The sequence below is a fragment of the Amborella trichopoda genome, chromosome 2, assembly GCF_054954075.1.
Source record: "Amborella trichopoda isolate Santa Cruz 75 chromosome 2, AtrichopodaSantaCruz75HAP2 v2.0, whole genome shotgun sequence".
NCBI lineage: Eukaryota > Viridiplantae > Streptophyta > Magnoliopsida > Amborellales > Amborellaceae > Amborella > Amborella trichopoda.
The window spans coordinates 52484280-52556368 of NC_142337.1; the positions used below are offsets into that span (position 1 = coordinate 52484280).

General features: G+C 32.8%; 1 protein-coding gene and 1 pseudogene across 2 annotated transcripts; one reads left to right on the forward strand and one right to left on the reverse strand.

Annotated features, from left to right (window-relative positions):
- The first annotated feature begins 17864 nt into the window (after positions 1-17864).
- Positions 17865-32762, forward strand: LOC110006985 (insulin-degrading enzyme-like 1, peroxisomal). The gene is made up of 13 exons (XM_088859862.1): positions 17865-17940; positions 19229-19296; positions 21969-22060; positions 22189-22277; positions 22323-22341; positions 25537-25687; positions 27118-27319; positions 27410-27618; positions 28244-28368; positions 28448-28499; positions 28582-28668; positions 30567-30689; positions 32411-32762. The coding sequence occupies exons 1-13, from the start codon at positions 17877-17879 to the stop codon at positions 32711-32713; spliced, it is 1584 nt and encodes a 527-aa protein (XP_088715988.1). The 5' UTR covers positions 17865-17876; the 3' UTR covers positions 32714-32762.
- A 5975-nt stretch (positions 32763-38737) lies between these two features.
- On the reverse strand, positions 38738-52023 carry LOC105420448 (cycloartenol-C-24-methyltransferase-like; annotated as a pseudogene). Its single transcript, XR_016050422.1, has 6 exons — positions 51983-52023; positions 51624-51765; positions 50193-50247; positions 39181-39228; positions 39004-39087; positions 38738-38893 (listed from the first exon to the last, which is right to left on the reverse strand). The product of XR_016050422.1 is annotated as a cycloartenol-C-24-methyltransferase-like (transcript).
- Positions 52024-72089: the final 20066 nt, after the last annotated feature.

The window sequence follows — 72089 nt, forward strand, 5'->3', positions numbered from 1 at the left end:
CTGATAGTAAGCAAGTATATACATAAACACATAAACATATCAGTATATACATATCATTTATATACACAAATCAATCCATAATAAATATGCACATATGCGTAGTATATATATATATATATATGTGTGTGTGTGTAATATATAAATCAGGGTACATATACGTTAATAACTGTATAAACTGATAATAAGTAAATACGCGGTCATATACGTCAATGTATATAGAAATGTATATATTTAGTGCACTGTACATATGCAATTATACACTTTACACATACACACATATCAGTATATACACATCATATATATACAGACATTACATACACACACACATCAATTTATTTTTTACACACTAATAACTGTATTTACAGCTGGTAACTAATGTATTGTATGGTTATATATATATATATATATACACTAAAAACAATGGTTATATATTGTTATATATCAATATGTACACAAATCATGCTTATAACTATATATATCACTGATAATAGGTATATACATGGTCTTATAAATTAGTGTATCTATAAACATTTTATATATATGCATATGAGTGTGCGTATATACATATCAGTGTACATATTCGCTAATAACTATATAAATTGCTAATAAGTCTCGATATGGTCTTATATATCAGCTTATAAGAAATGTATGTATGCACTTATCAATGGGTAAAGGTGCATATGCATGTGCAGTGTATATATCATTGATAGCAAATGCATACATACACGCATAAACATATCAGTACATATATATCGTATATATACACACTATATATATATATATATATATATATATATATATATATATATATATATATATATATATATATATATATATATATATATATATATATATATATATATATATATCTATATATATATATACTACTACTACTATTACTAATAAGTCTTTTTTCCACATATGTCAGACACTCGATTCCATTTCTCAAGAGCTAAATGGAAGAAGAAACACACTTTTCTTCTTTCAATAAAAGCTCTTCTCAAAGAAAAAACCAAGTCCAAGTCTATAGGGTCGTCCCCCTCCACATAAATCTCTCTTTATATCCCACTATCCCATATTATTCTCTCTCTCTAACTTCCCCCTTCCTATTTGCATGAATCGCTTACATTTAGGAAACCCCTGTCTATTCACACTCAAACCATATCTTCTTCCCTTCATATAGTATATATCCTAACTAATCAAGCAAACAATCACCTCAATCCTACACATACGAAACTCCCTATCCTATACAACACAATTAATCAGATCCCCCTCTAGTGCCCCCATGACAATATCTAAAGCCCAACCAAATAAACAATTCCATCCAAGTCCCAAAGTTCAAAAAAATGATAAAAATATAAAATCCAATTAAGTCATCTCTCTAGCTTAATTTGCATCACAGCCAGGTGTTTTTAAATGTGTGCCTCTTTTCTCTCTTCTTATTTATGTTTTCATGGTATCAAAGCTAGGTTTGGATATACCCTCAGCATGATCAACTCTAATCAAGGTTACCCATATTTCCTTCTTCTTGAAGATTCATTATCTCGTTCCCTTCTAAACTTTCTTCTTGAGGATTCATTATCTCTTTCCCTTCTAACCCTAATCTTCCTTTCTTCATCTTTACCCTCTTTCATCATTCTCATCCTTCTTTCATAAACCCTAATGTTTCTCTCTTATATTTCTTCCATATTAATTAGGGGCACCTATTGTCCATGCTATTGTCTACATTACTGTTTGTGCTACTGTTCACATTATTGTTTATACTAATGTTCATATTATTGGTCATGCTACTATTCTTTCTTCAAAGCCTCATATTCAAGCCACAAACCTCTTGATTCTCTCTTCATTCAATGTAAAACTATTTATCTTGTTTGAAAGCTTCATAACCTATTTCTTTCTCTTGAAACAAAAAAAAATCTTAGTTGTTGTTTTCCTTGTCTCTCTCTTGCACATCAAAACTTAATTGTTGGTTTGTTGCCCTTCTCTCTTTTGCTCTTTCTTATTCTATTAACAATGACCTTGTCATCTTCTTCTACTTCTATTGGACTTCCTAATCCTCACTGCATAATTGTTAAATGTGTTTTGGATAGTTGGAAATAATGAAAAAGATATGAGGACTTATGGTCTCATTGAGGGTATGTCCCTTAATAGAGCAGAATAGCAGACTATGATTCATGTAACCAACCCCAATTAGTTGAAAAAAAGCTTTGATGATGATGATGATGATGATGGATATCAGTTGGATAAATATGTGAAATTTCTCTTTTTGATTCATAATAAAAGAGCTTTTGTTCCCTTTCAATTAGTTCATTATGATGTTTGGGATCCTGCTTCACAATCTTGTTTATCTGGTTCTTTGTATTATGTTACATTTGTGGATGATTTCTCTCCTTTTACCTGGACATTTTTCTTAAAAAGAAACCCTATGTGTTCCACATTATTATGAAATTCTAAATCTTTGTTGGAAAACACTTCCAAAAACCAATACTTTACTTCCATAGTGATGGAGCATGCAATTACCTAATAGGAGAATAATAGGGCGAAACAACAAATATCATGTGCGTGAAACAACAAATATCATGTGCGTGAAACAACAAATATCATTTGCACACACACTTGAGTAAAATGGATTAGCAGATAGAAAACATAGGCGTATCAATTGAAATTGTATTTTCCATGATGTTTATGAATGGAGTTCTTAAATTTTTATGAGCATAAGCATTTCATACCACAGTTTATCTCATTAATAGATTGTCTACATATGTTCTACATGGAAAATCACCTTTCTATGTTCCGATTATTCCAAATTATACTCGTATGGATGTTATGCGATGTTCATATTGACAAGAGCCAGAGAAATAAGTTATCCTCAAAGGCAGACATTTGTCTTTATGCAGGGTATGTTGATGAATACATTGGATACATGTGTTACATTCCTAGATTAAAAAGAGTTCTTATCTCTACACATAAACTTTGATGGAAGGGGGATGTATATGCCTCCTTGTTTAATGGATGCAAGTGATTCAGGTAAATGGGAAGTGTTATTGCATCATGGAATTCAGAGTTGAACCATGAATCAAGCGGTAGGTGAGACACAATATTTTGTTGTAAAGATGTAAATAGAAGTTGTGAACTGCATAGTCTTGAGGGGGAAATAATTGATGAAACTCCTCCAAGACCTGGGGAAGAGTTTGAGGAATATATGGACCAGAGAGATACAAATGGTTAGTAGGGGCATTGTTAATCAAGTGTGTCACTTTTTGTTTGCTCCTATTGACGCTCACATGGAAGAGCCCATAAATGGAATCATGAATCAAGGGCTGCTCTATGAAAGAAACAACATGAACAAATTGACTATTGTTTATATAATTGGATACACTGATGCAAACTGGGCCGGAGATCAAGATTCTAGAAGATTAGTTTTAGGTTATTGTATGCTGCTTGTTCAAAATCTAATTTCATGGAGTAAGAAACATAAAATTATTGCGAGGTCTAAGCATTGATGCTGAGATCAAGCTCCTACAGGTAGTTTCTGGGATTTCATAGATACAAAGTATTATTTCTTTTCTTGGAACAACAATATGCAAGTCAACAGTTTACTGTGACAAGAAGAGTACTCTGCCAATTTCAACATATACAGTATTTCATGGTCGCACTAAACACAATCAGATAGATCACCATTTTGTCTGTGAGAAAAGTGCAGCTGAGGATGCTCGCGTGATTGGGACCAAAAATCGAAGAGTTGCTATCTTCACAAAAAGGCTTGCAAAAGATAAACATGAGTTCTTAAAGAACAAGTTGTATATGTTCAAACATGAAGTACAACTTTGGGGGGAATGTAAGAATACAATGAAGGGAAGTTTTGTAATTTGTGCATTATTAATAGTTTATATTGTAAAGCATTTACTGTAGTGTGTATTGGCATATTATAATACAAGAATTAGGGTTGTGCCTTGGTGTGTGTTTTCAAGTGTATGACTCTTTTCTCTCTTCTTCTCTATGTTTTTCACTTTCCAATATAAAACCGAATGAACCTATCAATGACCACTATATGTTACAAGGAATTTCCTATTTTTGTGAATGGAAAGAGAAGAGAATGCATTGAGTGCCAAGAAAATCTCCTATATGTAGAGTTGTGGCACCAAGAAAAAATTTATGGTATCGTTTTGCTTGATTGTGTTTGGATCTAGTTTAGTGCTTCTATCACTTTTTGTGACTGTGATCATCATCATCGTCAGAGCATTTTCCCAACTAATTAGGGCTGGCTCCACAAATCCCCGTTCACCATTCTGCTCTATTAAAAACCATACCCTCTGTGAGGCCATAGATCCCTAAATTTTTCTCACTACTTCTAACCATGTCCTTTTGGGCCTACCCCTTGCCCTTTTTGAGCCTTCCACTTGAACTAACTTGTGTGATATCTTCCTCAATCTCTCTATTTTTTTAGATTATCGACCTAAGATATCCAAGGTCCACTCTTTTTGGTATTTCTTAAGCATTAGTCTTAACTACTTCTTTGTTTCTACCCCTATTATTAATAAACTTGCATTTCATATACTTTGTCTTATTATGGCTAATTTTAAAATATTTAAATCCTAGAGCATCCCTCCAAAGTTGTAACTTTGTGTAGATGCCATTTCGGGTCTCATCGATCAAAACTATGCCGTCCGCGAACAACATGAACCACTCGTCTCTCCAGTAATTGTTTGTACAGTAGTTAGTGCTCCCTTGTACACATTTCTCACCAAGTCAATGTAGTTTCTAGAGACTCTTTTTTTTGTGACTGTGATATTATGTTATTAATCTCTCATCAAAAGTGCTTATTTGTTAAAATTATGTACCCCAAATATATGAATTTTCATCATTCAAGAGCTAACAGCTGCTTGTTTTTGAAATCTTTAAGGTTGGTCAAGATGATTTTAAGTTGAATGTGAAACTCCAGCTTTTTGTCCTCATCGCAAAGCAGCCAGCTTTTCATCAGCTTCGATCTGTCGAGCAGCTTGGATACATTACACTCCTTATGAAAAGGTTTGAGAGAATACCATTTCACGAATTCCATTGTAGGTTTTCATGAATTCAGTTTCAGCTCAACAGTGACATAAAATGCAGGAATGATTCAGGAATCCAAGGATTGCAGATTATTATTCAATCCACAGTAAAGGTGGTTGAGCATTACTTGCTTCTTTCAAAACTTGTGGCTTAGTTGTCCCCTTGTAAAATCGAAATTTGATAATTGCAAGACCCAGAAAAACTTGATGAGAGAGTTGAGGCATTTCTCAAAATGTTTGAAACTCAGCTATAGACAATGTCAAATGATGACTTTATTGTAAGTTTATTTCAGTATTGCTCCCTTTTGCAGTGATTAATTATTTCTGGGGCATGCATCATACGGTCTCCAATTAAGGCCTATTTTTACAACATGATTCGAATATTCTAAATCATTACACATGACATTATTCATGCATTCGTTGCTTGCTTTGGACCTCAATACCAATGATTCACTTTTTTAATGTTATTCATTTTCCAGATTCCTTAAATATCTAATGGAATAACAAATATGTATTTCTGTCTATCTAACTGAAATTCTGTCATACTGAAAGAGCGATAACATGCCTTTGACTAAGTTGTTGTTCTCTATGTTCTCATAGTTACATGTCAATCTGTTTCTCTTAAGTGTAGCGAAGTTAGTACTTACATGTATGAATTTCCAAATTAGTGAATTGATATATGCATCATCTGAATAGAGTAATGTTGAGCTTATAGATGCTCATGATCACATGTTGTCTATAATGGGCAACAGACTGTGATATGTGTTCGTGTGTGTCTAGATCCTTTCTTATCAGTTGTGGTACATGGGCATGCGATAGTTGTGGTACATGGGCATCCTTTCTTATCAGTTGTACCGCTCAAGGAGTAAAATAATGTGTCTATCAAAAAGCAATATTGTTTCACTTTGCTTGATTGTTCTAGTTGTACGTTTTTAAGGCACTTCAATAGGGAAGAGGTTGACTTTCTAATTGCACTAAATTCTGCATGGAATATTACGGATTTGATATCCACTCTTCAAATACAGCAAAAATAAAAGTATTCCGCAGAATTCCTCTCTATAAACGTGTAGATATAGGCCTTAGCTTGCACTCCACCGGTTGAAAGCATAGAAAGCAGAAGTTTGGCTTGCTCCTGCTAACCTGGAGCCTGTCCTTTTCTCTGCCCCATTTGCTTGAGCTCGGTTATCTAACGTGAGCTTCAAAAAACAAAAAGTACGCCTCTTTTTTTATTGTTAAGGAAAATGAGGCATCTTGATAGATAAGTAATTGCTCTGTCTGGACTGGCTCATAGGTTATTGAATTGATTATTGGAATATTCATGGAAATGACAATCTAAATGTAATGAGAAGAAGCAATTTTGAATCCTAAAACCTTTTGCTAATTCATATAGTACCAGGGTCTCACATTATTTTTCATGAAACACTGTCTACAAACCTATCTCTACTAGTATTAAGAGTAAAAGAACCAATGATTTCACTCATGATTATGGCACAACAGGGCTCTAAATAAGGATTTGTACAAATTTGTTTTACCTTTTCAATTGGCAACATCCATATGGTGTGTGAATTGCATGAACATAAAACCCTGTCCATTGGTGCAATTTTGGAGAGACTCATGGATTGAGTTCTTTTGTTTCTTTTTCTGAGCATGTGCCAATTATGCATTTTGGAACCTTAAACTTCAGTATTCTTGCCGAGGTTCTTATGCAATTTTTAATTCCCAGAGAGACAAAAACTCATTGATTGACATGAAGCTTGAGAAACACAAGAACTTGTCAGAGGAATCAAAATTTTTCTGGATAGAGATTGAGAGGGGAACACTCAAGTTTGACCAGGTGGAACACGAGGTATACTTCTGATAAAAACCAATATGGTGCATTCCAAATGTCTTTCAGCTATAAATTCTTTATGATGGATAAATTCCATTACATCAGTGTTCTGATCAATTTTCTTACTGAGCTATTTTTAAACAGGTTGGTGCAATTAGAGAATTGACACAGGAAGATATGATTGATTTCTTCAACAAATATATCAAAGTTGGGGCCCCTCGGAGGAAGAAGCTGAGTATACAAGTGTATGGAAAATTACATTCTTCAGAATATGAAGCAGCAAAACAGAAAGAGAATAGTTGTGGGTCGAAATGTATTGATGATGTTTTCTCGTTCAGAAGATCCCAACCTCTATATGGTTCTCTGAAGGGAGCTCTTGGTGTGTGAAATTGTGCTTTGCTCGTACTTTCAGCCAATAAAACAGACATGTTTTTATTTATGATGTAAAATAAACTACTTGGGGCTGATAAAAGATGAAAAAAATAAAGAAAATGGAGGATTCTGCCATGCCATGCATGAATACAAGGTGGCGATTACTATGACACCTTTTTTTTTTGTCCAGACAGAGGGAAAGATAGCACCCATACTAACCGATCATGATAACAATATAGCCATAGGGATTATCACAATCAAGCCAATGGCTTTGATGGTGATGGCGTAATGGTGCATACAATTGATTTAATGAATAATTAAGTAGGAAATAGGAATTGAGCTTGGGCTTAGTGATTTAAAAATTGGACGAATACATTATGGGCTATTCTTGAGTCAGATAGTCCTACACAGTGATCGCAAAATCGAACTGGAATGGTTAACTGGATATGGGGCTAGAAGCGGTTTTAACCAGCCTAACTGGTAAACCGGCAGATTCAACTACTCTAACCGGGCGAGTCCCGGATGGTCAAAAAAGTGTTAAAAAAATAAGAAAATTACAAAAAAAAATCTACTAAAATATGAAAAGCATATAAAGAATGATTAAAACAAAACACACTCAAATGAGTTGAAAATTAATGAAAAAAATGGATTTTAATGAATCGATTTGTGTCTAAGGATATTTTTAACATTTTATGAAAAAGATGGGAAAATATTAAACTGAGTATTAATGACCAAAATAATTTTTAATCTTTACCATAATGTAAAGAATATTAAAACAATGTTGAAAAAATCGATTTGACCAATTCTTATTTTTTTAAAAGAAAATGAAGAAAAAATTAGGTTATATATACGGTATAGGCCCTTCTTTTTGCCTACCAAGTAGTAAATGGTGTATTGGTTGGTGCGTCTAACATTAAAAGACCTCTTTATAAGAGGTTTCTAGTTCGAGGTAATTTTTTTTTTAACTCTTTTGAAGTCCAAAAAAATGAAGTCTTAAAAAAAAAAGTTGTTGGCGGTGGGATTCGAAACTCGTTTGGAATCCAAAAAAATGAAGTCTTAAAAAAAAAAAAAACAAAAAATCTTTTTTGAAGCCCAAAAAAATGAAGTCTTAAAAAAAACAGCTGCGGGCAACGAGATTTGAAGCGTAATTGAAATAAAACTTAATCGTCAGAGTCAACCAATAAACTATTTTAATATATCTTATGTGAATTTGATTTAGTATTCTATTTAAAGTTTAAAATACCACTTAATCACCAAAACTGGAAACGGGCACTAGTTAGTTTCGATCTAATCGGGCGGTTAGTGGTTAAATCAGCCGGTTTTGCAAACACTGGTCGTACATATACAATACAAAGAAAAAAAAGAATAAAAAACTAGGAGAATTGGGTGATTTTGGAGTTCCTCAAACTGGAATTGCCTACCTCCTGATCTGACTCAAAGAATTGGGTCACATCGGCGATTTTTAACCCATTGAATTTATGTTTGGGTGTGCTTTCTATAAGGTTGCAACCTTAAACAATCCAATTAAGGCGCTCCTCCAAATTTTATCTTTGGTGTAAAAAATTATTAGGATTATCTAAAAATCTATTTTCATATCTAATTATAAAATTTTAAACTCAAAAAATAGTTAAAATCAAGTAGATCTATGACATCTTGAAAATGGCCGATCTCGATAATGTGTTACAAGATGCACTATTTTTTAGACTCAATCTTCTTTTTGGGTCATATCCCTACATCTCGATATCAAGATGATCAATTAGAGGGTTTTTAACATTCAAACAACTCTTTTTAATGGATTTTTGTGGCACATCTTTAATTCTACATTTTAAATATGCAACCATAAGGTATTGATGATTTTAATACTAAAGCTCAATTTATTAACCCTAAATTTACTCAGCTCGATTCTTACTCTTGAATTATCAAAAGAGGGACATATTAAGAGGGACCCACTCATCCAATCGTAGATCTAATGATTGGATGATGGTGACCCTATGATTTATTTATTTTTAGTATTAACTCGTGACTCTTTTAATCATATTATTTGTTTTGTAATACAATATATTTTTTAGTGAGGGTATTTTTTTCATTAAGAGAGGTGTGACATCACCACATGAAGTATTAAATGTCACTAGTATGCTCTATATGGGTGATGTCACACCTATGTGAATGGTGTCACACCCCTCTTAATAACAAAAATATCATTACTAAAAAATAATTCATATACAAAATAAAAAAATATATATATAAGTATCTAAAATTAATTGAGTACATTTATACAATGCTCTATAACATAACCCTTAGGGTATTAGAAGATTGTGAACTTGCAATAGAAGCCTGTGACCAACGAACATGTAAACTACAAATGAATATGGTACTTTCCAAAAAATTTCACTAAGTATAGCAGTTTCTAAAGCAATTAAGACAACATTGCACAATAAAACCAGGGAAAGCATATTGGAAAAAGCCAAACAATATTATGCTCCGGCCAGTGTATACCTTTTAGTTACTCCCTTGGGTCAAAACCTCATCTATTATTAATTTTAGTACCTCATAATTTTGGGATGTAGCCTTCAGCCCATACCTAACCTCAATAATAAATAAAATAAGATAATATTTCCTAATTGCAACCTCTATGCATTTGTAATGAATAGAGACCACCCAATTTTTAGAGTATGAGAGGTAAGTGCTAAAAAAAACTCAAAATTCAAGTGTTTTTTTTTTTGAAAATAATCATGTAATGATTTTTTTAATCATGTAATGATTTTTTAAACGGTTCCCAAAATTTCAAATAGAAAAAATCCTCCCAAGTACGTCGTCTAACCTAAAGAGTAAATACACACTATACTCCGGCCCTTTCGCCCTTGGAGAAAAAGGTTCAATCTTCCACCCATTTTCTTCATATTTAAGAAGGGGGACAGCGTATCTACCCATTTCCTTCAAAAATGGGAACAAGAGGAGGGTCAAAATAAGGTCCCGACAATGTGCATACATTTTGATACCTTGCTCGGCCTTTTGGCTAATGGTTTATTACACATCAAGTTACAAATAAATTTTAAGAGATCAATGAAATTCATGCCACCATTGTCGAAAGAAATTGTTTTTCCACTGCCAAAATATCAACTATGGAAATCTCGGCTCCCTCCCTTTTTGTTCGAGGGTTGCAATCAAAATTGAATTGTATCCTCCTCCTTCAGCTCCACATTTGTTTCTCTCTATATCTATTGATTATTATCTATTTATTGTTATATATAGAGCGAGAGGAGGACCGCTCTTCTTCTCGCACCAAGTGTCTTTTTCGCTTCCTAATTTATCCTTCTTATTTTCTGATAATACCTATTTTGTAATTATCTTGTGTTAATTGAGGTTATTACTATTAAAATAAAGTGTGGTTTACTATTCGATAAAAAAATTTGTGGAGGTGCATTAATCTTGAGGTGCACTAATGAGGAGTGTTAAAGTAGTTACCATAACACAAATATTTATATTATAGACCTCCAATACCAATGTATAAGAAGAAATGTTTGCATGGAGAATTTTTTTATAAATATTTATAACCATTTATACTAACTTTAAAGTGTATACTAAACATAGAAGTTCTATCCTTTTATCAAGAGAGTCACTCACCGTTTGATCTTAGATCTGATGTCTCAAAGTATTTTATTTTTAGTTTTTTTTAATACAATTTTTCTGAATATGAAATTTGATACGTGCCATCTTCTCATTGGGGTGCACTTATAAAAAATATTAACAATAATTTTTTGATAAAAAATTGATGATCAAAATACACCTTGAAACTTTTAAGGGTATTTTAATCATTTTATTTTATTGAAAATATTTTTTTTATATTTTTCGTTAGTGCGAGCTTAATAGAGGAATGGACATCCAAAATTTGGTGTCAAAGTAGTTTATAGAAAACAAAAAAAAAAAAAAACAGTGTAGAGATGTGACATTGTGATTGGAGCAATCTTAGCCTTCCATTAAAAAATAGACGGTTGGATAAGGAGGAGGATAGAACTTCTATATTGTAGGGGGAATATAGAAAGCTTTCCCCAATACCAATGCATATGAAGAAATGTTTCCATGGAGAAATTTTTTATAAATATTAATAACTATTTATACTAACTTTAAAGTGTATGCTAAACATAGAAGTTCCTATCATCCAACCATCCATTTTTTATCAAGAGAGCCACTCACTGTTTGATCTTAGATCCGACGTCTCAAAGTATTTTATTTTTAGTTTTTGAATATGAAATTTGGCACGTGTCATCTTCTCATTGGGGCGCACTTATAGGAAAATATTAACAATAATTTTTTGACAAAAAATTAATGACCAAAATACCCCTTGAAACTTTTAGGGGTATTTTGGTCATTTTATTTTATTGAAAATATTTTTTTTATATTTTTCGTTAGTGCGAGTTTAATAGAGGAATGTAGTGCGAGTTTAATAGAGGAATGGACGTCCAAAATTTGGTGTCAAAATAGTTTATAGAAAAAATTTAAAAATAAAACAGTGTACATACATGACATTGTGGTTGGGGCAATCTTAGCCCTCCATTAAAAAATGGACGATTGGATAAAGGAGAGGATAGAACTTCTATGTTGTAGGGAGAATATAGAAAGGTTTCTCTTTATATTATAGACCTCCAATACCAATGTAGATGAAGAAATGTTTGCATAGAAAAAATTTTTATAAATATTTATAACCATTTATACCAACTTTAAAGTGTATGCCAAACATTCGCATGTTAAGCATTGCAACCGTATAAATGGAAGCATACCCATTTGTATGTTAATCATTTATTACAAAGTTAATCATTTATCAAAATGAGTATTAACAATATTGTTAATATTGATATTATTATGATTACTACTATTACTACTACTACCGCTCCTACTGATTTGTAGATGTTCTTATTTTTGGAGCTATTTTTGGTTGATATCATAACTTTTAGATAATTATAAAAACAAATGGTGAAACATTTTTATTAGAGGTTTATCAAAATAAAATTAATATAATTCTCCATTTATTATAATGACATTACCTATAGTTTCATTAGTAGTAAATAATATTATTGTGTAGTACTCTTAAAATTTTAACTAATTATTATTAATCTATTCCAATGTTATAATGACAATTCTATAAAGAAAAAAGTTTATATAAGGATGCTACCTTATAATGTAGAACTACGGATGCCTCCTAAAAAGTCATCAAAAAAGGTAGTTTTAATGTTGAAAACCCTTTGATTGATCATCTCGACATCAGGATGTATGACGATGAAAAATAAAAAGATTTTAAGTATCAGAAATAGTGTATTTTACAACATATTATCTACACTGTCCATTTTCAAGATTTTCATATGTTTATTGATCTACTTGATTTTAACCATTTTTGAAATTTAAAATTTTATAATAAGGTATAAAAATAGATTTTGAGATAATCCTAAGAACATTTTACATTAAAGTTATATACCATGATAAAATTTGAAGGTGCACCTAACACTTCCTATAAATAAATCCTCTTTTTCGCTCGCGGGAACAAGCATGTACTTTGCTCCATCGGTGCGTTAAAAAAGGGAAAGAAGAATAAGATTATATGCTCATGGGAGCTCTAGAGTTGCTTCCATAGGAAAAACACCATATTCATGAGGATTTGTGAACAATAAGATTATATACTCATGGGAGCAAATTGTAGAGTTGCTTCCCCAGAAAAAACACATATTCATGAGGATTTGCTAGATCTAGAATTTTGAAATCACTTTAAATTCACCAAGATGAGCATTTTCATATGAAAGAACAACAAAGAACCTCAACTTCCTAAACGCGTAGATCGAATCATCCAAAAATTAAATGGCTTATGTTCAATTATTAGGTATGAACCTCTCTAGGCAGATTTATAGTGTGAACTCTTTTTTTTAGGTTAGATGTGAACTAGTTTTTTAAGTCAGTATTGAAATTTCGACACCAAAATTATATTTTTCGATGAGCTTTTGGTGGTGTGTCTTAATTAGATTGTTTAAGGTTGAGATCTTATACAAACCACAACCTTTTTAAAAAATATGGCAATATCATATAAACTTTTTGTATATGATTAGATGTTTACTGCAAAGATTGGTGAGTTTTTTTTTTGCCATAATCCCTTCTTTTATATGTTCCTTTTTGTTCGGATTTTTTATTTTTATGTACTTTAATAAGCTTATTTAAAATTTTATGGTTTTTTTGTTTTATTTTACTTTTTAAATCTTTATTTTATTTTTCAAATTTTTATTTTTAAATTTTACTTGAGCCTTTTTGGCATAGGTGCAGTTGGCAGATGCATCTGTAGCTGTAGAGGTAAGGTGCACCTTCAAATTTTATCATGGTATAGAATTTTGATGTAAAATTTTCTTAGGATTATCTCAAAATCTATTTTATAACTAATTATAAAATTTTAAATTTAAAAATGGTTAAAATCAAGTAGAGCTATAAATATATGAAAATCTTGAAAATGGACAGTATAGATAAAGTGTTGTAAAATGCACTATTTATGAGACTAAAATCTTTTTATTTTTCATGGTTATACATCTCGATGTCGAGAAGATCCATCAAAGGGTTTTTCAACATTAAAACTACTTTTTCTGATGAATTTTTGAGGTGCATCCGTAGTTCTAAATTATAAGATTGTATCCTTATATAAACTTTTTCCTTTTGGCATTGTGTAGGACTGGGAAGAGTAACTCACATGGGCCTCGCCGGGCAAGCTCCTACACTTGTCTTGCCCGAGGGATCAAGTGAACAGTTTGCTCTGGGGGAGAAGCCTATGCCTCCCGTGGACACTTCTCTTTCCTCTAGTACAATGGCAGAGGAAGGTCACCATCTCAAGTGAAGTCTCCTTAAAGGTGCGAATCATCCGTTTTTCTTCCTGTGGGGTACCTCCTTTTCTGGTATGTGAGAAACATATTACAATTTTTTTTTTTGGAGCAAAGAGAAACACATTACAAATTGGTAAATAACAGATATATTATAATTTGGTCAATCATGCATGAATTTTAAAATAAGGTCCTAAGTTGAGAGATTTATAGAAAAATATTATTTTATTACTAGAATTAAAATAAAAATATGCCTTAGTATTTATGTTGGAGTCTCACTTTTTAAATCACATATTTATTTTATTTTTATTTTTTAGGATTGTTTACAATGAGACCATTTATTTTTGTTACAAAGAGGTCACAATTACTCCTAGCCATTAGATGTCAAATTGGATGGCTTGGTATGCATCACGATGTTTGAGAACTTTTTTTTGAACTTTGAGCCTAATCAAATTGACGGGTAGAAGTGATTGTAACATCCTTGTATCAAACATAAATAGTCTCTTTGTATGCTTTTCCTTATTTTTTTTATGCATGGGAGTAAGTTCAAAATGAGGGTGTCCATAATTTCACTAGAATGCATTTGTATAACATATAAATAATAATATTTAAAATAAAATGTGACCAAAATATCTCTAGTATAGATGTTTTTGTTATTTTATTTTCTCAAATATTTTATATTTTTCACAAGTGTGTGATGTAAATGTGTGGAGAATAAATATTAAAATATAATGCATGCTCACTTGAACATGAATATAAAATATAAGTTGTTATTTTTGAAGGGTGTGGTTTGTATAAGACTGAGGCCCTAAAACAAGGTGCACCTTTTTAAAAGTATTGTTTAAGTATCAGAACTCTTTGTGATGCCTCGAAAATTTGTTTTTATCTCTAACGGTAAAATTTAAAACTTAAAAAATGGTAAAAATCAAGCATATCTATGAACACTTGAAAATCTTGAAAATAGACGGTCCAAAAAATACATTACAAGATGCACTATTTCGAACACTTAAAATCTATTTTTTTTCATGTCCATATATCTTAAAGTCGAGATGATTGATTTGAGGATTTTTGGACATCGACACAACCTCTTCTAATAAAATTTTGAGGTGCACCTTAATTTAATTGTTTAGAGCCTCATGCTTATATAAACTTCTTTCTATTTTTAAATTCCAATAGTTAAATATTTTTTTTGAAAATTTTTTCCAATTAAATTGTTAAAAAGAGGATGAATATTCCATAGCTTTACATGGAATCACATTGTGTGCCATGGGCAGAGTTTTAATGAAATCTTTAGAAAGATGGAGACATTTGTCCTCCCTTCCCTATGGAGAGAGAGAGAGTATTCTCCTCTCTATTTCTAAATGGGTTAGGTCAATGACTAAACAAACTATTTTTTTTATTTAAAGGAGGAAAATATTTAAATAGAGTTGCAGGCCTATCAAAATAAGTAAAGTCTCAAATAAAAAATTATTGGATTTCAGCTCTAGGATTGAAAACCTTAAAATCGATAATCTCGACCATTATAGTTATAAAAAGGAAAAAAAAGATTTAAGGCCCTAAAAACACTCTATATTATTATATAGACCTTACATTTCACTCTAAAAAAAGAGTGTTCACATATCAAGATTTATATATTTTGTAAGCTTCAAATGAAAATTGTTTCAAAGCCACCATGGAATTTTTCGATGCCCAAAATGCTTTTTTGTACGAGGATTCGTGGTGAGGCTTTCATTTGCTTTCATAAAGTCTCTGCCTTTACTTACCGTAAAAAAAAAAAAAAAGAAGTCTCTGCCTTTACTGAAACTATATCCGTGTCGGATGGTATATACTGTAATTCCCCAGTGGACCAACAAGTAATGAGCGCATATACCATGCCATGCCGTGCTCCTGTAGGAGTATACTGTGAGATTAGTCCCTTAGGAAGAAGACTAACTTGGAAAGATCCTTATACTCCAAAATTTCGAGAATTACTTAAAGGGAAAAGTTTATTTAGAGCCGAGGCTCTAAAGAATAAAATTGGAGCCTACCACATAAATTTCATTGGAAAAGGTTGTTTTGATACTCAAATATCTTCAAATTGATCATCTCGACATCAAGATGTATGGACATGAAAAAAAATATATTTCAAGTTTTGGAAATAGTATATTTTGTAACGCATTTTTGGACCATCAATTTTTAAGATTTTCAAGTTTTCATAGATCTGTCGATCTACATTATTTTTCAAATTTTAAACTGTATAAATAAAGATGAAAATATGTTTTAAGGTTATCAGAAAGATTTTCAGCACTGAAACCACATTTCTCGATATTATTTGAAGGTAGGCTTTAATTTGATTGTTTAGAGCCCAGGTCCTATACAAATCACAACCTTACTAAAAAAATCACTAGATAATTACATTAAAATAAAATTTTAAAATTTGATTTTTTAAATAGTTAAATCTCGTCCTTCTAAAATTTGATGGTTTTATTCAATCTTGAGGCACTATTCAAGCCATAAAGAATACAAATTAATTTTTTATTGAGTATATAATATCGGTGTTGAAGATATTATATCCCAAAATTTAAAGTTCTAAACATACTTCTAAATTAGATTTTCCCTGAAGGGATCAATGGACAGCATACTCCCTCGGGAGGATGGAATATTTTGGCATAAAGAATTGCCTAGTCGATGCGGTGAAGACGAATTCAAACTTCCCTGTGTGTTTGTGAGGGCATATATGAGGACGCATAGGAGCCTGGTTTCTCTCTCTAAAGTCTTAACAAGCTTTTCTCTCTGCATTCTGCAACCAAATTTGAGAAAAATAATGGAGCACTCAATTAATGGAGGAGATTTGAGAGGAAATGAAAGAATAGAGATTTTGAAGCCTCGCATTGATAAGAGAGAATATAGGAGGATTGTTCTCTCCAACTGTTTAGAATGCTCCTTACCAGTGATCCAGACACTGACAAGGTCAATTTCCCACCATTAAATCCAATTTTATGAATTTTGTGTAATCTCTTCCCTATATCCATTTCCGCTCTGTATCTGTCTTTTTTTTCATCTTGAATTGTTTGATAAGTGCTCTGTCTTCCATTTTCCTCAGTTGTGCTGAAGTGTAGAAGTTCTTGTACAACTGTTTGAGATCTATTATGATGCCTTGTTTTAGAATTTAGCAAACATCTTGTGTGATTTATTTATACATAGGTTTTTGTCTATATTATTTGAAGTGTGATTTTTCCTTTACTAATGTGAAAATTGATACTGCACAAAGTTTGGGATTTTGTGCATTTGGTTGTATCTTGGTTACAATACTTTGATATTTGATGAAGTTATGATTCTATACATAGAGGTCAAGTGTTCGTTCATCTCCTGCCCTTATTAATATCTCAAGTTTCGTTTAAAGGTAATTTTTTTGACAATTGTACATGTGATTGACACAACTGAAATCAGAAGAAGAAATTTTTCTGAAGGGAATTTAATATTATCAAAGTGTTTTGGCTTTTTTATCCGTGTTCTTCTCTTGCATAAAGAATTCCTTTCTCTGTTGACGGTTGAAGTCTTTAGGAAATATTATTTGATGCTATGTCATATGATCCATATTTTTGGTTGTTAAACTGTACCGTTAAACTTATTTATCTTATCAGTCTGATGAATAATTTTGAGCAGTAACTTGTAATTTTGTTTTAATCTCTTGCTTTAAGTTTACACTTTACAGAAATATTAAGCGGTCTACATTCCACTGATGCGTCCTATCTCCTTTGGGTATAGCTGATTGCTTGTTTGGTGATGTAGTGTGCTGCTGCAATGGATGTTAATGTAGGATCATTTAGTGATCCTGAGGGTCTTGAAGGCTTGGCTCACTTTCTTGGTAAGTGACAGTACGAGCTCAATAATTATTGTAGTTTAGAGCACTTTCACATGTTTAAAGATTTTGCTGTGATTTCCCCTTTAGGATGTTATTTTTCCATCGCTAGCTACCTTTCATTGAGATTCGATTCAAACTTTGTAGCATTGAGTAGTTTGCTTCGAAGGGAATGTTTCTTTGTTATTGCTTCTTGGACATGATAGCAGTCTCCCTGATTGGATGGCTGTATAGGTGTTGCCCTGTGAAATTCCTGATTTCCTTCTTGGTTGTTCAAGGTTTCTATGGTAATGAATTGAGCAAAATAATTTTGGATATCCTGAAACCAAATTAATGAACCTATATTTAATGATCATGGCTGTGATTCTATGCATTTGGGGATCTGGATTTTGCATGGAAAAGGATGGTAAAGACACATAAAATCCTTAATGATGATGGTTTTGACATCAACTAAGACATAACATTATTGTAGTATCAATATAATTATTGTTCATGAGGGTGTCACTGATTTAGAGAAATAATGACTTGAATATTTCTTATATGTTAGGTCTTTTTATGTTATTCCTCATTTAGTTTAATGGTAAATTGCTCATTTGGGTGAAGATTTATCTTTGCTGCAAGAAAGCTTTGAACTCATCTCAACTGTGCAGAGCATGGGGGTATATGATGGACTTGTGGTATCTATAACATCTAAACATATTGCATTTATTAGCAATTATCTTATGAACTGGCACATTACTATGTGCATGTGGTATAACGGAATTTCTATTTTCACTGTATTGTTGTCTCAAATATGGACTGAGCTGTCATAACTAATGTAATTCTGGATGATTGTTTTTCTTGGACTTTATTATGATTAAATTGGTTACTTTATAAGATCTATATTGACTGTACGACTCTACAGAGTCATCAGTGTCACATTGATGGGTTGGATGGTGATGATGGGGAAGTGGGCCGCGGTGATTGTTTTTCTTGGACTTTATATGATTAAATTGGTTGCTTTATAAGATCCATATTGACTGTACGACTGTACAGAGTCATCAGTGTCACATTGATGGGGGATGGTGACGATGGGGAAGTGGGCCATTAACCTCATCCTCAATACAAGAGAATGGTCAACTGTCCCACAATCATCATTCAACACATTGATGTGATGGTGATAACCCAATAGACATACTGTTGAAATATATTTGGGTCATAGTATACAAACCATTTTTAATATGTGCTGCTTTTCTAAATAGGGCCTTTGAAACATGATGTTGATCTATACGATTTTTGTTTTTTTTCCTTTCAGAGCATATGTTGTTTTATGCAAGTAAGAAATATCCATTGGAGGACAGCTATATGAAATACATAACAGAGGTATCCGTTGATATTCCTTCATAAGAGTGTCGAGTTTTCCCTCTTGAATTATTCTATGGTGATTGTTCCATTTTTTTAAATGAATCATGGTTTCTTTGGTGAAATTTATCTTGCATGCTTTAGAAACCGGATCTCTCTCTCTCTCTCTACCTGTCTCTCTTCACCCCACTCTATCTCTTTCCCTTTCTCTCTCTCATTATTTTGGCGCGCTCTTGTGCATTATCTGAAAAGCAACTTGGCATCCTATACTTCAGCATGGCATCAACAAATTCAATTGTATAATGTGGCTGTTTTCTGAGAAAGTTAGTGAAGCATCTCCCTTATGTCCCATGTGCCTAGTGGACTTATTTTTCAACCTCACTCTCCCTTGGCTTCTGTATTAGCTTTTTAAACTCATACATGAGTTGTACTAGTTTTGTGAAAGAAAGGTTTCCTATAAGTAATGATAACTTGTAGCCAGTGTGTCGGGAGTTGCCTTGACCAGGGGACTTGCCCCTTGGCCTAGGTGAGTTGCTCTGCTGAGTCCTCAAAGGACTCGGTCGAGTCCAGTACTAGGCCTTTTGGCCCTTAAAAAAATAATTTTTTTTTTGAAAAACTAAAAAAACTTGTAGAAAAAGTAAATTGAATCCTAAAACAACTTTAAAAGCTGAAAACAAGCTTAAAAATGTATGGAAAGATGGATTAAAAAAAAAATAGATTTATGGTTTCGGACATTTTAAAAATTCTAAACGAGAAGAAAAAAATAAAAATATTGATTATGGAAAAAAAAACACTCACCAATCTTTGCCAAATACATCTCAATCATATACAAAAAGATTATAAAACAATCCCACATTTTAAATTTTTTTTTAGAATTTCTTTTTTATATTCCTGAGTTGTTTACCCGACTGGGAGAAATTCAGCCTTACTCGAAACTTGCCCGAGTCTAAATCGACTCAGGTGATTCATAGTGAAAGGTGTGGCTATGTGGAACTCAAGACATTGAATTCAAAAAAATTTAATACCTTGAGTTCCACATAGCCACACCTTTCATTGGTATAAGAGCCATCCATTCCAAAAATCAGCCATCATGATTTTGGGTGGATGAATTAGGAACCTTATCCCCTTACACTTTGACCCAATCCACTCTTATTTAAAATAAAACCAATCAAATTTAAACTTTATCCTTTTTAAATTTGAAATCAAACTCAAATATTTTCTAGATAAATCTAATCTAGATTTCCCACAGGAAACCACATCTCATTAGATATCTCATGTTAGTTTAAAATTAATTTAAACTAAAACAAAATTTTGGGGCGTGACTACTTCTTCTCAAAAGTGGCTTGGGGTAATATGCCACAAAAAGTAGCGTCGCATTTTTCACTTTTAATTTATCAAAAATTGGGTGCCCCTACTTCCCTTAAAATGGCGTGCCACTATTTTGCTAAAATAGTGACATGCCCCCAACCCCTTTCTTCCTAAGAAGGTGGAATGCCATCTTTTTAAAGTATTTTAAACAATATAAAATATTAAAAGAGGGTGTGCCCCTCTTGTTCCATAAATAATGGTGTGCCACTATTATGCTTTACAAAAATAGGGTGTGATCCCTAGGGTGCACGTGGTCCCATATGTGGGGTTGGATTGTTGGTCCTACATGTGTTATTTAAAGTTATGAAATTTTCAGAAATACCTTTTTATGAAAATATATAGCAGAAATATTTTTAGAACTCTAAAATATACGAAAATAAAATATACTAGGAGTGGACTTGTACCAATGGGTCAAAATAAGCGACACTAAGGGCATTCCACTCATCCTAGAAAACATGATCCACAACTGTTCTCTTATCCAACGCAATAAAGTCCCATGACCCACAGTCTTTTTGCAGGGGCTCATGATTGGCTTGTCAAAGTTGGATAATAAAACAGTGGTACTATGTTCCTGGAATGTGGATTACAGTTCCCATCTTTAAGAGTAACTCTAGCACTTGTCACTACAGTGCAAAAGGAGGTTCTCTCATTGTACATATACACGTGTCCCTCTAAAGGTGTGCTTCCTATGCAGTTGTCATGTGTACATGCGGTACAGAAGTTTGTTGATTTTGACCCTTGCTCTCACAGGCCTACAACCTCACATAGGAGATCACATAGTTCTCCTGGCCTACAAACATGATCCTTGGGTATCTATTCGACCTTAACAAGGGATGGCCCATTGCAAACTTTTTTCGGTAGTGCCACATACCTAGGGTTATAAACGGCCCAACCCATGGTCAATCACAATACACACTCCATTGAAGTGCATATTCCACTATATATAAGCTCTCTAGGCCTTTAAAAGCCACAAAACCCAACACACGGTACACTGCTTGTAGCCTTTGTTCTTGACAAAAATTTGGACAATGATCTCTATAATGCTAGCATTTTTTTTTTTTTATTCAAGCTGTTTTGTTGGTAGAAATGCCATGGATAGCACAATTTGATGTTTTATTAATCACAGTCTGGTTTTAAATAATCAGCGTGATCCTATGGTTTGTTTTATTTCTTTACCTCATTACGAGATAATAGTTGCATTGATATATACATTCCTTTTGTAGTGAACTAAAGTCTGTTCTCTTTGTCCTTGTTATATTTTTTTTCTCATATTCTTTAGTGTTAATAATTTGGATCTATTGCTTTTTGACTTGAGAGGTGTTCAGCATGGGGGCCACGCAAATGCTTTCACTGCTTCTAAGCACACAAATTTTCAATTTGATGTTAATTGTGATTATTTTGAGGAGGCGTTGGATAGGTATGTTATTGTTTGACTATTCTGTAATTTCTCTAGGTGCTTTTTGCATCAATTGATGTTGCTTCAGTTTTTTCCTTTTATTTTGTTTTCTTATATTATTGTCATATTTTTGTTTATTTTTGTATTAGGATGAGTGATTTCAGATTTGCTCAGTTCTTTATCAATCCCTTGATGTCTCCTGATGCAATGATGAGGGAGATTAAAGCTGTTGACTCTGGTACATATTGCAACTTTTGATTTGATAATTACATTACTTATTCAGAAATTCAGATGCTGTTGACGTATCTCTGAGTTGCATGTATTTTTCTGAGTTTGGCTTTTCTTTATTCTGAGAATAAAAACAATCTGTTATCAGATTCTTGGCGAATGTATCAGGTCACTATTTCTTCATTTACTTTCTATATGAACATTCTGTGTATTATTTGATGTATAGTTGTTTTGGATGGTGTTTTTTTGTGTTTCATTAGACAGTGAATACTAACCTTTAGAAAGTGCAGATTAACCTTAGTGAAAAGGAAAATGCCCTTAAAAATCTAATTTTTAGTTTTAATGCAGAGCTCTTGAACATTGAATTGGCCTCATAATTATTGAATAGTAATTCTGGAGGAGTAGGCAGGAATTTTGAATTTGTTCCAAGTTATTGGTTAAATGAAATGTTTGATATTATTGAAATTATCATTTTGGCTTTCGATGCAATCACAAGTTGGGAAATGTTTGTGGAAGCAAAATAAGCTTTTTGTGCTTGTTTGGAAGACTCTTGTTCTAGATATGCAATCTTGGAGTATCAATCACCATAGTCTTGGCCAATGTTAAAAAAATTGACTCGGCCAAGGTACTTGGGACTTGTCTGAGGCGAGTAACTCGGGCGAGTCCAAGTAACTCCCTCGAGTCCAGCTCATTTTTTTTAAAAGAAAAAGAAGAAAAATAATGGTTATATATATTATAAGTGCCTCTTTTATCAACAACATAAGGAATGGTGTGCTGGTTAGCGCTTTTTATTGTAAAGGACCTCTTTATAAGAGGTTTAGAGCTTGATTCTCGGGCAACTTTTTTTTTCTAACCAACGAAATGATGTGTTAAAAAAAAGATGACGTTTCAATGAAATGATGTATTTAAAAAGGGTGACGGGCGGTAATCGAACCTTGATTGGGGTAAAGTTCAATTGTTAGAGCTAACCACTAAACCGTTCTATCATATATGTTGTGAATTTGCAGCAATATTATACTTAACGTTTGAAAATATTGTGTACACCTAACTCACCTCGCCCATAGGCTGAGGCCAAGTTACTTGGCCAAGTCCGAGTTGCCTCTGTCGAGTTTTAGAACGTTTGTCTTGGCTGTCGGGTCAAGCAAAAACACATGGATTTAGAAGTGGATGCTGGTGACTGGATGAAGTTGTAAATGACTTATTGCTAAGATTGTAGGAATGCCTAACAAAAGTGTAGGCCAGGTCTATTGAATCATGTCCATTAGAAAATATTTGATTTGCCTTTTGAGGATCCTTATATTATTCTATCTTTGGTTGAAACTATTATGGGTCGCTATTTTGTTCGTTTACTCTTTTGTGCTTAGTTTACCTTATGAAGGATTTATGATTTGTTGTTTTTGCTGGTGATGATATATTTGCCTAGTATGTTGTTTCAGCTACAAAAGCATGTAAGTGCTAAAGACCATCCTTATCACAAATTCAGCACTGGTGAGTAACTAATGCTCCTTCTCACTTTTTTGGTTCTTAACGACTGTATTTGGAAGTTAATGATTATGTTCTGATTAATCCTCTAACTCTAAGTTCATTATATTTTTAAGTTTGTAAGAACTCTGCAAGCCCTCATTCAACTTAGTGCACTAGTGCTGTGATGCATGGTTATGTGGCTTTGTACACAATTAAGACATTACTTTTTGGTTATTTCGTGTATGTTTTTAACATATCCAGCATAGATATAATATTCATTTTGAAGTATAAGTTAAAAAAAATAAAGAAAAGAATTGGAATAAGGAAAAAAAAGAAGAAAGTAGAGACCCTAGAGAGAGAGAGAGAGAGGAAGAGATTTACAGTTAGAAGAGAGAGACAGTAAGGAGGAGAGAGTTGAGGAGAAATGAATGAGGAGGCAGACATGTTGGGGTTCCCCACCCCACACACCCCTCTTATTATTATTTAAGATGATAATTTATAAAAATTTGATAACTGCCCCTTAGGTATGGGGAAAGGATGTATAAGTATTTACTGACTTAAAAACAAAAGATTTTGACATTTACAACACTCCCCCTCAAGCTCAATGATGGCCAACTTGCTTAAGATCTTTTGCATTTGAGGTTTCCCAATACCTTGGTAAGAGTATTGGCAGGCTGATCTTTTGTTTTAACATATAGAAGGCGTATTTCTCTGGTAGCAACTCTTTCTTGAATAAAATGTCGATCTACGTCTCTTGGTTCTATCGTGCTAGACTGGATTGTAGTTATATTGGTAGCTGCCTTATTATCACAATAAGATAGGATGCATTGAGCATAACGTCATACCAAAATTTCTTGGGAACATTCATGCTCAAGACAACAGCATGCCAAACCTCCAAATGATCTCTATTATTCCTTTCAGCCATACCATTTTTTTGTGGTGTGTATAAATAGGGATTTTGATAATCTATGATTCTATCCCATGTTCTTCTAAAGAAGACAGCAACTCTCTATTACGGTACTCTCTGCCTTGAAAAGATGGAAGCACCTTGGTTTTGGCTTTAAACTGAGTACGAATGTTCTTACGAAAGACCTTGAAGATATTATGAACTTCATCTTTGACACCATACATCAAAATGGACAATAGGAAAAGGAACATTGCTTTTATTGGTAATGGGTAAAAAGAGTTTCTACAATGTTTTGACAATTCACTCACTTCGCATTGTAGGATGAATAGAGGGTGTGTGTAATTTTTGGGGTCACACAAATGCCACAAACATGGTTTTCTAGAAGTGTGGTTTCATTATATGATAATGCCATGGTGACATGAAATCCCTCCGCTATATATATATGTGTGTGTGTGTGTGTGTGTGTATGTATGTGTGTGTCTGTGTGTGTGTGTGTGTGTGTGTGTGTGTGACCATGATGAATCATAATCCAATGAACCTTGATTTTATGTAGTGAATATCTTTCCAAGTGTTTTGGAGGGTTTTACACCATCCATGCAATGAAATTTTTTATCACCATGCATTAGCATGATGGGATTAATTTAAGTGTAGAAAAAGTTTGTTTGTTCCATGCTTTTAAATCTTGATCTCTTCTTTATATAGAAGTATTGGTATGTTGTCTTAGCACCTAACAGTTTACATTTTATTTTTCGCAATTGCACCCTTAGGACTACCTAAACTTGTGTTCATCATTGTCTTTGCATCCTAATGACTACCCAAACTTGTTGGTTGATAACCATTTCAACATAGACATAATCCAAATTTGTTGTTTGATATCCATTTCAATATAAACATTCAGCTCTACTACCCATTTTTATATCAATGCATTACTTTTATTTCTGCAGATTGTGTATATTGGTTATAATCATAAAATGAGGATCTTGTTAGATACAATTATAACAAAGGTTGTTGATTTCAAGGTGAAACGGGACAGATTTTCTGTAATAACGGTGAGTTGCTTAAACCATTTAAAATTCCTCATCAGGAAAGCATATGCAAGTTTCTGTGACTATGGCGGTTTGGCCTTCCATTAGTTGAATCTTATTGACATCATTACATTCTGCTTATTTTTTGTCCGATATGAACTTATTAATGAGGTTGTTATTTTTTCATACTTGCATAATCGTCCTAGGCTATTCTTAAGTTGGAATAGTCTAACAATTCCAGCCGAGATGGAAAAGGATATGTTCACCAGTCCTGCTGCTTTCCCTCTTGCTTACCATTAGTTTGTCTAGTGTCTTTTGGTTGGGGTTGGAAGGTAATTTGTGATCACTGGGGAGATGTTCTCCTTAGAGTTTTAAGAGTGGAGGGCACTTGTGGAGTCCCATCTAGGATGGGTTTGTGAAGGGAAGGTACTGCCAAGTGCCTGTGCTGCATGGGCTGGAACATGGTTTTGTTTCATGGGCTGCTGCCTGCTGCCCTTTCCCTGCCAGGACACAAGACAACAGTAATGATGATACTGCCATTTCTTCTATGCACCTTGCCCACCATCTTCTTTGTGACTGCATGGAACGAGAATACATCAATAGGCTTTTCGGTTATCTCGATATATTGGGCTGCATGGTTTGGAAATGTCAAAATTAATTTTCCAAGTCTTGAATCTGTTACCCTAAAAGAATATGGTACCACACTTGGAATTAGTCGGGGACTCAAGATTCACCAAACCTGGTGGAGCAGGAGATCTGAAGCTAGTTTTCTAATGAGTGATCTTGTAAAGAAATGTGGGGATTATGTGTTCTGGATAGACCATTTAGAGATTGGGTGTGGAGAACTTATTTTTGAACTTAGACTATGATCCTACACTACAGAACTTAAAAATTCCCTGTTCAGGAAAATAACACATTTGCCAAATGGATTTGTAGCTTGACCTGTGCAGGTAACACTGGTATGTGTTTTGGTCTTCGTGTTTTTTTCTTCCCATTTATTATTTTGATTTGTGGTGTTTCTTCCACAATTACTGATTTTCATACCTAGCTTCGGCTGTCTAAGGGTTCTGAGCTATCAAAGTGGAGTGAAATCCTTCAGGTCTAACTTCAGTTATCTTGAGTTTGTTGGCTTCTGGCTTAAGAGGAAATCATAGCTCTGCCATATCAGAATATGCTTATAGACAAGTATATAAGTCCAGTATAAAATTTACTTGGTAAATTTCCTGCTCTCTTCAAGTATTTCTTGATCCATGACTTGTGTCCTCAAATATAAAGTGGCTTTTTGAAAGCCAAATTCTATATCTGTTGCCTGAAATGTACCTGTATGAGTTATATGGTTCTTGAAAATGGCCATTGATGCCAACCTGTAACATCAAATAGTAATTCTGAATCTGCATTTGGAATTCACTGACAAGAATTGTCCCTCATGCATTGTTAAAATTTATCTTCTTCAGGAGACCGTAATAAAGGAGTATCAAAATTTCAAATTTAAGCAACCTTATCAACAGGCAAATTATTACTGCTCATTGATATTAGAGGATCAGTCCTGGCCTTGGAATGAGGCTCTTGAGGCACTTTCACATCTTGAGGCAGATTCTCTTGCCAAATTTATTCCATGCATACTTTCAAGGGTATTCTTTGAGTGTTACACAACAGGTTTGACCATAACTTGATCTTCTCTGGAATCATACCATTTTTGTATTACACATCATCTTATCATTTGTATAACCTTGTGAACCATTGCAGGAAATATTTCATCAAATGAAGCTGACTCTTTGGTGCAGCATATTGAAGATGTTATGTTTGGTGGTACCCAGCCTATCTGCAAGCCTCTTTACCCTTCTCAGCACTTGACAAACAGAATTCTCAAACTGGAATCAGGTGTAAATTATTTCTACCCTGTTCAGGGCCCAAACCAGCAGGATGACAATTCGGCGCTGCTTTACTACATTCAGGTACTCGTTTACCATTTTATATCAAGAATGTCATGGCCTTATCATTAGCAGATACTATGACATTAGTATTCTCCATATCATCTGAGTTCCTTTATGCTTGACTTTACTTGGCACTCTGTGAATCTTATTTATATAGTAGCTGTCTTCTGCAATATGTAGCTATGATAGATACCTGCTTAGCAAGAAGTGTTTGTCTCTCTGGATGGATATTGATAGCAAAACTAACCTATGGATTGAATGGTGTTGCTGCATTGATCTGGTATGACAACTATAGCATGAGCTATTTCAGGACTGCACAAACCAATACAGTTAAGCTAATGTTGGAAACCTAGAACGCACGAAACAATTTATTAGTAATCACGCACACTTCTTTTGCATTTTATGCGTCTCTTTTCTGGTTATACGGTTCATAAGGAAAAGTTTCCTGTGATCCCCATGGTCAGTATAACAGCATGGCCATGAGGGTTATGCCATCCAAACAATATTGAATGGTGATGGAGGGAGAGTGAAATGTACAATTTAATCGATAATATGCTTGGTGACATCCCAACTATTGTTTAGAAGATGAAAGAAAAAATTGAAATATCTTGTGAAACCTAACTGCTGCTTATTGGAATTCCTCAAGGTTGGTCAAGATGATTTTAGGTTGAACGTGAAACTCCAGCTTTTTGTTCTCATTGCAAAGCAGCCTACTTTTCATCAGCTTCGATCTGTAGAGCAACTTGGATACATCACATTTTTAACAAAAAGGTTTGAGCATGTTTCATTTACCCAACTCCTTTGTAGGTTTAATCAAATCCCTTTCCAGCTGAATAGCATCAATATACAGGAATGATTCGGGAATACAAGGAGTGCAGTTTATTGTTCAATCTACAGTGAAGGTAATTGAGGGGTACTTTCTCTTTTTGCTAAAGTATCTGCGGACTATCGTCCCATTAAAAGACTCAAATATGTTTATGACAGGACCCGGCCCAGCTTGACGAGAGAGTACAGGCGTTTCTCAATATGTTTGAGAGTAAGCTTCATACAATGTCAGATGATGAATTACATGTAAGTTCTTGTACTTAATGTGGCCTTCTCTTTTCATTTCATTATTTGCAGGGCATGAATCATATAAGCTCCACTCAAGGCCTACTTTAGCTCAAAATTTTTCGGTCATTATTGTATAAATTTGACTTGATTAGTCTGTTGGCCAATCTTGAGTGCTCCAAGTTTTGCATCTGGATTGAAGTTCTGTTACAATCAGAAAAGCTACTAAGGAGCTTCTCTTCTGTTTTATCATGGATGCATGTCAAAACATGGACATTGGATAGCAAAATCTGTTTTCGATGGAGTAATAAAGATTTATACTGCATTCCATGATGTTTGTAGCTGTTTATAGCGACAGACATTTGTGTAATTCTTCTAGATATGACGATATATTAATTAAAGATTATTATAAGGGGAAGCTCTTTAACAAACCATCGGCCTGTGGGAGCTGTCCATTTGGGGTCATCATTGTCCAATGAAGTGGATGGTGATTGAGATACAGGTAGGGACCTACATCTACCGTTACGGTCTGTCCTGTTCTGGTGTGTCCTCTGTTTCTCCATCGCTATCAACATATCATTTGAAGCTGAGAACCCCAAAGTTCTTATAGTGTTTGATAGATGATCGTGTAGTATAAAATTTATGAATATGCATATATAAATTCTGTTGCCCATGCACTTTGTTCCTAATACCCCCTTCAATTAGTTTTAGCTGGCCATGGCTGATTTTGGAGATATATTTTCAATTAGAGAGGTGGTTTCACGTGGAGATATCTGTTTGAAAGGAAAATTTATTCTAAGAAGTAAGATGATATACCATTCAATAAGTGAAACTCCTTCCTAATAAGTAAGGGATATCGATTGTCAAGTCTGTTTTGCCAGCATTGTCACACTCAGCTTTGAATGATAGCTGGATTTGCTAATATCTATGCCTTAAAGATTTCTGCCTTCAGACATCGAAACAATGCATTTCTCATAAAAAAAAGAAACAATGCTCTGCAGATTAGTCTTTATATATGTCTAGTAACATTGCATGGATTTTTGCAGTATCTGCAGAAATGACAATGTGGTGAGTAGTGACACCTGTCAAGTTCGTGGTTTAAAAAAGGTGCTAGTTATGTGGCAATAACTAGCTTTGAGTGTTTTAATCTAATTTACAATATTAACATCTATTTTGCACGAGAGACCAAAATATGTACAATTTAAATATGTGCAAAGGTGTGGTTTGCATGAGGTTGCAACCTTAACAATCAAGTAAGGTGCACCTCCAAACTGTCATGAGATGCAATTTTGGTGTTGAAGATTCTTAGGATGGTGTGAGAGTTTATTTTTATATCTAATTATAAATTTCAAACTCAAAAAATGATTCAAATCAAGCAGATCTATAAATGCACAAAAATCTTGAAAATGGCCGGTCCGGATAATGTGTTACAACATGTACTATTTTTAAGACTTGAAATCTCTTTTTATCTCTATATCTATACATCTTGCTGTTGAAATAATCAACTAAATGTTTTTCCAACATCAAAGCAACATTTTCTGAAGGATTTTAGAGGTGCACCTTAATTCTTACATTTTAAGGTGTCAACCTTATATAAACTTTTCCTTATATATATATATATATATATATATATATATATATATATATACATATATGCATACATACATACATACATACATACACATATCTCTTCTAATTGTACTAGTCAAAGTTCAATGGGTGCTCCCTCTCTGATGGCTGCTAGGATGTTTTATTCTGCACACTAGATTTCCCCTGTAAGACATTAAGATGTTCAGATGTTAGTTTGTGTACACACTGCTTTCATTTTGCATTTTGAAATTGACACCCTATTATATGAAGTTTGAAACTTTGAAAGTTCGATGTTTCTGCAAGGTTCTTATGTAATTCTTGATCCCCAGAGCAACAAAGGCACACTGATCGACATGAAGCTTGAGAAACACAAGAACTTGAGAGAGGAATCAGCATTTTTCTGGACACAGATTGAGGATGGAACTCTCAAATTTGATAGGACAGAATCTGAGGTATGCTAGTTGTAAATGTAATATGATGAGTTTCAGCTTCTTTTAGGAAGGTGCCCCAATTAGAACTTGGAACACTTGCATGAACTTGCAGGTGGTCCAGAAACTTGGAACCTCAAGATGGTCACTTGGACCAGTTGTAATTTTTCTTAAATTACTATTTAATCCCAATCTTATGCTTAAACTAGCAAACAAGCAAGTGTATTTTAATAAAGGGAACATATAGCATGCTCCCCTAGGAGCATACTGTACAACAACCTCATCAAGGAAAATAGATACCTAGGAAGATTTTTTGATCCAAAATTTTGGGATCCATCTAAGCATCACTCGATTATTATTTTGAAGAAAAAAAAAAATAGATTTTGAGCTCTTCTACATAGATATTTCCCAGCAAATATTGGAAAGTTGTCCAATCTTGGGATGCCAATTTTTTTTTTTAGGTGCACAGAGAGTGTGAATTAATTTTATTTTATTTCCCTTGAGGTCGTCACTGGTTTAGAGATTACATTCCAAAAATTTGGGATCCACAAAATATTCCTCACTTGAGTTTTTGCCCGAGGAACAAGTGGACAGTATGCTCCAAGAGGAGCATGAAATCTTTTCACTTAAAACATGCATTGAATATGCAGAATATGCATTTAACATTGTTCTCCCCTTTTATATATTTTGAATACCATATAAAGATCTGGGGGTAAGTTGTCATTTGAAATAGATTGCACTTCATGTATTTTGCTAATTTATAACGAACTATGTAAAGAAGGGTGCAGTTTGTATAGAGCCTAGGCTCTAAACAATCAAATTTGAGCATACCTTCAAGTGGTGTTAAGAAATGTGGTTTCAATACTGGAGATCTTTGTGATAGCCTTAACTATATTTTTTATCTTTATTTATAAAGTTTAAAGCTCCAAAAATAGTGTAGATCGATAGATATATGAAAACTTGAAAATCTTGAAAATTGAAGGTCCAAAAATATGTTACAAAATACACTATTTAAAAAACTTGAAATTCATTTTTTTCTCATGTTCATGCGTCTTGATGTTGAGATGTTCAATTTGAGGATATTTGGGCATCAAAACAACCTCTTCTAATGAAATTTTGAAGGTAGGCTCTAATTTGATTGTTTAGAGCCTCAGCTCTATATAAACATTTCCCTTTAAAGAATTTTGATTTCTTTGACACAAGTGAGAATCCAAGTATCTAGACCATTTGAATGAAAATATGGAGGTTTTCTTGGTAACGGGCGTTTTCCCTTCTATTCTAAGTTTTTCTAGATGAGTCACTTCCATTGAAGAAAGCAAATATCAAAATTTTGGCATCATCGGTTTTAAGGATGTGGTTTTTATAGAGCCTAGGCTCTAAACAATCAAATTAGATCGTACCTTCAAATAGTGTTGAGAAATGTAGTTTCAACACTAGAAATCTTTGTTATAGCCTTAAAATATATATTATATTTATTTATAAAGTTTAAAGCTTAAAAAATAATGTAAATTGACCGATCTATGAACACTTGAAAATATTTAAAATTGAAGGTCCAAAAATGCGTTACAAAATACACTATTTGCAAAACTTAAAATTTATTTATATTCTCATATCCATGCATCTTGATGTTCAATTTGAAGTATTTGGGCATCAAAACAACATTTTCCAGTAAAAGTTTTGAGAGAGGCTCAAATTTGATTGTTTAGAGCCTCAGCGCTATATAAACTTTTCCCCTGTTTAAACAGGTTGCTGCTCTTAGAGAACTGACAAAGAAGGACGTGATTGAATTTTTCAACAATTATATCAAAATCGGTGCTCCACTGAAGAAGAAGCTGAGTTTGCAGGTTTATGGAGGATTGCATTCTTCAGAGTATGAAGCCGTGAAACGGAATGAAAACAATTGCCATTCAATATGTATTGATGACATTTTGTCATTTAGAGGATCACAGCCTCTATATGGTTCTTATGAGGGATCTAATGAAGCTTTGAATGCTATTTGCATTTTCTGGTCTCGAGAAACATATTTACTTTTGCTCCCAAACGACTAATTAATGGCCGTTCCGTCAAGTTATATGAAAATACAGAAATTGATGATTTTCTCCTGGTTCAGCATGGTTGACGCTCTCTATCTCTCTCTCCTTGCGTCCTTTGGCGCCTTTGCACATTGATTTGGATATGATAGGTGCCATATGGTTTGTATTGTGCATGCCACACTTACATAAGCTAGCGAACCGGTGCGGTGCTCACAAGTTGAACTGGGTTGTAGTTCGACCCTTGAAGGGTAACATGTAAAGGTCGAACTGGTGCTCAAGGTGACCTTGGGGGCATCAAATTTCTTCCAATTTAGTTTGATCCTACAGGTATCGAGTTAAGAGATTATTAACTCCTAAAGGGTCGAACCGGGCTATTTTAGGAAATTTTAAAAATTGGCAAAATCAAGGAACTTTGAGTAAAATCATAGTTACTTTCGGACCATTTTTAATTTGGAAAAGGAATGAGATCCTTATGAATTTCACAAAACAAAAATTAAGAGGGGATTTTTCTAAAATGATAATTTAGGGGGACATAAGAATGAATTCCTCACTCTTTTCCGCTAATTTTAGGATGATGATGGCTTTTACTTGAGCATTGTTCCTAAAGATAGCCAGAAATTTGCTGTGGTGGCTTGTCCATTGCCAGGTTAATTTAGGGTAAAAAGAATGGTGTTTACCATGTAAAATGCTTATAGGTTCTAAATTAGCCTTGGTTGACAGATTAAGTTCCACAAAACTAAATAGTCCAGTACTTCTAGGCTCCCAAAATTAGAGTTGTCTTGCCATGATCGATCATGAGTTTCTTATTATTTGGAGTTCGAAGAACACACTTTGAATACAACCATGCATACAAATACAAATATGATATAAACATAGGTGCACAACATTTAGAAGCCCTCGGAAAAGGCATCAGGAGCTAATGGGTCGTTTGGGTTCTTGGATATACAAATCTTAGAATTGTCTCAATACTTGGTTTTGCATATTCTATTCTCTTGTAATACATGACAAATAAAAAAAAAAATGAATAAGTTATCAATAATATAACAAATAAATTAGACGGTTTGGATCATATATTCAATATTTTATAGGTCAAAGTATGATTCTCTCCCTCTCTACGTACATGACCCATGATAAGTTATTCTAAGATTGCATCATATTGAAAACACTACATCTCATTAGATAATGAAGAAGTTAAAACGTTACAAAAGCATTAGACGGTTATAATCATATTTTCTTAACTTTTTATAGGTTGAATTATGTTTATCTCTCTCTTCCCCTACACCTATACAACCCACAATAAGTTGTTCCCAAATTGCATCATATTCATAACATTGCATCTCAGTAGATAATGAAAAAGTTTAATACAAAATTCCCATGAAATCCAAAATTACACTTCGCATAGCTCATGATTTTACGCTTATCATAATAAAATTAAACTGTTCCATAGGCTGCACTGTGCCATGTCCTTAACGATAACTTGATCCATGAGCTGCTTAAGAAGTAAAACAAGGCCGAACGACTTCCCTTCAGCTCCATTAGCTTATGAACATTCAATAGTTTTCCTAATATGTGAGTTTTTTAAAGTAAAACTTACACCCATATTTAAAATTACCTGAACATATTCCTCCCAACTAAGATCAATTGTTCTCTTATCTTCATCAAACTGATAACCACGCTGATGAAGGAGTTGTTAACATTGCTATAAGTATATCTCAAACATTCAACTCTTTTTTCTAGCCTCTCTATGCAAAATTCGGGTCCATACTCCTCACATTATCTACTAAGATGTAGTGTTATGCAGGTCCCAAACGACCCATAAGATTCGAGTGCCTGGTGCTGGGTCCAATGCACTTTTCACCATGGGCGAAACTCAAGATGAAAGAGAGAATTTCAAGTAACTAGGCATCAGGCTTGGAAAAAAAAAAAAAGGAATTTCAAGCAACGAAAAATTCACCATTAAGAATAAACACAAAAAGGACCTCATTACAGTTTTATACAATTTCCAAACTTCAACATTCTCAGACCTAAGAAACATATCACTTTTTTCAAATTATAAAATCTCATTACAGTCTTATACAATTTCCAAACTCCAACATTCTTCAATAATTAAGTAAAGATCAAATAAATGAGAGTATTGAGGAATCAATCTTGGGTACTTATTCGTGGGGCTTCCGGGCCACAAAGAAATAATGTGGTGTGAAGATCTCCTTCCTGATAAAAAAAAAACCAGATTATGCTTAGCTGACAAAATCATTGATTATTAAATGGGAAATTATAATGTCTTGCGGTTGGGTCGCTAAAATTAGTGATCTGGCCACCTGAAAAACCACATTTCAGGAATAGAAACCAGAAATATTTTCTATACATTCTCTCCCACCTCTAATAGATGGGTGCAGTTTCTACAAGGTCGCAACCTTAAACAATCCAAATAAGGTGCGTACCTCCAAATTTTATTATAACATGCAATTTTAGTGTAAAATATTTTTAAGATTATCTCAAAATCTACTTTCGTAGTTAATTATAAAATTTTAACTCTAAAAAAGGTTAAAATCAAGTAGATCTATAGATATTATGAAAATCTAGAAAATAGACCGTCTAGATAAACTGTTGAAAGATGCACTATTTTTGAGACTCAAAATCTTCTTCTTTTGTCATATTCATGCATCTCGATATCAAGATAATCAATTAGAAGGTTCTTGCCTATTAAAACAACTTTTTCCGATGGATTTTTGAGGTGGATCTTTAATTCTACATTTTATGGCCGCAATCTTATATAGATTTTTTTGTTGAAGTTACAGGCTGCAACCTTATATTAACTTTTTCCCTAATGGATTGATGAAATATTTGGAGCCGCACAAATGCCTCAAAACCTACTGTGGTTTTAATATTAAATATGGACCGTTCAATTCAATAGATCAATGGATGTGGAGGTTTTTTGGTGCTTAAAATCAACTGACTCGAATATGGGTTGTGAAACAAGTTTGGGTACCCTGGTCTTTCAGATGTGTTGAGCACCATTTTTGGCGGGCCCGCCAGAACACGCTTAACCTCTCCAGAACCTAAAAGATTTTATACTCCTGCAGGAGCGTATTATCCATTTACTCCCTTGGGCAATGACTACAGAAGTAATTTTTGCACACCTAGTTTTGAGAAGGTGGCTTCTACAATATATACACTAATCTCAATAAAAAAAAAAAGATCACAAAACTCCCTAAATACTAGCAGGAAAAAAAAAACTCAAGATTTAACATAGGTCGTCCATTTTTTGAAGGGCAAGATCTAAGTGTTTGAAACTCAAAAGTCATATAATCATGCTAATTTTGTTCCCAAAATTTAAGACGGAAGAAATCCTCCTAAATAGATCTTTTGAGTGATGGAGTAGATGCACAGTAATACTCCCGTGGGAGTATAGGATACGGTCGAGAACAGATATCATGGTTAGAAGATTTAAGGGGTATTTAGTCAAGTTAAATTGAGAAATCATGGTTGGAAGAATATGGGAATTTGAATGCTACTTACTTTCCACCTTCAACAAGCCCTTTTGCTGCTGTCTCCAAGAAGGATGACACTTTGTGACTTCCTTCAGGTGCAATATGGATATACTCTAGAAATTTCACCTAAATCACGCCCAAGTTTGTTACTTATTAATTGCTGAATAGGCAAGGACTTCAACAACCACGCACTGTGAAGCTTAAAATTTAGTCTATAACATGCAACACTAATGGATTCTGCCATGCAAAATATAATCATTAATTGCAAGTACAAACCTATGATTTATCTAAGAATTGCTTGTTTTAAATTTTAAAATGGGGTGTAGATTGTAATTTGGAAATCCATAGAAATATTTTTAAAAAGTCGAAAGTTTGATACTGTCTGAATCTTCTGAAAAAGGAAAAGGTATACTTTAAAAGAAAAGGATAAACAGTATATAGTATTTCTCTTCTTCATCAATTTAAAAGGCTAACCACATAAAAAAAAAAGTATATAGTTTTTTGAGCCAAAAAAAAAAAAAACAGTATATACTATAGTACCGGTTTGATTCCAGCAAAAAACAAAAAATCTATAAAGATATAAAAATGTCCAAAATCGGCGGGCATCGTTCCTCCACTCAAAGCCTGTCAAAAATTTCAATAGACTTTTGAATAAGAGGAATGATGCCGCCTCCCCAACCATCTATAGTTCACATCTGGCAAAAGGAGTTTGTTACTATTTAATTGTTGAATATACAAGGAACTTCAACAACCAAGCACTGCAAAAAGATAAATTTATTCTAACATGCAATACTCTAATGGACTCTACCATGCAAAATTTAATCATAAATACAAGTACAAGCTTAATAGTTACTTAACAATGGCTTTTTTAATAATATTAAATAAGGTATGCATTGTAATTTAGAAATCCACAAAAAACCTCTTTAAAATTTCATAGTTTGATATTATGGGAAAGAATCTTCTGAAAAAGGGAAAAGGACACTATAATACCAATAATTTCCTGCAAAACAAAAAAGGAAAAAAAAAACCATTATATCCATGCATGAGATAAACAAGTGCTATAGTATTAATTATGAGTGCTCCTACATCTACAACCAAAGTCCCTTGAAATTATTTGAAAGAGCTCTTATTAAGGTAATTTTCCCATTGTGAAAAGTCGAAGTTAAGCCATCAGCCTAAGCAATAAAAAGCATAAAGAGTGATGCATTTGCATACGTGCGCATGTGTTCGCGAGACAATGTGAGGGAGAGGGGCTTGTAAGCATATTTTAATCTGAGAGAGGACTGGTAATCTCCAACAAAATTTGAATTTTCAGTCATTTTTGGAGGGAATTTATTAATATTTCATTTTCACATACCAAGTACTGCGTGATAAATCGGCCGGGTGCGGCTGCACGAAAGCTGCTGAACGAAAAGGGACTATTGTCCAAGGGCAGGTACCAAGGTACAGGTGAACCAGCTGCCACATCCTTCTGCCACAAAACCTTAAAAATAGAAGCACCCATCAAAACAATATCATTTGCTTTGCAATCTGGATAAAAGAATTATTGGGGCTTAAAGATTAACAAAAACAAAAAGACAGGCAGAAAAAAAAAAAACCTTTGTATTTTAATATGAAAAGCAAGGGAAAATCGATTTATCTTTAAATTAGTTTAGTTTGAGTTTTCGAAAAACACATTTTTGTCTTATTTTGTATTGGGAGAATAATCATGGGGAAAGTTTGCCTACAAGTCCATAATTGTTGGATCCTACCAAGCGTTGAGATATCAAGATCAAATGGTAATTATCACTGCGATACATATCCGCATCTCAAGATTGGATTATCATTAATTGGTCATGAACCTTAACTTATAGCTGCATAAGTAGCAAGAAAAGCATTCCCTCTGCATAGGCCCTTATTTATATAAATTTGCATCTTCATTTGTATTGAAAGCAAAAATTATATAGAAAAAAAATTGAAATATAAAATGTAAGACATAAACTCATTTATAAAAAAAAATTATATCTTATATCTGAGTTTTCGGAGTAGCTAAAATAAAAAAAACTTTTGTAAGATACTGGCCATTTATTTTTATTGCAAATACTTAGGGATATTTTTGCCAATTCAAGAACATGGAGACATTGGTGATATATTATTGTGGAAGTGGTAACTATATCATGGTTATTACCTCAAATCCAGCTTCTATCAATGCTTCATTAATTTTCCCTGTTGTCCTTATATCTGGAAGGCCATCACCAATCTAGATTTCTGCCTGTTCTCAGGATTTAACTTCTGGATAAGCAGATAATCATACAAGCACATTTACAAGCAGACATGCTACAGTGTAGATTGAGTAACACATAATGTGTGCACCTAATTTGCTCCACCATACATAAGCATGGGCACCCTCTCTCTCTCTCACACACACACACACAGGGTCTTTGAATTCAATCAAAATCCCCTAGTTCTGGTGTTCTTGATAGTTGGATTGCAAGAGAGAAGCATTGGGTGTGACCAAATTTTCTGGTTCTGAGGAAATACCAAAATCAGAAACATTTTGGCATTTCTCCTAAGTGTGCACACACAAAAAACATAAACGAAAGAGTATCCTGATTTTCTGGTGTTCTTGATTGTTTGGGTCGAAAGAATCAGTCATACACCATTCATATGCAGCAAAACATTGGCCTGGCTTTAGCACCCTACATATCTCTTTATAGCATCCAACCTGATTTTCATGAGAGAATTAGTCACTCCCACTAAAATTATATTGTAAGAACCTTCAAAGAAAATGCAGATAGGAATTTCCGCGACAAACACAGTTTGGTGAGCACGTACTACATCAGCTGCATGGCAGGTTCCTTCGATTGTATAGATTGCATCAAAAGTGTCATCAGGGAATGGCATTTTCATAAAATCAGGCTGCAACACGAAGAATGCAAATTCATGAGACCATTTGGCCAGAGAAGTCTTCACAATATGGAATTAAGAAGTGTCTCCTTACAAAAAGCTGACCTTCACAAAGTCGCACGTTTTGTCTAACCCGGCTATACGGTTGAGTTCCTGCACAGCAACAATAACTTCATTTTAAACATGATAGTAAGTCAAGGAAATAGGGATAATTCTGTCATTCAGCATAAAAAACAAAATCAGCTAATTCAGACCTCAATCAATCATTTAAGATGTAAACTCTTTTCTTTTAATCTTTTTTTTTATAAGCTGGCAACGAAGATTTGAATGAACCATATCTTTTGATATTTAGATGGGCCATGGGCCTTAAGGATGAGACATTGATGCCAATTTGGACAAACAGGAATAGGAGGCCACTAGATTCATGTTTTCTTTGAAATTGAAAATTCAACAGATATTTTGTCATTTTTTCTCTCTTCCTGTGCTTCCATACCTCAATCTTGACAAATATATCAAGATCAAGTCCTCTACCTCATATTTGCACCTATTGATGGCTTCGGTGACATATACATAAGATTCATTGATTTGTTTGGTCCAATATTTATTCTGATCAGGCTTTATAAATTAATGTTTGTCTAGGACACTTTTGTTCAAGATTGCAGATTAGGTAACTGATCCAACTCATCCAGACCTATCTTTATAATTAAATATGGAACTTGACATTGGGATATTTACTCATACAAGACTAGACTACCACAGATAAAAAATAAGTCAACAATGAGAAGATTGAGATATTAGCACACATTCAAAAAATAATTCCCCATTTGAAGGTTACCAATGATCCATCAGAAGAGAACTAAATTAAGTTCTACCTTATATTATGCTAATCCAATATCAAAATGGACATGTATGAATCGTGGAATAGGTGCAAGCTGGTTTGGTTGATAGGGGATATTATGCGGATTATGCTGACCACAGCCTTGCAATTTAATCCGTAGCCTTTGCTCTTATAAGCCATAGAATTAATATAGTGAGCCTATGTATGATAAACAGATTAATTTGATTAAATGGGGATGCATCCATAAAATAATGGACAAATCTTATATAGCTGTCTGTTTTTCCATCCAGAGAATCCAGAGGATGAGTGTAAAATTTTATTAAGGCCTATCAAATATCCTTCAAGCAGTTATACATCATGCTTTAAGGTTTTTAATATTATGGAAAATTAGCATTCACATTAAGACTTCACAATTAAGGGCGTACAAGGTGCATTCCATCCATAGATGGGTTGCAATCACTTTTCAAATATTTCCTATGGTGTACATGCAAAAATAGGCTTGTAATTTGCTAGAATGGAGGTTCACAATCCAAGCATTCTTCAAATATTAATTTCTGAAAAATGTCATGAGAATAATTCCTTTTATTCTTAATGTGTTTGTAAGTGAAGAAAAATGAACTTTCATGTTCTTTTGGCCTAGGCACAAAAAGGGGTAGAGGGTAAAGAGGGGTTCAGAAAGGCTAGAAAAAAGTAGGATTACGGAGTAGAAGAACGGGAGTAAAAGAGAGAATAGAAAAGAGAAAAATTGGAAAAAGAGAGAGCAAAGGATTAAGTAGTAGAGTAATTAATCCTTAATTTATAATTAATCAGAGAAGAACTTGGGAAAAAGAGTCAAAACCATTTTGTGGCTTCTCGAACGAAATTTGAGGGAGAGAGGAGAACTCATAAGATGGAGAAGAGAAATTCGCCACGATTCTTTTATTTTTCCAAAAAAAAAAAAAAACCTTCATAAATGGATCCCTCTTTAACCCTCTTCACTTTAATAGCTTTCTCTAAGCCTCTATGAATCTTTTCTTTAAACGTCTTCACTTCTCTCCTTCTTTCTAGTATCAAAGCCCATAGGTTCATTCCTTTGGCTCCCACTTAACCACAGTGAAGCATGGTGGAAAAGAAGTTTTCAACAATGACAGTTTACATGCTTGGCACTGAGATAATCACTCAATTTGATTTATATGATAAAAGTGAGCCAAACAAGTTCACTATTTATGTAGCTGCTCATAAAGGAGGAAATCAATATTCCTTTAGAGATCAACAATGGGATAGCTCTCTTAAGGAAGAAGATTTTGATGATGCTACTCTGAAAAATCTCAAATGAGAAGGTGCTCCCTTTCCTATAGATGAAATCGTTCAGTGGGGAAAGATATTTTCAATTTTTCAAAAAGAAAGGGTGTATACTACAAATTAATGTATATAGAAGAATAATGACACTTTGCAAACTGGTATTGCCTATTTTTAAAACCATTTGCAAAAAAATGCTCCATGAAAATATAAAGACTTCTAAAAGTTTTTCATTCTCATTTCAAAACAAGATATCATAGCTAGGGTACACAAAGGAGTATATATCGCCAGCATAAGAGGATGTGCAAATTCTGATGTCACTAGTTATGCAACTGAGTTTTTACAAGGAAAAGTTGGTTACTGGTGGACTCATCCTGATGATCCCTGGCAGAAGGACATTACTGTAGCAAGATTTATAGAATTTGGATCCAAAATAATCTCAGAATTTGTCTTGAACTCACCAATACAATAGGTCACAGATAATGTTTTACTGGGAAAAAGAAAACTCCAAAGTATTGATGATTTTAAAGAATACTTAAAAAGCTGCAGTAATGACTGCTATAGGTTGGGATTACATGATATTCCAAGTAATATTCCAAAACTTGTTCTTGAAACACTTTCAATAAAGAACATAGCAGTACAAAACCTGGTAATGACTGATGTAATGGGATATGCCAGAGGAAAAATTTAAAAGTTGCGTTACAAAGATGACACTAAAACATGCATAAAAACAAGATCTAAGGTATACAACACCATTGAAGGAGCAGAAGAATACATCCCTAAATTCAAGAAAATCCATAAAAAAAGAAGTTTCAAACCCTACAAGTTTTGCACAAGAAACAAAAAGATAAACCAAGAGTCAGAGGATCCTATTATGCATGTCAACAAGGATACCTTGCTGCACAATGTCCACAAAAAGCCCTAGAGCATATCAGAACACTATTTGCAAAATATGAGATTCAAGAGGACTGGACCATGATAGAGACAGCTGAGCAAGGTGGAAATTGTCCAACCGTAACTCAAGCCCAAACTTTTGGCAAGCTTATTTACTTTTTTCAAGTTGATTTGCTTTTTATAAGTAGTTTTGCTATTTGCTTCTTGAGAGAATGAAAGAATGAGTGACAAATGTATGTAATAATGACTTTGTATGAGTACTTGTTACTTTTAAGTAGATGTACAAATAAGTGACATATTGATGTACATGATGTACTAAAGTATTGTGTGGTTTATGTTACCATTACAAAAAGTGATACTGTTGTGTGGTTTCTGTTACCATTACGAAAAGTAATACCGCCAAAACCACACAGGACCTTAGTACATCATACAGTACCTTTATACATCAAGTACATCTACGTGTAACTTATTTGTACATCCACCTAAAAGCAACAAGTACTAAGCCAAGTACAAAGCCATTATTACATGCACTCGTCACTCATTCTTTTATTATCTCAAAAAACAAATAGCAAAACCACTTATAAAAAGTAAACCCACTTGAAAAAAGTAAATCAGCTTGCAAAAACCATGGGCTCGAGTTACAGCTAGACAATTTCTTCAATGATAAAAACATTTTCTTCATGAAATGCTTCAAGTTGCTCAACTGTCTCTATTATGAACTAGTCCTCTTGAATATCAGATTTTACAAATAGTCCTCTAATCTGCTTTAAAGCTTTTCGTGGACATTGTGCAGCAAGGTATTCTTCTTGTTTTTTGAGAAAAGCAAGGTTTTTTTATTGACAAGTATAACATGGTCCTCTAGCACTCAACATTATCCTTTTATTTCTTGTGTAAAACTTGTAGGGTTTGAAATTTCTTCTTTTATGGATTTTTCTGAATTTAGGGATGTTGTTACTCTTCTACTCCTTCAATTGTATTGCATACCTTAAGATCCTACTTTTATGTAATGTTTTGGTGTCATCTATGTAATACAACTTTTTAATTTGTCCTCTGCCATATCCCACCACATTAGCCATTACCAGGTTTTGGACTGTTATGTTCTTCATTGAAAGTGTTCCAAGAACAAGTTCTAGAATATTACTTAGAAGGGATGTATGATTGTATGCATTGCAAGTTTCATTATTATGTAATCTCAGCTTGTAGCAGTCATCACTGTAGCGTTTGAAAATTTCTTTAAAATCATCAATACTTTAGAGTTTTTTTTTTCCAATAAAAAAAAATCTATGGTATACTGTATTCGTGATTCCGAGACAAATTTTGAGATTAATTTAGATCCTAATTCTGTAAATCCTGCAACAATATTGGTATTCTTGCTGCATCATCAAGATGACTCCACCAGTATCTAGCTTTTCCTTGTAAGAACATAGTTGCCTATCTAATAACATCAGAAATTGATCATCTTCTTATGCTAGTGACATCTATACCTTTGTGTACCCAGGCTACGATCTCTTGTTTTGTTTTGGAAGGAGAATGATGAATTTTAACAAATCTTCATATTTTCAGGTGATAATTTTTTGCAAATGGTTTTGAAAATAGGGCAATACCAGTTTGCAAAGTGTCCTTCTTCGATGTATATTAATTTATAGTATATACTCTTCCTATTAAAATCTGAAAATATCATTCCCCATTGAACGATTTCATCTATTGGAAAGGGAGCACCTTCCCATTTGAGATTTCCTAAGGTAGCATCATCAAAATCTCTTCATTTAAGAGGACTATCCAGTTGTAGATCTCTAAAGGAATAGACATTTCCTTCTTTATTAGCAACTGCAGAAATAGTGAACTTGTTTGGCACACTTTCATCATAAAAATTAAATTGAATGACTAACTCAGTGCCAAACATGTAAACTGCCATTGCTGCAAACTTCTTTTCCACCACTCTTCACTGTGGTAAAGTGAGAGCCAAAGGAATGAACCTACGGGCTTAGATACCAAAATGAGGTAGAGAAGTAAATAGGGTTTAAGAAAAGATTTATAAAGGCTTTGCGAAAGGTATTAAAAGTGAAAAGGGTTAAGGAGAGATCCACTAACATTTTTTATTTCGTTTTAAAGTATGGTGACGAATTTCTCTTCTCCATCATATTAGTTCTCCTTTCTTTCTCAAATTTTGTCCAAGAAGCCACAAAATGGTTTTCACTCTCTTTACCAAATTCTTCTCCAATTGATTATAAATTAAGGATTAATTACAAGGTTCTTCTCTTATTAATTATAAATTAAAGATTAATTACTCTATTAATTAATCCTTTGCTCCCTCTTTTTCCCGTTTTAATATTTTCTATTATCTCTTAAACTCTCGTTCTCTACCCCTTAATCCTACCTTTCCAACCTTTCTGAACCCCTCCCTACCCTCAACCTCTTTCTATTTTTTTTATATCTCCAGTTTTGTCTGAGAACGTGGTTGGACGAATTGAGCGAGTTCACCAAAGAACAATTAGAACACGAAGAATATACCGTGCTTGGTTACCCAATTTATTTTGGACAAGCAAACACAACTTCACTTCAGTTTTATTTGATGCAAAGAGGTTACATATTTATAGCAAAAAGTAGCCCAGATTACCACACAATGGTTTACAAAACAATGCGCTAAAACTATGTGTGGAAAGTAATACCACCCTAAAAAAACAAAACCATAAGTTACATTAGAACATCCACTTGTCACTCATTCTTTCTTCCACTCAAACATCAAATATTACATTCACTATTTAAAAAGCAAAACCATATATAAAAAGTAAAACCACTCTTCTTAAATAAAACAGCTCACAAAAACCATGGGCTACGGTTATAGTGCGACAATTTTCTTCTATGACAAATATTTTCATCTTGAAATGCTTCTTCGAGTTGTTCGGTTGTCTCTATCATAGAACAATCTTCTTGAATATTTGGTTTTACAAACAGTGCTCTGATATGTTTCGGGGCTTTCTGTGGGCATTTTGCTACAAGATGCCCCTTTTGTTGACAAGCAAAGTACGGTCCTTTGGCTTTTGGTTTAATCCTCTTGTTTCTTGTGTCAAACTTATAAGATTTGAAATTTCTTCTTTTATGGATTTTTTTGAATTTAAGGATGTTATACTCTTCGGCTCCTTCTATGGTGTTACATACCTTGGATCTTGCTTTTATATATGTCTTAATATAATCCTTATAACATTACTTTTTTCTTTTACCTCTTGCATATCCCACAACATCAGCCATTACCAGATTTTTTTACTACTATATTTTTCGTAGAAAGTGTTTCAAGAACAAGTTATAAAATATTATCTGAAAGAGATGCAAGATAATATGCATCGCATGTTGCATTATTTTGTAACCCCAATCTGTAACATTCATTTTGTTAGCTTTATGAATACTCCTCAAAATCATCAATATTTTGAAGTTCTTTTTTCCCAACAAATTTTCACCTAACAGGGAAGTTGCTCAAATTGCTCAAAGCTATATGGTAACTACAGTAAAAGAAGAATTCGGCCAGCCATTAGTCATTAGAGAAATTAGAAGATCCTGAAGGTCCTAACTAATACATAATATCAACTCTGAAAGAGTTCAAAAGGATGAGGTACACCAGTTGAACTACTTAATTAATCGAACCTCATATGCTCTAAAGCATATATCAGCCATAGAATCTCAAATTCAAGAAATAAAAAAATAGAAATATTGGCGAATAAGAGAGCAAAGCAAACGAAAGAAAATAAGAAGGAAGTAGAAAAAATTATACAAATCCATGAGAATCATTGGCAAATATTTGAGAATAAAGAAAATTACAAAAAGAGGAAAGCGGATGAAGTTGTAAAATCCTTCAAATTCAAGCCTCCTAGCTTTCATTCGCTTCAAAATTCTGAACAAATGGAAGAATCATCCTAAGTGTCTCAGATGAAAAAGATGAGAATTGCTACTATTGAGCAATATGGTCTCAGAAATATAAGAGAATATATTCCGATTTTGAGTATTCATGAGTTAACTCATTCTCTTTAAAAAACAAAACAAGAGATCATAGCTTGGATACATAAAGAAATATATGTAGCCAGCATAAGATGGCCAAAGTCAGATGCCATAAGTTATGCAACAGAATTTATGTAGGGAATGTCTGGCCACTGGTAGAATCATCTTGATGAAGCTAGACAAAATGTCATTGTTGTAACAGGATTTACTGAATTGGGATCCAAATTAATCTAAAAAATTGCCTCCGAATCCCAAATACAGTATTGCCACAGACACAGTTTTGCTAAGAAAAAAAACTTCAAAATAATGATATTTTGAGGAATATTCAAAAAGCTACAGCAATGAATGTTACATATTGGGATTACATAATAATGCAACATATAATGCATATTATCATACATCCCTTCCAGGTATTATTCCAAAACTTGTTCTTGAAACACTTTCTATGAAAATTTGATAGAGGAAACATTGTTCTTATTATTTATTTTATTTAACTTTAAAGAATGTATATTATAGTTTGTTTTTAGGGCTTATTTCTATGGCTTTTAGTTTTTTAGAAGTTCTAGGGTTCTTATATTTTTTTTTTTTATTTTATGAGAACTATTCACAAGTATTCATGAGTACTATTCATTGGTACTATTCATAGGGGTAAATTGTCACTACAAAATTTAAGTTTAAGTTAGGGCGTTTAACTTCAAGTTATGCTTAAGTTAGGACCTTTTGGTCAAAAGTTAATTGCATGGACAAAATTGTCCAAAACAATAATTTTCTATTATAAATAAGGTCGTGGATGGATTAGAGAGGTATTTACATATTTCCCTTTAAGAAAAAAACGACTTTGTCTTGTAAAGTGAAGCACAAGGCTTGAGCCATAGGTGGGACAAAGGTTTAGGGTTTCTCCAAAATTGCTTGTGTTTGACTTGTTTCTTGCTGATTTTATTGTTCCCTTAATTTTCTTGCATCAAGTTGTATCAGACCCTGCGATCTACATGGAAGTTACTATAGCAAGTATGGAAGTTACTGTAGCAAGTACAAAGTTATTGTATCACCATTTTTTTTGCGCCCTAGACCAACAACAAAGAGGGGAAGTTAAACTGGGGTCTACAGTATGCTGATTTCTGTCAAAGTTTTGCCAAAACAACCTAGATCTCGCTCATTTCAGCAATTTTTTGTTGATTATATTCTTAGAGTTTGTGATTTCGCAAATCTATGGTAGCATAGAAGGGGCCATAGAAGGGGGATTTTTGTAAATCTCCTCCGCAATCCAATAGATGACAGAATTGAGGAACTTGAAAGGAAAGTACAACAACTGGTACAGCAGTTCGCGAGCCTCAATAATGGACAAGACAGTGATCTTTTATCCCAAGATGATCTCGAGTGCAAACCTTTTCATTTTCTCGCTCCGCGTGTAGAGTCGGGTGATGAGGATAGTGATAAAAGACTTAGATATGGGGAACACCACTCAAGGGTTTTCGATTTTATGGATGAAATTTTTTATTTTCACATAGATTGCATGAAAAGTCAGCAAATTGTAGATTGGGATTCATCCCCAATCTTCGATATATACTCAGATGAACAACAAGATTTCTTAGGAGATCCGATCTATTATAAGGATCAAGATGAAGGTGAAGATACTTGGAATGAGGTGAAGAATATAGAAAGAAAGCAATAGGAGGACTGATTCAAATCATGGCATTTGAAGATGTCATTAATATTGAAGATATAGAGCATTCAAGAAATTCAAAGTATTAGAATCAAAATTGTGTTGTGGAAGCATGGTTGATTCAAAAACTGCAAATTGTGGCCATAATTCCTCAATATACATATCAAGATCCATTTCTCGAGGAATTATCTTTACCATGAATAATATTTGAGCCAACAAAGCAAAAGAAGGTTGAACAAGGTATTGTTGTTGCTGAACTCGTCATGGCACACTACAAAACTCGAGGACAAATTTTCTCCAACCAAAGGAGAATGATGGAGGAAAAAATTGAACTTATTCTTTATTTTTATTCAACTTTAAAGGATGTATGTTATAGTTTGCTTTTAGGGCTTATTTCTAGGGTTTTGAGTTTTTTAGGATTCTACAGTTTTTATATTTTTTTGTTTATTTCATGGGAACTACTCATAAGTATCATTCATGAGTTCTATCCATGGGTACTATTCACAGGGGTAAATTTATCATTACAAAATTTAAGTTTAAGTTAGGGAGTTTAGCTTCAAGTTATGCTTAAGTTATGACCTTTTGGTCAAAAATTAATTGTATGGACAAATATCGTCTAAAACAATAATTCTCTATTATAAATAAACGTGTGGATGGGCTGGAGAGGTATTCACATATTCCTCTTTTAGAAAAAAACACACTGTCATGTGAAAGAAGCCTAAGGCTTGAACCATATGTGGGAGAAAGCCTTAGGGTTTCTCCAAAAAAGCTTGTGTTTGGCTTGTTTCTTGCTAATTTTATTGTTCCCTCAAATTTCCCTGCATAAAAAATATAGCAGTGCAAAAACCTGATAATGACTGATGTTGTGAGATATGCCAGAGGTGAAATAAAAAAGATATGTTATAAGGATGACACTAGGACATATAAAAGTAAGATATAAAGTTTGTAACACTGTAGAAGGAGCAGAAGAGTATAGCATCCCCAAATTCAGAAAAATCCACAAAAGAGGAAATTTCAAACATTACAAGTTTTACACAAGAAACAAGGGCTAAATCCAAAAGCTAGAGGACTGCTTTGACTTGCAACACAATGCCCATAGAAAGCCCCGAAATAGCTCAGAGCATTGTTTCCAAAACCAGAAATTCAAGAAGGACAGCCGAACAACTCGAAGAAGTATTTCAGGATGCAAATATTGTCATAGAAGAAATTGTCACACAAGAAATTGTCACACTATAACCATAGCCCACGATTTTTGTGAGTCGTTTTACAGAGTAGTTTTACTTTTTATAAATGGTTTTACTTTTTAAATAATGGATGTACTATTTTCTTTTTTAGTGGAAAAAAAAATGAGTGACGAGTGGATGTACTAATGTACCTTATGGTTTTGCTTTTATGGTGGTATTAGTTTTTGCCCATGATTTCAGCCCATTGTTTTGTAACCCTGTGTGGTAATCTAAGCTACTTTTAGCTATAAATATATAACATCTTTGCATAAAATAAAGAAAAAGTGAAGTTGTGTTTGCTTGTACAAAACAAATTGGGTAACAAGGCTCAGTAGAGTATTCGCGCTCTAATAGTACTTTGGTGAACTCGTCCAACCCCGTTCCCCTATGAAACTCGGGATATCGAAGCTCTTTTTTACTATGAGCGTAATATCAATTAGGGACACCATCAGGTGTTGTTGAATGTTCGTAGCTGATCTGACTGAGAGGGCCAGCAACTCACAGCCCTTAAAAGGGTATCTCGACGAACTATTGATTGTTGAGCACAATACTCAACCCCTTCATCTATCCTCCCATCTAGCGTCTTTCTACCTCCTTATTATTCCAGGTAACACCCCTGTGTAAAAAAAAAAAACCATTCTCTTTTCCATCTTAGTAGTTCTCTCTCCCTCAAATTTCGTCCGAGAAGCCGTAAAACAGTTTTGACTCTCTTTCCCAAGTTCTTCTCGGATTAATTATAAATTAAGGATTAATTACTCTTTAATCATTTGCTCCCTCCATTTCCCCTTCTTCTCTTTTCTATTCTCTCTTTAATTCCCATTCTCTACTCCCTGATCCTGCCTTTTTCCAACCTTTCTGAACTCCTCTCTACCCCTCAATCTCTTTCTGACCCATTTCCAGGCTTTTTGAACCCCTCTATACCCTCTACCTATTTCTGTCTCCTTTCTACTCTCTCTTTAACTCCCATTCTCTACTCCTTAATCCTACGTTTTTCCAGCCTTTCTGACCCTTTTCCGGCCTCCTGAAGCCCTCTCTACCCTCTACCTCTTTTTGATATCAGAGCATTCTAAAATGTCGTGTAAAAAAAGAAGTCCAAAAAAGGGTAAAATGGCCTACAAACTAAGTACCGTAGGGTCACAGAATAATGCCCAGGTCTCACTCAAAACGTCAAAGAATAATGCTCTATAGACTAAGTACCATCATATATATGGGAAAAAAATAAATTACTTACAATTCCTCTGAAAAGTTGATATTCATTGTTGTTCAATGCAGTAATGGAAGTTAAGCTGCAATAGAAGATTAAAATGTAAAAACTACGACTCTTCAATTCAAAGCTATTCAAATGCAATACAAAATGACATGCTCATGTTGCATATGTACATATTAACGCTTTTCATCATTGGATTCCCTAAGAAAAAGAAAACCAAATGATCCATTTGATAGCATAGATAGATGTCAACAAAGAGGACTAATATATTCAGAAAAAAAAAAAAAGAAACTAGTCAAAAAGGAAGAGTTTGGAAAGAATTGGCTTCTCTATGGATGCAAATATGCCCAAGGATCTAGGATCGTAGACCAAGTTCATCCCAAAAAAGAATCACATCAAAAGATTGCATGTTTGTTGTTGGATTAGGATATCCAATATGGTGGGCATTCCAACTCTCAAAATGATAGTCTCTAGATCATTGTTACTCTACTTATCTATAGATTCTTGCATAAGCAAGCGCAACATTACATATATGTGTGCATGTATGTAATATGGACATATCTATGGTATTTGGTGTGTAACTTCACAATATGGATAGAGCAGCTGTGTCTGACATTACAGAAACTTATGCCCTACCCTTCTTTATAACCTTTCTTGTTGAAATCCCATACAAAAGTACTTTAAGATCACCTAAGACCCCACCTTGTCCAAAAGATTTGGGATTATAACTTTTGACACTTGTATCCATGTTAGAAGCGGCCATGCTAAACATTATAGATATATGAGCATGTATGTAACGTGGATGTACCCGTAATTTTTGGCGTGTGTACACACTATAGAAGGAGCACCTATAGTTGACATTGTAGAAACTTTAAGACCTTTCTTGTTAACCTTTTATTGTTTAAGATCTCACCACAAAAGTACTTCAAGGTCATTTAAAATCACTCCTTTCACCTAAATGACATATGGATGTGTCATGTTTAAAATATCAATTTTGAACTTGGCATACTAACACTCATATCTATGCCCTATGCCAGACACTAACATATGTACTGGTATCTTCTTGACATAGGTGTGCATGTATGCAGTCAATAATAGGCAAGTCATAAAGCTCATCATATTCTAAACTTGCTCGATTACAGTACAAATGAAAGTACCATAAGATCTATACTTTCATGGCAAAGCAAAGTGAGAACTGAGAAGGGTCAAAGACCATCCCATCATGGCTGGATGAATGGATGGTGGAGAGAGCGCAAATTGTACATGCACCCTCCCTCCATCACCATACCATTTATTGATCGGACGGTGAGTTGGCAATTACCATCGTGACCTTCTGATCACCACGATCATATGGATTATAATACAGATTTCTTATAATACATTAGGCATAGAAAAGTAAGGAACATTAGGCATAGAAAAGTAAGGACATGCATTTCCATGTAAATAATATGTTACCTAAATCTAGCAATTTGGCGTAGCGGCCCACCAATTCCGCACCCCACATCCAATACCCTTCATTCCTGGTTTTAAACCAAGTTGCAGAGCAATGAAGTGCTCATATCGTTTGATGCTTTCCCGAAATGATTCTCCTTTCAATCTGAAAAGTATAGAGGTGTTCAATTTTATCATCTACAATAAAGCAACTGCTAAGACCATGGTTTGATGAAAGATTTTTGGTAATCTTCCAAAAACATATTTAGCATGCAATCATTTGTTAGAAGATAATATAATATGAGAGAGAGAGAGAGAGAGAGAGAGAGAGAGAGAGAGAGGATCAAATTGTTTCAAATGAGATACTCGACCAAGTCACATACCTTGGAGCAAAATGGAAAGACTCACCCCAGCCATACTGATAAAATCAAAAGCAAATGCCATTCTTTCCTCAAGTATCTGGCATATGCCTGATAAAATTTTGTGGAACCTTACAAATGATATGTAATTCACATCTTATTTATTGCAATGATGACATTGGTTTTGGCGGTTCAGTAATTGTGGACATCATTAACATGGAAGGTAGTGGAGATGAAAAAAAAAGCTTGAGGAGCAAATTTGGCAGCTAAATTAACCCAACTGTTCATCAGATCAAGTGAACAACTAGAGTTAGAATACGCCGAGAGTTAAATTTACTGTATGGACAACATAAACACACGAATTCGAGTTGAATCTAAAAGATACTGATATTGACATATATGATATAAACAAATAGATAATATCTCGAAGTTCTTCAGATGAACTAATCAAATAGAAAATAGAAGAACTGAGATAAAAATATACCTGGAAATCCTAAACGTTCTTTAGATCAAGTGATCCAATAGAAAATAAAATAAACTTAAGAGTGAGATTTTTTAATACATGCAAAATAGACAAAGAAAAATGCATAAAGCAATGTTATCAAGATCAACATCTAGTATAGTCAAAATCGGTCTAAACAACGACAAACTAGTTGGATCGCATTTAAAAATAATAAAGAACAATTGCAAAAATAGTTTAAAATATGAATATTTTAAATAATTGCTTATCATTTTTTAACCGATCTAATTGGACAAAACCTGCAAGTCAGACCAGAGACGATTAGTCAAACATTTCATTTGACGGGATTTTGGCTAAACCCCATTTTACTTTGCACTAGACTAGGCAAGGTACCGGTCCACAATCTACTTGGTTGGACCAGCTAGCCCAATCTAGCCATGATAACTATGCCTAGATGATCCTTCCAAGGAGTTATCAATATCCCATTTGAGCCCATAGACAATCTAAACCATAGTTGTTGGAAATGTCTAGGAACTTGAATCGTTTTAGAAATTGGAATCACGGCCGGCTAAAAGATTATTGTCTTAGGAATCGTTGTCCGTACAATAGGAATCACTAGGAATGAAATTCCTAGGTTTTGAGGAGCGTTTTTCGACCGAAATAGATCCAAGTTTCATCCACATATGGATTCGAGATTCCGTCTTCCTTGAAATCGAGATTCCCATCCCCTTGGAATTGACACTCCAAGAGTCAAGATTCATTAATATGAGGGTACTATGGAAGTGTACCTCTTTGAATATATTTTAATATGGAAAAGACCTCTTGCCAATACCTCTTTTGGTTTGAAAGATATTAGTTATTTTTAGATTACTATTTCTCTCTTTTATTCTATGTCACGCATGTTTAGATTAGATTCGCTCTCTCATATCCATTTAGGTAGGTGTGTGCAAGAGGGTGCGTGTGTGGGTGTGTGTGTGTTGGTTTGTGCGTGTGTGGGTGGGCACACGTGGCCGAGCAGGCAGGCAGGTGTGTGTCTGTGCACGTGCGGGTATGTGTGTGTGCACGCGCGCGTGTGCATGTGTGTGTGTGTGTGTGTATGGTTGGGCGCATGCGGGCGGGCAGGCAGACGGATGTATGTGTGTGGGTGTGTGTGTGTCTGTATGTGTACTTGCACAAGCATGCGTGGGTATGTGTGTGTGTGTTTATAGTATATAAATCACTGTACATATCCGTTAATAATTGTATAAACTGATAAGAAGCATATATATAGTCATATATGTTTATGTATATAGAATATATATATTAGTGTCGTGTAAAGATTCAGTTTTGCACCTTAAACGTACTCATATATCAGTATCTACACATCATATATATACAGACATCACATACACACACACAAATCAATGTATTTTTTACACACTATTAACTGTATATATAGCTGATAACTAATGTATAGTATGGTTATATGCATATAAATACACTGAAAACCATGGTTATATATTGCCATACATCAATATGAACACAAATTGTGCTAATAACTTTATATATCACTGATAAGAAGTATATACATTGTCTTATACATTAGTGTATATATAAACACTCTATACATATGCATATGAGTGTGTATATATACATATCAGTGTATATATACGCTAAAATTTGTATAAACGGATAATAAGTATCGACATGGTTATATATGTTAGTGTATATATAAATGTATGTATGCACTTATCAATGCGTAAGCGTACATGTGCTTGCGCATATCAGTATATATATAATTGAAAGCAAGTGTATATATACAAGCATAAACATATCAGTATATAGATATCATATATATATATATATATATATATATATATATATATATATATATATATATATATATATATATATATATATATATATATATATATATATAAACTGCTAATAAGTGTATATATAAAATGCATGTATTAGTGTATACATATACAGTATACATGCACTTATGAACACGTAAGGGTGCATGTGCGTACCCATATCAGTGTGTATATACATGGATAATTGTATATAACTGATAGTAAGCAAGTGTATATATACACGCATAAACATATCAGTATATATATATTCTATATATACACAAATCAGTCCATACACAACACGCATATATGTGTAAGATATGTGTTTGTGTGTGTGTGTAGTATATAAATCCATGTAAATATACGCTAATAGCTGTATAAATAGATAATAAGTGTATATGCGCCAATGTTTTTAGAAATGTATAAATTAGTGCCTTGTATATATGCATTTACGCACTTTAGTATACACACATATCAGTATATACACATCGTATATATACAAAAATCACATACATATACACACATATCAATGTATTTCTTACATACTAATAACAATATACGTAGCTGATAACTAATGTATTACATGGTTTTATGCATCAGTATATATATATATACACTGAAAAAAATGGTTTTATTGCTATACATCACATATCAATATATACACATTGTATTTATTGTTAATAACTAATGTATTGAATGATTATATGCATCAATATGTATATATATATATATATATATACTAAAAACAATGGTATTATTGTTAACAATCAATATGTACACAAATTATGCTAATAACTGTATATATCACTGATAATAAGTACATAGATGGTCATATACATTAGTTTATATATAAAAACTTTATACATATTCATATGAGTGTGCGCATATACATATCAGTGTACATATACGTTAATAACTGTACAAATTGATAATAAGTGTCTAAATAGATATATCAATGTTTATAGAAATGTATGTATGCATTTATCAATACGTAAGGGAGCATCTGCGTGAGCATATCAGTGTATATACATATCAGTATCCATATATAAATATCAGTGTACATATATGCTAATAGCCGTATAAACTGATAATACCTGTCTGTATGGTCATATATAATTTTGTATATAGTAATGTATGTATGCATTTATCAAAGCATAAGGGTGCATATGCGTGCGCATATCAGTGTATATATAACTGATAGCAAGTGTATTCATACACACATAAACATTTCACTATTTACATATCGTATGTATACAGATTATATATATATATATATAAACTGCCAATAAGGGTGCATGTGTGTGATATGCGTATATATATATTGATAATTATATATAACCGATAGAATATCAGTGTGTATATACATTGATAATTGTGTATAACTGATAGCAAGTAAGTGTATACATACTTGCATAAACAAATCAATATATAAATATCATATATATACACAAATCAATCTGTACACAAAACACATATATGTGTAGTATATATGTGTGTGTGAGTGTGTGTGTGTAGTATATATATCAGTGTACATACGTGTTAATAATTGTATAAACCAGTGTTTAAAAAAATATCGAGTTGAATCGGACGCCCGGTTCGACTCGGGAATCAACCATAGACGGCTCGAACCGCTAAAAAAATCGGGAATCGTCCGGTTCTAGAGAGAATCGAACGATTCTGCACAGTGACTCGCCGATTCACTATACGGAATCGGCGAGTCCCGTGAAGAACACGGGTTCCACAATGTTCTTCCCGAGATTCTTCGAAATTTGTCATTTTTTTATCATTTTTCTTATTTTTTTTGGCATGTGATCTAATTTGCAGGCTTTAAAGAGCTTTATTCAGCTTTTACACAGATTAAATGGTTGAGAAATTTTGTGTTTTTGGATTACGAAACTTGCATTTTTAGGGTTTCCGCCTTTCCTAGTGTTTCATGCCAAATAGGGCATGAATCTGTCAAAATTTGAAGGCATTTTGATCGTAAAGTTGTTCATCAAAACCTTCTGTTACGAATTTGTGATAATCGTTGAGAAAAACATAGTTATTTGGAGATTGAAGGCTCCGGTTCAAAAAAACCAGGTAAGAAGTTTAGGTTTTTTTTTTTCCGCCATATGATTAATTTCACTGCATATTTTGAAGATAATGAAGTCAATTTGTAGGGTTTTTAATCTTTATTGTGTCTATTATGATTTAACATATTCAATTTTATGTAATTTGGTCAATTACAGATGAATTTTTGGATGAACACAGAGATGTCTGTGGAAACAAATTTCTGCTGTTTTTTTTTTTTTTCCCGCCTTTCGATTTTTTGTTCATGATATATTAGAAATAATGTGTTAGATTTCTAGCTTTTTTAATCGTTATAGTGTTGTTTATAATTAGATGTATTCAATTTGATCTGATTTATTCAATTTGAGCTTCATTTTTTAGATTCAATGACTGTTTGTAAAGAAAAGAACTGCGATTTTTTTTTTTTGCTCAATTTAATTGATTTGATTTGATGTATTGATGATAATGTGTTCAAAATTTAGGGATTTATTCGCTTAGAGGTGGATTTTTGAGTTAAAATGGCTTATGTAAGATGGCTCTGTGAAGAACAAAATTAGTTTTTTTTTTTTTTTTGTAATCCATGATCGAATTTTTTGTAAAACTTGATCAATTTTTTTGTAATCCATGATCGAATTGTTTTTTTTTTTTTTTGTAATCGATGATCGAATTTTTGTTTTTTTTTTTTTTTTGTAACCCATGATAGAATTTTTTGTAATCCATGATAGAATTTTTGTAATCCATGATCGAAATGTTTGTTTTTCTTTTTTTGTAATCCATAATCGAATTTTTTGTTTTTTTTTTGTTTTTGTAACCCATGATAGAATTATTTTTAATCCATGATCGAATTTTTTGTAATCCATGATCGAAATGTTTGTCTTTTTTTTTTGTAATCCATGATCGAAATGTATGTTTTTTTTTTTTGTAATCCATGATCGAAATGCTTGTTTTTTTTTTTTGTAATCCATGATAGAATTTTTTGTTTTTTGTCTTTTTTGTAACCCATAATAGAGTTTTTTGTAATCCATGATCGCATTTTTTGAAATCCATGATTGAATAGGTTTTTTCTTTTTTTGTAATCCACGATCGAATTTTTTGTTTTTTTTTTTTTTGTAATCCATGATCGAATTTTATGTAATCCATGATCGAATTTTTTGTAATTCATGATCGAATTTTTTGTAACCCATGATCGAATTTTTTGTAACCCATGATCGAATTTTTTGTAATCCATGATTGAATTTTTTGAAAATTTGTATTTTTTTTTTTTTTAATCCATGATCGAATTTTTTGAAAATTTGTGAATTTGTTTTTTTAATCCATGATCAAATTTTTTGAAAATTTGTTAATTGTTTTTTTTTATCCATGATCGAATTTTTTTTTGTAATCCATGATCGAATTTTTCGAAAATTTGCTGCACTTTTTTTTTTATTTCTTTTTATCCATGATCAAATTTTTTGAAAAATCATGATTTTTCGAAAAGATGTGAAAATCGTGATAAGGTTTTGATTATCATGATGTATTAAACCCAATTTTTAATTTTTATTGTTTGAGTTTGCTGTACCTTTTTTTTTTTTTTTTTTTCCATTATCGAATTTTTTGAGAAATGATGATTTTCCGGAAAGATGTGAAAATCGTGATAAGGTTTTGATTATCATTATGTATTAAACCCAATTTTTAATTTTTATTATTTGAGTTTGCTGTATTTTTTTTTTTTTTTCCATGATCGAATTTTTTGAAAAATGATGATTTTCCGAAAAGATGTGAAAATCGTGACAAGGTTTTAATTATCATGAGGTATTAGACCATATTTTAAATTTTTATTGTTAAAGTTTTTGTTGAAAAAATTGTATGTTGATAGATTATTTATGCAAAAAAATGCATGTTATTATATTTTTAATGCAAAACTGTATTTTTTTTATCTTTTGTTAATTCATTTTTTAGTTGGAATGACTGATGTTAGCTGGCTCTGTGAAGAATTGTTTTTATTATTAATTTTTTAATGCAAAAAATGTATGTTCTTGATAATTGAGTTGTAGCCATGTTTGGAGCTCGCATTTTGTATTATATTATCCTGAATGTTTGTAATTGATATGTACTAAAATTTTGTTGTCAATAGAGGTATTTTGCAATAACAAATAACAACAAATATGACTACATGAATTACCCCAACATATTATTACTACATAGGTGATTATTTTTCTTGTTGAACTGTCAGGTTAATTTTATACGTTTTACATCTTAAAACAGTTGAATCATGTTTAGATCTGCAGAAGACCCTGCATGGCAACATGGGGTCAAACTTAATCTCAACAAAAAAAACAAAATTATTTGTAATTACTATCAAAGAGTGATAAGTAGTGGGATACATAGGTTCAAGCAATACTTGGCAAGGGTTAAGGGAGATGTTTCTGCATGCACTAGTGTCCCTAGTAATGTAAAAAAACAGATGGCGGCAATTCTTAATGCTAACAAAGGCAAAAAGTTTGTCAAACATAGGATGAATGAGGAGATAGCTAGTTTATATACGCCATCAATGTACATAAGTGTTTAAATGGACATATACATCAATGTATATAGAAATGTATATATTAGTGCATGGTATATATGCAGTTACGCACTTTACACATGCACACATATCGGTATGTACACATCGTTTATAGACAGTCATCACATGCACACGCACACCTATCAATGTATTATTACACACTAATAACTTTATATATTACAGATAACTAATATAATGCATAATTATATCCATCAGTATATATATACATATATATATATATATATATATATATATATATATATATATATATATATACTGAAAACAATGGTATTATTGTTATACATCAAAAAGTACTTGTAACTCTATATATCACTGATAATAAGCATATACATAGTCTTATACATTAGTGTATATATAAAAACTCTATACATATGAATATGAGTGTGCATATAAACATACCAGTGTACATATACGCTAAGAATTGTATAAACTGATAATAAGTGTCTATATGGTCATATATATCAGTGTTTATAGAAATATATATACGCACTTATTAATACGTAAGGGTCATTAATACGTAAGGGTCTATGTGCATGCGCATATCAGTGTATATATAACTGATAGCAAGTGTCACACATAAACCTATCACTATTTACATATCATATATATACACACTGTTTATATATATAAACTAATAATTAGGATGCATGTGCATGTATTAGTGCATATGCATTTATCAATGCGTAAGGGTGCATGTGCGTGTGTGTATATATATATTCCTAAATGTATATAATTGATAGCAAGCAAGTATACACATACACGCAAAAAATTATCAGTCTATACATATTGTATATATACAAGTGTGTGTATGTGTTTGTGGGTAGGTGGGTGTCTGTGGGTGGGCACGGTGGGTGAGCGGGTGTGTGTGTGTGCATGCACGAGTGTGTGTGTTTGTGTTTGTGTGCATGCATACGTGGGTGTGGGTGTGTGTGTGTGTGTGCATACACGTGGGTGGGTGTGTGTGTAAAGTATATAATTCAGTGTACATATACACAAATAACTGTATAAACTGATAAACATATATATGGTCATATTGGTAAATGTATATAATTTAGTGTAGTATATACCTATGTTTGTGTGTTTGTGTAATATATAAATCAATATACATATACGCTAATAACTCTATAAACTGATAGTAAGTGTAAACATATATAGAAATGTATTTATTAACACACTATATATATGCAGTTATGCACTTTACACACACACATGTATCAGTATATACACATCGCATATATACTGACATCACATACACACACATATTAATTTATTTGTTACACATTAATAACTAATGTATTACTGAAAAATTGTGTATTGCATGGTTATATATATATATATATATTAGTATAAATATTTACATCGAAAATAATGGTATTATTGCTATACATCAATATATACACAAATTGTGCTAATAACTATATATATCACTGATAATAAGTACATACATGATCTTATACATTAGTGTATATATGAAAACTTTATACATTTCAATGCACAAATACGTTAAGAACCGTATAAACTGATAATAAGTGTTTATATGGTCACATATATTAGTGTATATAGAATGCATGTATTAATGTATAAATAAACACAATTTATGCACTCATCAACACGTAAGAGTGCATGTGCACGCGTAATTAGTATATATATACATCGATAACTGTATATAACTGATAGCAAGCAAGTGTTTACATACATGCATAAACATATCAGTATATTCATATCGTATATATACACACAACAGTCCATACAAAACACGCATATAAGTGTGCGTGTCTGTGTATATATTGATGTATAGCAATTTATAACCTTGTTTTCAGTGTATATATATGCATATATCCATACAGTACATTAGTTATCAACTAATATACAATTATTAGTATGTAAAAAAGACATTGATATGTGTGTGTGTATGTGATGTCTGTATATATATAATGTGTATACACTGATATGTGTATGTATACATTGACGTATATGACCATATATGTTTATTATCAGTTTATACAATTATTAGCGTATATGTACACTGATATATATACTACACACACACACATACCCACACACACACACACATACCCACACACACACACATATACCCACACACACACACACCCGCCCGCCCGGACGTGCGTGCTTAAACACACACATGCACACTCACATGCACATGCACACGCACATGCACACACACACACAACCCTGCCTGCCTGGATGTGCGTGCCTACACACACACGCACACATCCACGTACACACAGGCACACACATGCACGCGCACACTCACACACACACAAATATATATACTACACATATATGATGTGTGTATATATACGATATATATATACTGATATGCTTATACACTTGCTTACGATCAGTTATATAGAATTATCAATGTATATATACATGGATATGAGCATACACATGCACCCTTACGTGTTGATAAGTACATGTGTCCTGCGTATATACTTACATTCTATTTACACTGATATATATGACCCTATAAACACTTATTAGCAGTTTATATATATATACAATGTGTATATATATGATATGTATATACTAATATATTTATACGTGTATGTATACACTTGCTATCAGTTATATATACACGGATATGCACACGCATATACACCGGTATACATTGGGAAGTGCATACTTACATTTCTATATACACTGATATATCACATAGACACTGATATGCGTAAGGTGCGTAACTGAATGTATACAGTGCACCATATATACGCTTGCTATCAATTTATACAGTTAATAGCATATATATATATATATATATACTGATATGTTTATGTGTGTATGTATACACTTGCTATGAGTTATATATACATTGATATGTGCATGCACATTGATAAGTGTATACATACGTTTCTATATATGATACGTATGTCCATATAGACACTTATTTTCAGTTTATATAGTTATTAGTGTATATGTACACTGATATACACACACTCATAAGCACACTCACACACATAATAACATACATTTATGTACGCTGATATGTAGAACACACACTCATATGTACACACACACACACACAGACCCACCCACGCACGCTATCACATATACGGATACACACACAAATATGCATGTTGTGGACGCATGCACGCACGCACGCTGTCACATATACAGATACACACACAACTATGTGTGTTGTGTATGGACTGATGTGTGTATATATATGATATGAATATACTTATATGTTTATGCGTGTATGTATATACTTGCTTGCTGTCAGTTATATATAATTATCAATGTATATGTGATATACACACGCACGCGCAACGCTACGTGTCGATAAGTGCATGAATACTATGTATGTACGCTAATACATGCATTCTATATACACTGATATATATGACGATATGGACTTGCGTGTACATAAATACTGATATGTTTATGCGTGTACATATGCGCTTGCTATTAGTTATATATACACTGATATGCATTCACACATGCGTGTATGTATGTACGCATTGATAAGTGCATACATACATTCCTATATATACTGATACATATGACCATATAGACACTTATTTTTAGGTTATACAGTTATTAGAAAAACAAATTTTAAAAACTTAAACAGATAATTTTTTGAAGGAAATATTTAGACTATTGGTTATAACTTTTTTGGAGAGAAACTACCCATGTGAATCCATGTTTAAGATAGATGTTTTATGCCTCTGGGAATACAAATTTAGGAATTCATCCCTTGGTGCATACAACAACTTTCCAATTTGAAGATGGTGATACCTCAAACAAAATAAATTTGAGAAAAGAAAAAAAAAGAATAGATATCTAGAAAAGATGAGTTCCCTCCCACATAGACCTACAATGGTACTCCTTTAGGTGTACAACATACTTGTATTTCTTGGAGTACAATACTGATTTCTTTTATATAAATTTCAGGAGGAAAAAAAATGAGTTCTCCTTCGTGTAGATTTCACAATCAAAAGTAGATTAAGTTGAAAGCTCAAATTATATCTTAGCTCTTTTTCCCTTAAGAGTCAAACTACTTTTATTTGTTAATTCAAACATAGTTCGATTCTCGTACTACTTTATTGTTTGTCAGTCCTTTTTGTTCCATGTTTAATGACCGTTTTTGTTTGAGCAACTAGGCTGGTAGAGCATGATATCTTTCTTATGATCCACCGGTTAAGAAGTTTGGATTTATCTTTTGTCTTAAGTATAAGTTAGAAGTTAAAAAGAGTTCTTAAGCAAAGACATTGGAGAGTCAATTTTTGCAACTGCAAAAAAGTGTTTACTTAAATTTGTAATAGTAATTTTTTGTAACTACATCTCTGAGGGAAGAAGAAGCAATTCGTTTGGCTAAGTGTTTGCTTAAGTTTAATAGTAATTTTTTATGGTTATTTTCTAGCTTCTTGAATAACATGGCACCGAAAAAACTCCTACCATTTAGACTGGTTGCTAAGAAGGGAACCATTCAACAGAGCAATAGAGACTGCCTATTATTAATCTTGATCAGGAAGAAGAAATGCTGGCAGAGAATCCTAGTAATGCTATTGTGGACCCTCAAGAAGTTCAAACTATGGTGACGACGAATGGTTCTATTGAGGAAGCACTGATGATTCCCCCATTAAATATTTTCCCAGCTAAGAACCTAGAGTTGATTTCTTCTAAGGATGATAAGTTCTCTCATCTTGATGGTGATGAACATGAGGATTTGGAAAGTATCCTTGGGGACATGAGAGTGACTTTCAATGCTCTAAATGGACAGGTTGCAGATGCTTTATGAGGAAATGTCTAGAGGGATAACGAGGAAGAAGAAGCTAAGGTTGGAGAGAAGGTTATCAAGACTCCTACTGAGAAGACTAAAGTTAAGGGCCAAGGGATTGTCATGAGTATTCCCAAGCCTACAAGATCATCGCCTACTCTTGCACCCCGAAAAATGGCTCATTGTGGTGGTGGTTTGACAATGCAATGGAACCCGTAGAATCATGTACGTCTATATCTGCTAGGAAGGTGAGGATCCCATCGGAAATGGAGCTACTTCTGCACCAAAATGAAGCTAATAAGTTGAATGTTTGGGGCCCCTGTGAGCTGCGTCATAAGAAGGAGGTAAAGCTTCTTGTCCATAAATACAAGTTGATATTTTGTTCTTGCAGAAAACTAAATTACCAAGTCTGTCTCTCTTTATTGTTAAGGAGATTTGGGTTTTGGGTTTGTTATTTTTTGTCCTGACATCATTACAAATACTTATTTTGTGGGAGTGATTTTGGAAGGTCATTTTTCTGTTTATATGGTTGTTGAACAATGTTTTTAGAGGTGTGAGGGTTGCCTCTAAGTCATTGATATATGCCTCATGTGATTGTGTTGGACAGGGTTAAGAGAACTAAAAGGAAATAAGAACCCCACTATCTAAGTGTAATGGCCCTACATAAGATGGTCATGATGTTGGAGAGGGTTAAGAGAACTAAAAGGAAATAAGAACCCCACTATCTAAGTGTAATGGCCCTACATAAGATGGTCATGACTCATGGGGCATGAGTCCAGACCCCAATACGAGAACAACTTATGGCATGTGCACTCACAATTGCACAAGAAGCCACTCTTCTAATGTGTGTTTATCCAACTAGAAAGAGCTAGTACACATATGCTCAGGGACCCTATATATTACTGTTTATATGTGCCCAAGAGTGCACCTGTAATTCACTCACACCCAAAAGTGTTGGAAAATTGATTGGGATGACATTGATAAACCATATTATGCGGCCTTACCAGAGACTCTGGATCATTGGTTTGTTACGTCATTTTGAGCGAATAGACCATCATTCCGGACTAGCGCAATGGAGTACTCTGGTACTGAGATTTCAACCTAGAGATCTCATTTACCTGCTGTCCAATTTTGTTTGATATCAAAATAGGTATTTTTTTTTATGAAAAATGATTAACAGATTTTTAAGAAATTTTGGCATTTTTTGAAATTTTTTTGGAGCAAGAATATGAGTTTTTTGAATTTATTTGGGGTACACTCCAATCAAGGATAGCTAGTGGAGGCCCCACCTGCTACCCAAGTGGCTATAAGGTGACACAGGGCACCTCACGGGACCCACATGCCTCTAACATCAAACCCCCTTTGGTGTCCTTCTTTGGAATTTGTGTGTTTTATAAAAAGGAGTTTTATATAGTTCAAATAAAAAATAGTTCTATTACTTAAGGGGTGTGGTTTCTATAAGGTTGCAACCTTAAACAATCCAATTAAGGTGTACCTTAAAATTTTATTATAACATGTAATTTTGTTGTAAAAAATACTTAGTATTATCTTAAAATAACTTTTCATACCTAATTAGAAATTTTTAAATTTAATGGTTAAAATCAAGTAGATCTATAAATATATGAAAATCTTGAAAATGGACAGTCTAGATAATGAGTTGCAAGATGCGTCATTTTCTAGACTCAAAAACTTTTGTTTTTCATATTCATGCATCTCGATATCGAGATGATTGATTAGAGGGTTTTTTCAACATTAAAACAACATTTTCGATAGATTTTTGAGGTGCATCTGTGATTCTACATTTTAAGGTTTCAACCTTATATAAACTTTTCCCTTACTTAAGTGAATAATTTCATCACATGCTTTAATTGGCACTCATGTAGTTTTTATTCACATGTGTCTAGGGTTGAGGATACATCATGAAATTTTGGCTTAGGTCCTAAGTCTTGGATGATAATCATATTATAAATCACATTTTTGTGTGGCATCGTCTATTAGCTGAGGTCGGGTGAAATTTTTGAAATGGCTTCATTTCCTTTTGAACAAAGATAGCTATGGCCATTTGAGTTCTTTATGGTGTCTAGCCCACTTGATGCTCCATACTTAACGTAATCTCTAGAGCCTCTACTCTTTTATTTGTAGAGTATTTCTTTCGTCTTTTTATTGTTGTAAATCTATGATTACAGTAGAATTTTGTCCTTTTATACTCAGGTGTATTTTCAATTTTTTTTATTGTTCATTGGAATGAAAAGAGTGTGTATTTAATAATTGGGGTCAAACAAATGGTACTAATATAGTTTTTGAAGATTGTTTCATTATATTATTATACAACAGTTGCATGAAATTATTCCTTATATATATATATATATATATATATATATATATATATATATATATATATATATATATATATATATATATGATGCAGTTTGTATAGAGCCTAGGCTCTAAACAATCAAATTAGCACCTACCATCAAATAGTGTCGATAAATGTGGTTTCAATATTGAAAATCTTTGTGATAGACTTAAAATATATTTTTTATATTTATTTATAAAGTGTAAAGCTTCAAAAATAGTGTAGATCAGCAGACTTATGAAAACTTAAAAATCTTGAAAATTGACGGTCCAAAAATGTGCTACAAAATACACTATTTCCAAAGTTTGAAATCCATATTTTTCTCATGTCCATGCATTTTGATTTCGAGATGATCAATTTGAAAATATCTGCACATCAAAACAACCTCTTCTAGTGAAATTTTTGAGTTAGGCTCAAATTTGATTGTTAAGAGCCTCGGGCTCTATATTAACTTTTTCCATATATATATATATATATATATATATATATATATATATATATATATATATATATATATATATATATATATATATATATAGAGAGAGAGAGAGAGAGAGAGAGAGAGAGAGAGAAATGTTTATATAAGGATGTTACCTTATACTATAAAAATAAAATGCATCTCTAAAATCTGATAGAAATGAGTGATCTGAAGTTGAAAAACTTTCCAATTGATGATCTAGGTTTCAAGACCTATAGGTATTAGGAAAAACAAGAATTTCGGGTCCTAAAAATAAACAAGTCATACGGATCGTCTAGTGTCAAGATTTTACATATTTATAGATCTGCTCGATCAACAACATTTTTAAAATTTTAAATTTAATAATTAGGGTTGACTAATAAATTTTAAGTTATCGTAAGATTTTCGACACTGGAATTACATCTTCCGCCAAAGTTTAGAGATGCACCTTACTTGTATAGTATAAGGTGGGCACCTTATACAAACCTCATATATATATATATATATATATATATAAGAAAATTCTTCCCAATGCCTATAGGTGAAAATAAATAGTGATTTCGCCTACCCTCATCACCATCCAAATTTCATCGTATGGTCACGATTGTCTGGTAGTACTTTATTTTTCATTTTTTTTTTACAAATCGAAATGACCTAAAATTTGGAGGGTATGCACATCTTACTGAGTTTCATCTAAAAAAAATATACAAACACTATCTTTGAAAACAATATTGACCAAAAAACCCCCAAAACGTTTTGGGGGTATTTTGGTCAATTTTCATGTAAAATATTTTTTTTATATTTTTCAAAGATTCCCCTATTTTTTATGAATACGCGCTCCAAATTTCAGGTCATTCCAATTTTTAGAAAAAAAATTAAAAAATGAAACATTACCTGACAATCGTGACCGTGCGATGAACTTTGGACGATGATTGGGATAGACGAAATCACTGTTCATTTTCGCCTATAGGCATTACATAGTATTATTCTTATATATATATATATATATATATATATATAATAAAAAAACTTCACAACCCTTCAAATTACAAAGGTTTAAGATATAGAGAGTTGTAAATGGTTGATTTATTAATTTTGTAGTCTATTTTTAAAAAAACGTTACTTTTATGGGGCAATTTTGTAAATATTACTACAAGACAAATGGTACTTTTTTCATCTTCATAAGGGGTTAAGTTGAAATTTTAACTAAAAGACAGGAGCACCCTACAAATAAAGTTCGAAGATACTAACTTCCAAACTAGTATTGTATTTTTGTAAAATTTTCAAATTTGCCTTTGTTTAATGGTAAAGCTACCTATTTAAATATTTTATAATAAAAAATAATGATTATTTTGATAAATACACCCATCACAACTCCTTCTAACTTGAACCTCTGTATTTTGAGGGGTTGTTAACTCTAGACAAACACACACACACACATGTGTGTCTAGAGTTAACAACCCCTCAAAATGCAAAGGTTATATATATATATATATATATATATATATATATATATATATATATATATATATATATATATATATATATATTGAGACCAAAAGGCATGACATTCCATTCAAATTGGCCAAATGGTACATTAAATGTTGTTTTATATTTATCTTCTTCTTTAATTTGTATTTGCCAAAAACATGATTTCATATTAAATTTAGAAAAGATAACTGCATTGACAAGTCTGTCTAATAAATCTTTTTTATTATGAATTGGATATCGAATCTATTGTAAAACTTTATTAAGAGGTTTATAATTTATAACTAGTCGAGGAACTCCTCTTTCTTTTTTAGCATTCTTATTTACATAAAACACTGAGCAACTCCAAGGGGATTGACTAGGCCTTATTAGTTGTTTCTGGATTAAGTCATCTATTTCAGTTTTGCATGTTTGTAGTAATTCACTGTTCATTTGAATTGGTCTAGCCTTTGTTGGTATTTTCTTTTCATCAAAATCAGGCTCATAAGGTAAACTAATAATATGTTGTTTCTTATTCCAGAATGCATTAGGTAATCATTACATATATTTTTTTCAATTAATGTCTTAAGGGACTGTATTTTTTGCATTAATTCAGAGGTTTGTAATTTTTCACATATTATTTTATGTTTAATTTCTATTTGTAAAAAACATAGAAAAAGTTCCTTTTGTTTGATAAGTGTTTTGACAGTATTGATTTCTTTGATTTTAGGTTTATCTAAGAATTCAAATTGGATTGTAGTATTGTTTATTTGTGTTTTTATTCCTATATGAGTAATTGTCATGGGATAAAGTAAAGTCAGAAAGGGTACACCAAGGATAACAGCTTGACTTAATCCTTTAACCATGATAAAAGGGGTCGGAAAACAATATCCGTTATTGCAGATCATAGTATTTGATAATTTATATTTAATATATAATCTACTACCATCAGAAGTGTTTAAAATTTGAGTTGTTTTATCAAAATATTTAGTAGGTACTAATCAATCATTGAGACAGTTTAAATCTGCCCCAGAGTCTATTAAGGCTAAAGATTGGAAGTCATACTCATTATTAACTACGATTTTTACTAATGCAAACCATTTTTTAGTAATTACCTTAGTAAGTAAATTTAAGGATGTAGTATCGTCTTCCTTTATTTTGACTCCTGAAGATTCAGGTTTATTTTTAAGATTATAAGTATGGACTAAATCATTAAATTCAATATCATCATTTTCAGTTACTGCATCCGAAATGTTATTTTGTAATTCTAAAATTTGTATCATATTTTTTAATTGGAATACTTCAATTTTAATAATATTTACCTTTGTTTTGAGTTCAGCAATAGTGGGTTTTTTATGAATAGCTTCATGTTGACTGATTCTTTTCATCATAGTAGAGAAGTTGTATTCATCTGGAGGTTTAATCAACGTAACTGGTTTAGATTTTTCTTCGGTTAAATTAATAAATTGTGTGATAACCTGCCTTTTGTCATCGGGATCAGATATTTTTTCTATCAGATCTAGAATAAAATTATCTTCTTTTTTCAGGGTATGAAGATTATGAGTTGGAATTTTGCCAGAACAAGTTAGAGTCTTGCCGGAGCATTGTTAGCATAGATCATTATCAGATTCATCTGATGTATCTGACCAAATAAGATTTTCATCTTGTATATATCCTAATAATGACATATCGCTACTGAATTGAGAATTCGTATCAGAACTGTTAGAGGAATTATATATTTGTACTAAGTCAAATAGATTATTCCTTAAGGATTCATCTAGTATAAGAGTTTCAATTTTCTTTTTGACTCTACATTGCCTTTTATAATGGCCAATTTTACCACAATTATAACAGACATGCAAATTTCTTTTGCCCTTTTTCGTAAAGGTAGAATATTTGGGAGCAAATCGTTTGATAAATTTATCACTTTTCTTTCTATGTTTATATTTCTTAGAATGATATTTTTCTTTTTGGTTAGATCTGTGTTTTTTTTTATGAGATTTATGAATTTTATCTTTTTCTATATGATAACCAAATTGTTCACAAAAATCCCTTAATTCTTTTCGCCCAGTCATATTTTGTTTATCAAGTTGTTTCTTTAGTTTCATATCTGTGCATAATGCTAATCCTTTAGCACATATTTCAGCAGATAATTCGCCTAACGTATATTTATAATAATTTATTATGCCATTATATTTATTTTTAAGACGTTCCTTTACCTTTTCTGCAAATAAATAAGGTAATCCGGTTATGAATTTTTTTTTCCAGTGTTCAAGTTGGCTATCTTCCCTTATTAATAAACAGGAAAATAATATATCTTTATACCATTTGTAATGCGATAGAGTCGGACATCTTAAATTAGATAAAAGATCTTCGGATCTAGATGCTAAGATAGCGGTATTTCCTATAAAATGAAGAGTAATTGTATAAATTAGTATATTGACTGCATCACTTTCTGTATAAAGGATATCTTAGTTTTGTTCATTCTTTTATCAAGGTATGAAGATTATGAGTTGGAATTTTGCCAGAACAAGTTAGAGTCTTGCCAGAGCATTGTTCGCATAGATCATTATCAGATTCATCTGATGTATCTGACCAAATAAGATTTTCATCTTGTATATTTTCTAATAATGACATATCGCTACTGGATTGAGAATCCGTATCAGAACTGGTAGAGGAATTATATATATGTACTAGGTCAAATAAATTATTCCTTAAGGATTCATCTAGTATAAGAGTTTCAATTTTCTTTTTGACTTTACATTCACTTTTATAATGACCAATTTTACCACATTTATAACAGATATGCAATTTTCTTTTTGCCCTTTTTCTTTAAAGTAGAATATTGGGGAGCAAATCGTTTGATAAATTTATAACTTTTCTCTCTATGTTTATATTTCTTAGGATGATATTTTTCTTTTTGGTTAGATCTATGTATTTTTTTATGAGATTTATGAATTTTATCTTTTTAGTGTTCAAGTTGGCTATCTTCCCTTATTAATAAATGGGAAAGAATACATCTTTATACCATTTATAATGGGATAGAGTTAGACATCTTAAATTACATAAAAGATCTTCGGATCTAGATGCTAAGACAACGGTATTTCCTATAAAATGAAGAGTAATAGTAAAAATTAGTGTACTGACTGCATCACTTTCTGTATAAAGGACATCTTGGTTTTGTTCATTTTTAGCAGTCCAATGTCTTGTATTATTTAATATTTGTTTTTTCATGGATTCTGGGAGATGGAAATCCCACCATCCACATAACCATCCTGTAAATCCACAGATTATGGCTTTTACTATTTCTTGATCATGGCTTCCTACCATTTTGCATGTAGATGCATACATAGTCATATGTCTCATGGTGTCTAAGATTTGATGTTCAGATATTCCATCTATATTCCAGTTTCTTAAAGTTTTTCCCGAATAGGAAGAAGTATTGGATATGAAAGCTTCTTCAAATTGGATATCAATAAAGCTTCTTCAAATTGGATATCAATAGGTGTTGGTGTTCTATGATATGGTAAGGGTGTTGCAGGTTTCCAATTTTTGGAATATGCAATTATTTGGATTTCATCTATATGTGGACTAGATGTCATAGACTGATTAAATGTTTGTTCTCTATTTTCAATTGTATCATCCGTAGATTCATCAAATTCTTCTTGAAACATTAAGGTTTCATGTTCAGGAACCTTTTCTTTGGCTTTATTTGTAATATCAAGTTTAGATAATTTTGATATTAATTGATCCATTAATGTTTTATTATCATTTCCGATAAGAAGTTTTTCTTTATTTAACTCAGGAGGAGGTTTAAATAGTAACTGTTTTGGTACAGAAATGGTTGGAGCCGGAGATAAAAGATTTTCAATTTGTACTGTTTGTTTGCCTATTGTTTGTAAATAAGGATTCGTATAATTATTTTGTTCAATTATATGAGAAAGTAAGTTAAATCTTGTGACATCTGAAGTAGTTAATTTACATGGGGTTGCAGTTGTTTCATTTACAACTATTTGAGTAGAAGTACTTGATTCCTCTGTATCTTTTTCGAGGAGTTGTTTACTAACTCCTTTAATAATTAGACTTTGTTTTGGAGGATGCATACAAGTGATTTCTTTGCCACTAGTAGTGTTAAATTTTCTAAATTGAGATTCAAGAGTATTAACTTCAAAGTCCGGTATTTCAATGTTTTTATCGTCA

Excerpts from the sequence above, each read along its gene's own strand:
- LOC110006985 (XM_088859862.1), top strand. The coding sequence starts at position 17,877 with ATGGATGTTAATGTAGGATCATTTAGTGATCCTGAGGGTCTTGAAGGC. Across the intron at positions 22,061-22,188 it reads TTTGAGGAGGCGTTGGATAG|GATGAGTGATTTCAGATTTG; the intron begins GTATGTTATTGT and ends TTTTTGTATTAG. Across the intron at positions 27,619-28,243 it reads CGCTGCTTTACTACATTCAG|GTTGGTCAAGATGATTTTAG; the intron begins GTACTCGTTTAC and ends GAATTCCTCAAG.